Source organism: Rosa rugosa, chromosome 7, assembly GCF_958449725.1.
Source record: "Rosa rugosa chromosome 7, drRosRugo1.1, whole genome shotgun sequence".
In the NCBI taxonomy this organism is placed as follows: Eukaryota; Viridiplantae; Streptophyta; class Magnoliopsida; order Rosales; family Rosaceae; genus Rosa; species Rosa rugosa.
The window spans coordinates 32,823,780-32,895,868 of NC_084826.1; the positions used below are offsets into that span (position 1 = coordinate 32,823,780).

The window sequence follows — 72,089 nt, forward strand, 5'->3', positions numbered from 1 at the left end:
TCACGAGTTGAAGATTTCGACGTCCCTGATTCAATCTGGAATCTGATCAGACGCACGAGATTAATCCAACTTCAACGCTTGATTTAGGACGATCTAGGCCGAACCAGGCTTAGCTCCAGGTATGAAAGTCGACCACCCTTTCATTTTGAACCAGTTTGTAGTTGGTCACTTTGCCATCTGAGGTGGTTGACCGGCGTTGACCGCCGCGTTGACCGCCCACTGACCACCGCTTGTGGCGGCGCATCAGACCATATTTCGAGTTTTCATTATCTAGGTGATGATCTATGCATCCATACGAGCGTTTTGATATATAACATGGTCATGTTAGAAAAAGTTGATAAATAGTGGATTTTCGTTTTGACGTTACTATTTAACGTTTTTACGTTTATCTTCGGTTTACGATCTGTGAAGATCTGACCATCGGTTTTGCTTCAATTTTGGATATGTTGATCGTATGACTGTCCCGGTGACTTTGTGAGGTCACGGGCGAAGATCCGACCGTTGGATCTTCGTATAATTGAGAAATAGTGATTCGGAAGGCGATTCGTGAGAATCTGACCGTCGGATTTTCATATAATTTTATGGAGATGTTTGTTAGAGTGATTCAAGAAGATCGGAGTCTTCGTGATAATTTTGGAGGATGATCCTAAAGGCGATCCGTGAGGATCCGACCGTTGGATCATCATTAAATTCAGATCCGACCGTTGGATCATCGTATGATTTCGATCTGACCGTTGGATCATCATTAAAATTAGAATCCGACCGTGGGTTTCCGTATATGTGTGCTTTTGAGTTGTTGGCTAAGTTAAGATCATTATTGGATTAGGTGATCGATGGATTTATTTGGCGGACGATTCGTGAGATTGTTAATGGAGCTGTTAAGAAGACGCAGCTGGATTAGAGGTGAGTAAACCTCACGTGGTTCATATTACGAACCCAATATATTTAATTGCTTTATTTTGCAATCATATGAACTATTGTTGGTGTATTAGACATTCCTGTGTGAATGTCTGTATATATATTATTACGTGAAATAATATGTATTGTTGGAGTTGTGTTGAGTTTATTGTTGAGAAACAATATATTGTGAGAGGTATTGAGTTTATTGTTGAGAAACAATATATTGTGAGAGGTGTTGAGTTTTATTGTTGAGGAACAATAAATTGTTGTGATCTGTGGAGATCACTAGGTCACGAGGTGACCATGGCATCTATTAGTGAATCACGCTCTCGTACCGGGCTGGTGGTTATTAATAGTATTAAATCGTAATCACGTCTGTGGCCGGACGAGTGGTTACGTTCAGTTAGAGCTCTAGTCTGTCTGCCAAATGTGGAGTGACCTTATGAGTGAAATTGAGAGTAACTCATAAGTGTCAATATATATATGGTAACCTTATGAGGGAAATTGAGAGTAACTCATAAGGGTCTATATATATATATGAGTCTGTCTACCAAATGTTGGGAAATCTTATGAGCGAATTTGAGAGTAACTCATAAGTGTCTATATGTATATATGAGAGTGAGTGATCTTATGAGCTAAATTGAGAGTAACTCATAAGTGTCTACATATATATATGAGAGTGAGTGATCTTATGAGCTAAATTGAGAGTAACTCATAAGTGTCTATATATATATATGAGAGTGAGAAAGTAACGTGGGTTTGTGGTAGTCTTGAAATCTAATAAATCAACAGTTCTTTCTTGTTTACTCATACTGGCTGTAAAAAGCTTACCGGGTTTTGTGTTGTTGCAACTCCCGGTACACTATTCAAATTGTGTAGCGGGTAATCCTACAGGACAGGAGAACCAGGACGGTGATCGTGCGGTTAGAGCAATTGTTAGAGTTTTACAACAATTGTAAGTTGTGAGGTGTGTTATGCTCATTTGAGCTTTATAATATATTGTGAGAGTGAATTGTAATAATGAACTCGAAGTTTCGAGATTTGGTTTTTTTGTAATTGTAATTATTCAGGTTTCGGATTTGAATTTATCATTCAAAATCCGGGGCGTGACAGTTTAGATGGAAAAATGAGAGATCTGCTTGTTGAAAAAGGTCCTATTAGAGAAACCAATATTGTTTTTCCTAAGGATAATCTAAATAGGGTGTTCTCTTTGGATTATTTTTCTCAAAAGATGAGTAATGGTGAACTTTCCGATAGAAAATGGTTGGTTTACTCAAAAGATTTGGATAAAATATTTTGTTTTTGTTGTAAAGTTGTAAGAAAAGCTCATTCTAGGAGTCAATTAGCAAATGAAGGAATTAATGATTGGAAACATTTGGGGGATAAGCTTAAACAACATGAAAAGAGTCGTGAACACCTCTCTAACCTTAGAGCTTGGAATGAGCTACGAGTGAGATTGAGCACAAATCAAACAATTGATAAAGAATTACAAGAGCAAATCAAGAAAGATACAGAGCATTGGAAAGAAGTCATGGTTAGGGTAATTAGTGTTATTAAACGTCTTGCTATGAATAATATAGCCTTTCGTGGAACAAATGAAAAAATCTATGAGGATTCAAATGGAAATTTCTTAGGCTTTCTTGAATCAATAGGAGAGTTTGATCCAATAATGAAGCATCATTTTCGACTCATTCAAAATAAAAATATTCATTATCATTATCTTAGTCATAAAATACAAAATGAATTGATAGCTATGTTGGCATCAAGTGTCAAGAGTGCGATTATAAAGAAGATTAAAGAGGCTAAATATTTTTCTGTGATTCTTGATTGCACCCCTGATGCTAGTCACAAAGAGCAAATGACTTTGATAATAAGATGTGTAGATGTTGCAAGTTGCCCGATAAAAGTAGAAGAGTATTTTTTGGAGTTTTTAAATGTGGAAGATACATCGGGTTTCGGTCTTTTTAATGAACTACAAGCTGCTCTAAGCTCTCTTGATTTAGATATTGATGATGTGAGGGGACAAGGTTATGATAATGGTTCCAATATGAGAGGAAAACACCAAGGTGTTCAGAAAAGGTTACTTGACATAAATCCTAGAGCTTTTTATATGCCATGCGGTTGTCACTCTCTTAATTTAGTACTTTGTGATATGGCAAACTCTTGTCTGAAAGGAAAATCATTTTTTGGAGCATGTCAGGCCATTTACAATGTGTTTGCTAATTCAACAAAGCGATGGAACCTTTTACTTGAATATGTAGATGAATTAACTTTGAAATCTTTGTCGGCTACATGGTGGGAAAGTCGTATTGAAAGTGTGAAAGCAATAAAAAGTCAATTTCCCAAAATAAAAGAAGCATTAATCAAACTTGCTAAAGTTGGTGATGCATATGATAATCATTTGAGTTGGGAAGTTGGGAAATTATTAGATGGTGAATTTTCAAGTTTTGATTTCATTTTAAGTTTGGTTATATGGCGTGATATTTTGCACAAAATAAACATGGTAAGCAAAAATTTGCAGGCTGGAGATATGATTCTTGATGTTGCTATTAAAAGTTTAAAAGGGTTGATTTCATTTTTTGAAAAATATAGAGAAGATGGATTTAATTCTGCTATAATTGATGCTAAAGAAATTGCAAATGAAATGGGAATTGAGTCTGTATTTCCTGTGAAGCGTAGGGTTATAAGAAAGAGACATTTGGATGAGATTCCTGATACAGATAGAGAACAACAATCAGCTCAAGAAGATTTTAGAACTGATTACTTTCTTGTCTTAGTTGATATAGCTCTTTCTCAATTGAAGAGTAGATTTGAACAAATGGAAAGTTTTGAATATGTATTTGGCTTCTTATTTGATGCATCACGGTTGGTTTCATTAGATGATGAAGAACTGAAAAATTGTTGTTTGAAACTTGAACTTGCTTTGAAACATGGTGAGGTGTCTGATATTGATGCAAAATATTTGCTTTCTGAGTTACAAATATTGCAGGAAATGCTACCAAATGAAGCATATGAAACAGGAAAACCATGGAATTCCATTAAAATTATGGAGTTTGCAAAAAAAAATGGATATGTTTCCAAATATTTTGGTTGCTTATAGGATTTTATTGACTGTACCTGTTACAGTAGCATCTGCGGAAAGAAGTTTTTCAAAATTAAAGTTATTAAAATCTTATTTGCGGACAACGATGACTCAAGATAGGTGGAATGGTTTAGCAATCTTGAGTATTGAAAAGAATATGTTGAAAAATGTTGAGGTTGAGCACATAATTGATGACTTTGCATCTAAAAATGCAAGAAGAAGTCATTTTAGATGAGATTTGATTGATATAAAGTGATGTAATCTTTATTTTTCGGGGTATTGGTCTTACGCCCCCCCCCCCCCCCCCCCCCCGGTTGTATCATATTATATAAAGGGCCCAATTTTATTCTTCGCCCCGAGCCTTGAATTTCCCAGGGCCAGGCCTGTCTGTAAGTCTTCTCTGTTCTAATCGTTTCGTAATTCTTAGAGTTTGGGATTCAATAGTCGAGAAAATCAGTTCGATTTGTAATCCAGTCGTTGTTCGCTTTGTGCATTTCTTGATCGATTATTATTATTTTCCTCGAAAATTTGCTTAGGTTCCTGTAATTTTGCATATAATGTAATGTAATTGAATTCTCCTTCTTGTTGATCGCACTTCGCACAATTGCTTGATTGATTAGCTAGCTCTGATTTGTAGATTATGGTGAGAGTCTAATTGCTTGATTGTTTAGCTTTGATTTGTAGATTATGGTGAGAGTCTAATGTTAGTGTGAAATCGCTACTGTTCTTGCTCGCTGGATCAATTTGATTTCAAAATTACTGCATCAATCATTGGTACTGTTCATTAGTTCTATGACTATTGATAATCAATTTATTTTTGTCTTACTAAGATCAACTAGAAATTTGGTAAATGCATAAAGCTGCAAACTTGGAAATTTGTGCATTTTCTTTTTTGTTGTTGGCTTGTTGCTATAATGTTATCTGTAGATGCACGGTGATAGTGTCTTTGAGCTATTGTTGGTTCTCTTTGAACGGAAACTCTTAGTTATGTTGAATATTGTAGTGCTACAAGAGAAGAATTGAACACATTTTGAATTGAATACCAGAGTATGAGTAACTATTACAAGAGTATTAGATGAAAACAGTTGTTGTAGCTAGTCAATGATCATTTGGATTTGTCAGATTCCTTTTTATGTAATCCCTAGTTCTCTACGGGCCAAGACCATTACACTTGTTAATTTAGCCATACACATGTGATTTGATCCAATATCTTATCACTCTCTCATTTTTGGAGTTTTGCTCTCTAAACCAATAAATGTTTTTAATACATATGTTACTGTTTGTAGCTACTTTTGAAGTCAATTATCTTAGATTCACCATGCATCTATTTTCAATTGTCATGATGTTCTTTTATAAATTACTCACCAATTCAATTTGAGTTTCTTGCAACTGATCTATGATTGTAATGAATCTGCAGCAAATCATCTAGAACCCATTCTGTCGATTTCTGACTGGATTTTTGTGTGATTAGATTGTTCATAAGGAGCATAGGGTTTTGAAGGGCAAGCAAAAGCATATCACTCTTTGAATTCGATTGAGAATTCAGCTGAACAAGGCAAGTTTTTCCCATTTAAAAAATGATGTCCTTTATCATTCATTCAACTATTGCTATTAGTTTTATGAGTTTGAGTGACGATTGAATGAAAAATGAAATGAAGTTTTAAGGAAAAAAATTATCAAGGGTGATTGCATCTCCTTTGGACGCATGTACATCAAGCTATTGATATGAGATTAATTAGGACTGCAACCATTTAGTTTAGAGTTTCATGTCTGCAACTTTCCAACTTTTATCTACTTTAATTAACATGCGTTTGAGCAAAATGTCCACATATCCATCCGTCAACCAACCTATTATATGCAGATTAGGCATAAATTTTCTATACAACATCTTATCCTCCACCACTTTCCCCTTCTTCCTTTTGCCTTATCTTGAGTACCCTGATACCACGTTTAAAATGCCTTATCTTGATTCATATGAGGAATGAAGATTCATATATGTCTGAGCTTAGTTGATAATTGCCTGAATGCTCACTTTAGGTGGATTTGAATCAAGCATTAGATTCTAGTAGCTAGCTAGGGGCTATATTTATTTTCATGTTATATGTTTTAAATGTCAAGTCATGATGCATCAGATGAACCTCAACCTGAGATGTCAGATACTAATTTGCAAGGCATAGTTTGGAAACCGAAAGTGACATCAATCAGTTATAGTATGATGGTATTATATATGATAATTTATCTCCAAAAGACCTTATAGGAGTGAAATTTGTAACTGTTGAGGCAGCAGAGACTTTTTACTATGCTTATGCAAAAGCAGTGGGTTTTGATGTTAGAAAAGATGACAAGAGAACAAGTACAAGGACTAAGAGAGTCACTATCCGCAAAGGAGTTTGTTTTGCAGAGGGGGAAAGACGAGAGAAATATATGGACAACAATAACAAGGTCCGTATGCCAAAGAAATTGACAAGGTGTCACTGCCCATGTTTTTTCAAGGTAAAGTACTTTAAGGAGAAGAATTCATATGTCGTAGTTGATTTCAAAACATATCATTCACATGATCTTGCACAGCCACACAAGTCTCTTCTCAGGTCACATCAGTCTGTCCCAGATTCTCATTTAGTGTTAGCCACATCTATGCAGAAAGTATTCATTAAGACTTGTCATGCATATCAATACTTGGCTGACATATCTGGAGGGTTTGCGAATGTTGGGTTTACAGTTAAAGACTTGTACAATAAATTGGACTTGAGACAACGTGAAATTGTACTTGAAGGGGATGCAAAAGCCATACCTGCCTATCTCGAAGGAAAGTAGTTGAAGATAAGAAATTATTTTGCAAGTATAACACAGATGAGAATAACAGGTTGGCTAACTTATTTTGGAGAGACTCAACTTCATTGCTAGATTATTGTTGCTTTGGAGATGTTTTGGTATTTGATAGCACCTACAAGACTAATCACTATGGGAAGCCCTTGGTATTGTTTGTGGAATCAAACAACTATCTATTGACTACAATTTTTGGTTTTGCATTATTGGTGGACAAAACAGTTGAGACATACACATGAGTTTTGCAGATGTTCTTAGAGTCTATGGAGGGCAAAAAACCTCTTGCCATTTTGACTGATAGAGAAGAAGCAATGAGAAAAGCTATTGAACTAGTGGTTCCCGGTTGTCCACATTGTTTATGTACATGGTATATTTGTAAAAATGCTCAGAAAAACTTGCGCAACCCTGAAATAGTTGCAGAGTTCAGACGCTGCATGTTTGATGAAGCAACTCCTTCTGGTTTTGAGCAACGATGGAGAGCTATGGTGTATGGTCTTCATAATAGAAGTTGGGTGAAGATGATGTATGGTAAACGACAGAAATAGGCAGAAGCATTTGTGAGTGGACAGTTTTTTTTTTTGCTCGCATGCGTAGCACTCACCGATGTGAGGGCATGAACAGGTATGTGAATGATAGTCTCAGTAGTGGTGGAGTGAAATTGATTGAACTCATTCTGCAACTTGATAAATCATTGGAACGACTTAGAAATATAGTAGATGAAGAAGATTTTCGGTTGAATAACACCACTGATGTACTTTCTACTCAACTCTGACAGTTGGAGAAGAATGCCTCTACCATCTATATGGATAATGTGTTTCAACTAATATGTGTGGAGATATATCGGGTAGGAGGACTGATTAATTCAAGGATTATGCATCATAATTCATGTCGTGTGTACATTACGTCTAGTTATAACAATGATGAAGAGAAAGAGTGCACGATGATTTACTACCATCGGGAAAGTGATCCTCGAGTAGTATGCTCTTGTAAACTTTATGAATGTAAAGGCATCCCATGTTCTCATTTATTTAATAGGCCTGGAACTTAGAACCGTAAAACCTGAAAAACTGCACCGAAAAATCCAATTCAGTTCGGTTCTTCACAATGTTAACTTATGTATATCACGGTTTGGTTCTTGAAGTTTAGTTTGCGGTTCGGTTTCTGTGTGAGTTTTATTAAGCTTTGCAGAACCGAAGTACATGTGTCATTGTATAATTGGGTGTTTTTACGAGCTTATATGCCTAAAATAAACTAGTCTGCATGGGATCATGGACATTCTATAACCTAATCCAAAACAGAAATTTCCTCCATTTCGGCATTTCCCTTCGATGAAAACCCTAAATAATTCCTCTTTAAAAGACTGGAACGCATCTCTCAAACCCACGATACCCAATCACTCGATTCACTCCTAACCCTCTCTTATCTCCGTTTTGTTCTTTAATCGACACTCGTCGTCCATGTACTTTCTATTTTTGTTTTTAATTTCTGATTTTTCTCTCGGGGTTTAATTTCTGAGTTTCTGTCTTTAATTGGGGTTTAATTTTGATCAAGTTTTCTTACTTTTCATTTCAATTTTGTAGATAGGAGAAGTCGAGAAGAAGCTCCGGAGGTTGAAGTGTTGAACCTTGAATCCGTCGAATTTGTGGAACCCAGAATTGGTAAGAAACCGTATCTACGGGATTTTTGCTTTGAATTTTTGGATTCAATTGAGACTTTGAGGTGGGTGGATGATGTTTTCAATTTTTATTTTCAATTGTATCATTCTAACAATGTCCTTTGTCCTTCACTCATTTGTATGCAGGCCGACATGGATTCAACAATGGCTGTTGAAATTGTCCCTGTAAATGGTAGTGGAAGTGGAAGTGAAGAATCAGGCGAGTCTCCGAAGAATGCAAAGGAAGTGGCTGCTTCAAAATCGAAGAAGACAAAGTATGCTAAAATGAAGAGGAAGAGGAAAAGTAGAGCTGGTGTGACAAGAGAGAGGTCCCAGGTCCGGCATCATTTCACCAAGGAAGATCAACCCATCATCGAGACTATTGATGGAAAGGAAACTGTTGTTTTTTTTTTTTTTTTTTTTGAGAAGGAAAGGAAACTGTTGTTGGGAACACCAAGAGGGCACAGTGTAAGTATTGCCCTACTCATCTTGCTTGTCATTCTCCTAACAATGGCACTAGCAGTCTTAGAAAACACATTAAGCAAGTTTGCACTAGATACCCTGGGAGAACAGATTTAAGCAAGGGTCAGACTCATTTGAACTTTGATGGGTCTGATGAAGTTGTTTTAAAATGGAGTTAGGATAATTGTGTCATCACTGCGATTGAGATGATTGTAATTGATGAACTCCCATTTAGTGCCATTCAAAGACAGGGATTTAAAAGGTTTTGTAAGGTAGCAGTCCCTAACTTCACCATCCCCTGTAGGAAAGCCATAGTGAAAACCTTCTTAGGGATGTATGATGCAAAGAAGGCAGAGCTGAAGAAGGAGCTAAACTAGGTAAGATTCTTGAGTGTTCTTTGCTGTAGTGGGGAATCAAGAGGGTTTTAACCATTAGCGTAGATAATGCTTCAGCCAACAAGGTGGCGATTGATTACATTAGGAAAAATTGTCCAATCTTGATCAACAACAAGTATTTGGAGGGAGGTTTCTACATGTGAGGTGCTTGACTCACATTGTGAACTTGATCGTTAAGTCTGGTTTGCATATCTTGGACAAGTCTATTGCTAGCATTAGAAACGTAGTTAGGTATGTTAGAAGCTCACCATCTAGGCTTGATGCTTTTAAGCTGTGTCGAGAATGAAAATTTGGATAGCAATAAGGTTTGTGTTTTAGATGTTCCAACAAGGTGGAATTCCACCTATATCATGTTGGATACTACACTGCAGCTTAAAAGTTTGATAGGATGCCTGAGGAGGAGGATTTGAAGTGGATGAGTTACTTCGATGAGAATGAGGAAGAAGATGAGGAAGAGGAAGAGAATTTTGTTGAAGCACGGCAGCGAAACTCAATGAAAATGATAGGACTGCCTAATGAAGCATATTAGGACGAGGCCGGTGTTTTTGTGAAGTTTTTGAAGATTTTCTTCGATGTAACGGTGAGGATGAGTGCAACAAACCACCTTACTTCACCCAAAGCCTTCCATCACATGGTCACAATTGAATCAGAAATTGAGGACTTGTTTATGCAGCCCTATTCATCAGATGGAAGTGAGGCTGAAAAATTGTTGCTTCACATGGCTGTAAAAATGAGGAGCAAGTACAAGAAGTATTTTAGATCCATAGATGACTGCAACCAGTTGCTGTTGGTTGCTCTAGTCTTGGATCCAAGGTATAAGTTGTTAAACTTCCAAAGAATATGCCAAAAAATGCTGAATTTCGATGATGAAACGGTGAGGGAAAAAGTTGGAGAAGTGAAGGACTTGTTAACCAGTCTAACAGATATGTATGCTTCTACATTTAGTACTCAAAGTAGCCAAAAAGGCAGCAAAGTGTTGGAACAAGCTGCTGGCAGTAGCACCAGCAGCTGTCGTTCGACTAGTATGAGTGGCAAGATGGTTGAACTTCTTGAGGATTGGGATAAGGAGTTAGAAGAGGGTGATACAATTGTTGTAGGTCATGAAGTAGATAGATATCTACTTGACCCCATTGAAAAGCCTCTTAAAAAGACTGATTTTGAGATATTGACTTGGTGGAAGCTTAATGGAAGCAAGTATCCCAATTTGGAATTAGTAGCTAAGGATGTGTTAGCAATTCAAGTCTCCACACACTACAAAAAAGAATTCATTTAGCTTCACCAGTTAGCGTCGGCGTGAGAATGCCGTCGCCATTGATCTAAAATTCGCTACGGCAAATGTGGCGTCGCAAAGAAAAAAATTATTTGCCACGGCATGGCGTCGCCGTCGCATAAATATACCCACAATGGCTACGGCATATTCTTTCCGTCGCCAAATTTCTTTAATTTTAACTACAGTAATACATGCCGTCGTGTATTTTCATTTTATACATTTTCTTTCATGTTTGCAAGTTTTTAGGTTTTTGGGTTCAGAAACTTTGTTCTTGTTCCTGATCCCTCCATCTGCTATTTCCTGCTCACTCCATCCGGTCCCGAGTCCCGACAACGAAGTCAACCATAGCAATCTCTCAAACTCTCAGAATCTCATCCCTCTCTCTCCGACTCTCAGGCTCACTCTCCCCCAATCTCCTCCGCGGATGATGGTCAACGGCATGGGCACAGTGGGCCGACGACACATCAATCTTCTCTCAATCTATCCTTAATCTGATTCCGGTCCGACCCTCTCCTCGAACCCAATCTGGCCGGTAGTGACTTGTCCTCTCTCTCTCTCTAAAATCTCAGATCTGTTTGAAGATCTGAAATCTGAAACCCAGTTCTTGGTTTCTCAATTTCCCCTGTTATGTGTTTATTTCACTTTAATCAAAATTGAAATAGTGTAGGCTGTGTTCTATACTTCTCAGGTCTGATTTCTGCGAAATTGGGAGTTTCGAATTTCCGGAATATTGTCTTGATTCCATTCTTCTGGGCTTGGTTATTGTGGTGTTTGGATGGAAATTGGGGGTTTTGGATTTCTGGGTTTTTGGTGAAATTGGGTTTTGGGTTTGGTTTGTTTGATTTTCGATTGTGGAATTTGAGAATAAGGGTTTGGTTTTTGCTTCATTGTTTATGGCTTGGGTGAGAACGGTGTTTGTTTGTTTGTTATTGTTTGTTTGTTTGATATGTGAACTGCTGATGTCAAATTTTTAAGGCATCTAACTATAGACTTCTTCATTTGAGTTGTTAGTTCGACATACATATGAAATCCACCAGTTTAATCATTACATATGAAATATACTTTTAGTGATCCACTCACCAAATCATTGCAAATGCATCTGCAATGAAGAACATCTATTGTTTCCTTCAATTATTAAGATAATATCATAACATGAGTAGCTGAGAGGTTGAAATAATTCCCCTTGATGTGGTAGGTATCAAAGAATAAAAACAAAAGTAGTTTAAAACGAAACCTAAATTCATAGAGTTGTGATACGCTCAAAGCAAGCATATAATTTAACCCTAGAAATATCATTAGTAGTATAAGCAAGTAGGGATCGTTCTATTCCGGGGATTGAGGGTACACCTGTCAATGTGAAACAATTTAAACAATTAAAATAAAACAAAGTATAATATTTACACATATAAACACTATTCACGAATTTAGGGGGGTTTTTAGGTTTTTGGTTTGTTTTTCGAAAATTAAAAATAAGAATTAAAACTAAGTATAAACAAAAACAAAAATACAAGAATGCAATGTAAGAAACAAAGATTAAAACCAAGTTCATGATTAAATTCGAATTAACCCTACATTGTTCTTCCAAGTCATGTGAAAGGAGTTGATCATGTGAAACATTTAAAAGTAAACGATTTCCCATATTTTACTTTTCGTTGCTAATTAATCTAAGTGAAAGCACCAAGACTAATCCTATCAAACATGTAATCAAACCCTAGAAAGCTACTCAATCATACATGTTCAACGCAAGAAGTTCAAAGAAAGGCTATCAACTCAAGTGTACAACTTAGTATGAATAAGTTCATCTAATTGCAATCCTTTTTCAATTGAATTCGATTTTTGTTCAAAACCTTTACTACTTTTGATTTAAGTTCATAACACAAAAAGTTGAATCATGTTCTTAAATCTAGCACCACTCATACATAAACCCTAAAAGTTTCGAACCAATTAAGATTAACATACACGAGATATCTATAAAGCAAATTCAATCGAACAATCACACATAAGCAACTTTGGAATCACAACATAGAATTCGAAATCCTTTATTCAATCATAAAATTTCAGATTATAAACCTTGTTCAAACATCAATGTTAACTAGAACAACATCCAACGAAATCAAACAAGGAGAATCAAAAGTGATTACAAGAAAGAAGGTTGAATTACACCGTGAATGGAGAGATGGATGAATGACTTGAATGATGAACGAATGAAACTTGAAAGCAAGCTTCAAAGTGCACGGCTTCGAGGTGGAATGGATGATGATGCTCACGGCCTAGTCTTGCTTCTTCCTTCCTTGCTTGAAAACGCCAAAAGTTGAACTAGAGAATGGAGAGAGCTTCCGCGCGTAGAGAGAATTTTCTGAATTGTGTAGTAGTCCTTGAGACGTCTAAGGTAGAGAGTATATATAGGGAACGGCCAAACTTGGTCTCCAAACCGTGAATTTCTGATTTATTTTCCAAGGAATTAAATTAATAATTCCACATAGCTTCCACCAATGAGAAATTGCCAAGTAAGCCCTAGTGTGTCATTCAACCAATCATAAAACTCCAAGAAGATACCCTAATATATTCTTGCCGAAATTCCTTGAATATTTTCTGATTTTCTTCTTGATATTTCGGCCAAAACATGCTTAGGGTTTCTAGGAATGATTTCTTTCCATAAACTTCACCCTAGAAAATCTCTTGTGTAATCTTTTATTCTTCTTTTGATTTTCACGCCACCTTCTCTCTCTCCTCTTTGATTTTCACGGCAAATCATCCCTAGGGTTAGGGTTTTGCGTCGCAAACCCTAATGTCATGGGCTTTGATGGGCCTTGATCCATTTTGTCGAAAATCCATAGAGTTCTTGGGCCTCGTTGCTTCATCTTCAAGCCTTCTCATTTTCCAACGCAAAACACATTATTTTTCCATTTCTTTTTCATAGTTGCGTTGGAAACTTGCTAGGGAAGCCTTCCTCCATTTCGTAGGATTTCCTGGTTGGACTAGGAAAGCTTATTTCTTCATTTCTGCTCAAATGTGTGGGCCGTTTTCTCTCATATTCGTTCGTCTTGATGTTCGCAGGCTCCTCTTTCCATTCGTGCGTTCATTTCCACTTTTTAGCTCGGAGGTCCTGAAAATAGAAACTAGTATGAAAAATAGAAACTTACCTAATTTGAAAAATAGAAACTTACTAAAAATGAAAAATAGAAAGTTACTAAAAATGAAAATTAGAAACTTTCCTAAACTGAAAATGGAAACTTGCCAGAAATGAGAAATGAAAACTACAAAAATGGAAACTTTCTACAATAAAGAACTTTCCCAATTAAAGAATGGAAACTTTCCAAAACAAGGATTTTTCAAGGAAATGGCGCAGAAAAATGTAGGGAAATGCAGTTAAAATGTCGCATTAAAATGCTCCTATCAAGTTGTTTTACTTTGATATAATTGCAATATGACATAAAGCAGAGCAGAGTTAGGAGTGTAGTTTGATGCAGACTAGATTGTTCAATATACAAGAGTTGTCTGATTCGAAATTTAAAAACCCAATCAAAAATTCAATTGGTGGGTATTTGAAATTTGGATTGCGAATGCTCTATTTTTTTTTGTTCAGATTCATGGCTGCTAATTATTAGCTTTTAGAGATGAATTTTAGCCCTGGATAAAGGCTTGATAGAGGTTGGCTTTATGTTTGATGAGAGCTCATAAAACCTTTTTTCTTTTGGGATTTTGTTGAAACAGAAGAAGAAAAAAAAAAAGACCAAGAAGAGGAATAAGAAAAGGAAGAAGAAAAGGGAAATCGAGTAAATTGATCATCCCAGGTACTTTTTCTGTGAATTGCTGCCCAGTATTTGTCACTTAAAACAAGTTGCCAGCTTTTGCTTATTTGAAATACTATTTACCATATCTGATTACTCATGTTTATTTACGGGTGTGTATTGGGTTGCTGAATTTGGAGTTTGATGTGATTCAGTTTATAAGGGATGTAAGATAAAAGCGAAGATATTCTTATCAGCTATTGGAATTATTGGGTTTTGATATGGGGAGGAAGGGGGTGAATTTGGGTGGTAGGTAAGAATGATTTTCTGGGTTTTAGCTATTTATGATCTTTTGAAAACTGGAGTTATGATTTTCTGGGTTCCTTTCTTTCTTTCTGCTGGGTTTTGGATCTTGGCTATTTGGCTATATATGTAATAGAGCTTGGTAGCTGAAAATATGTGCAGCTACTATTAGAAATTATTCTATAAATAAAGGGTGAGTTTACTGTTACACTGTTCATAAGAGTTGGAAAAGGCGTGTTTGTCCTCACTGTTCGAGGAGAATATCAAGCTGGTGGAAAAGTCGATTTCGTCCTTACTTTTGTTAGTGTTGGATAGGTATCACGATCGGGATTTGAGTGGTTTACATCAACATCAGAAAGAGCGAAAGAAGAGAGAGGAAAGAATAGAGGAAAGGAGAAGATCTCGGTGACAATAGACCGGTTGCAAGGTATTGGATTTGTGGCTTGAATAGTTCTTTGTTTTTTGTTATTTTGAAATAGATCTCATGTTAGAAGCTTTTGATTGTGAATTGATCTGTTTTTTTATTTTTATCATCTGTTGAATATTTGGGCTTTCTATTCTGATGTTTTTTTTTTTTTTTACTTTTGAACAGCTGTGAAACTCGGATTGTATTGCTAATCTCAGAATACATAGTTGTACTGAAAACAAATAGAACAAGTTTGATTTCTAAAGAAAACCTGTTTTTACTATTGTACTCCCAATTTTTATGTGCTGCAATTTTTATTGAATTATTTGTTGTTCTTAGTTTTCAACTAATATCAATTTTTATCTTCTGCAGATTCTGTGGGTTCTACAGTTTTAGATCCGGGTAACTCACTGCAAGAACTTCAAGGTATGGTTTTTATCTTTCATAATTTGAAATCATTCATTAATTTGTATATGAATCCAATTGTGAATGATACGAATACAAATTTGATTTATTTCTTATACTGTTGACATTGTTAATTTAAAGAATTTGTCATATACAATGTTAATACAAACAATCTTAATTGACAAGAATTTGTCTTTCAGAATTTGTCAGATATTCTGAATCCCTTTTCTTAAAGAATAGTCAAACTAAACACATCGATCAATTGAGTAATGAAAGAAATCTTGGAACCAAACCAATGGAAGACGACGGATACCTTTCTGTGACTGAGAATCGAAGTCCCACATTTTAAAGGGATGGTGTCGTATATACTATGGGGCTGTAAGGCTTCTTTAATCTTTTATACCTCAGAAGACAAGAAATATAATTTGATGATATGACAATTTAATAATTTTGTTGCTCGATTCTGACGGCTGATTGTACTTGCATCTGAATATTGTGTTATTTTGGGTTTTCTTCGGTTTGATTTGTTGTTTGGTTGTCTTCCGATTGAGTATGAATTTTGTTATGTGGGTTTTTTCTTTTCTCGCATTTGACAAAGAAAAAAGTAATTGCAAAAGGTGGAAGATTTCATTTGTGACAGTGTGATAGATGTATCAATTTATGAAGGACTGAATATGGTTTAAAGGGTGTTTGTGACAAAGCTGATCTAATGCAATTTTGGATGTTAGTATTGAATTTCTTAATAAATTTGGTTAACTACTACCAATATGCTAAATTGGTAATGCCTAACCTTCTTGGTAATTTCCTTTTTTTTAAAAAAAAAAATATTTTTATTATTATTTTTTTTTATATATATCCTCTGCTTTTTTTTTTTTGACCAACTGCTTCTGTGCAGGTTTAAAACAGAATAGCAACTAAAGTGTCAAAGCTGCAGAGTTTCAAATAAAAGGTGGGCTATACAAGCTTTAACTATATGATTATGATTATTTGGTTTTTACTTCTGGAGGAAGATGGAGGAAGATCATTGCAAAGCTTTTCTTGAAGTAGAGGAAGAAAAGTACCTTATATTATCTTGTAAACTCTTGTATAAGAGCTTCATTGCTTTTGTAACATTCATGAGAAAAATCAAATTTAACATTCCCTTTTCAATATGTTTAATTCTTTTTTGTACAACCTGCTTTTATCCAACAAAAAAAAAAAAAAAAAATCTGGCAATGCATATTTGCATGCCAGATTTTTTTTTAATTCATAAATAAAATTTTGCGACGGCAATTTTACCGTCGCAAAGTTTTGGTAGCGGTCGGTGGCGTCGCCATAGATATTTGCAACGGCATTTTGCAGTAGCAAAATTCTTGCGACGGCAAGGGGTTGCCGTTGCTAATAAGCTTGCGACGGTGCATTTGCCGTCACAAATACCAATGGCGACGCCCTCAACGACATCGGCGCAATTGCCGTCGCTTAGCCGTCGCCATTGGTCTTTCACGACGGCAATTTCACTTTCCGCGACGGCACATAGCCGTGGCAATTTGAATTTTTTTTTGTAGTGACAGTGGCCTCCAAATCATGCTTCAGCACTGGCAAGAGAGTGATTGATCCACATCAGAGTTCATTAACTCCTAGATCTGTGGAGGCCTTAATTTGCCTCCAAAATTGGCTAAAGTCTGATAGTATTCAAGGCCTAGAATACACTCCTACACCTGAGGAAATGGTGTGGCTTGAAGCTGTTGAGAAAGGTAAAACTATGATGTTTAAGCTGTTACGTGTTCATTTTTTTACAACCGTTGTGCTTACTGCTTTTCATGTTAAACTGTTATGTTTAAGCAATTATTGCCTTTCATTTTTTACGAGCATTTCATTTTGGTAAATGCAGAACAAGAGAAAGAAGAAAAAGAAAAAAGAGAGAAGCGTGATGCAGAGAAGGCAGCAAAGGCCCCAAAAACTGCACAAGAAGTCTGATGCAGCAAAAGTAGCCAAAAAATGATCAAACTGTAAGTATAAAGTGTATATTCATGTTGTTAATGTCATTAATTAATAACTATGAATGCAGTGAAATGTATGTGTGTATGAATGAAGTTGCAAGCTTGAATTTGTGAGATGAATATTGAATGCAGGTTTCTCAAAATATGTTTTTTTGTAAGTGAGGTTTTGCACAGATAATATCCTAGCCAAATCCAAATGCATCTTCTTTCTTTTTCATATGGTTATATTGTGCTTGCTGATGATATTGCTTCTGTTCAAATTCAAATGCATCTTCTTTCTTTTTCATATGGTTATATTGTACTTGCTGATGATATTGCTTCTGTTCAAATCCAAATGCATCTTCTTGGAAGGTCATATTGTGTCAAGGTTGTTTTAAATATGTTGAAGAAGCTAAGGTTGCTGATGATATTGCTTTTGTTCAAACTATAGTTGCTGTTGATGTTAATTTCTGTTCAAACTATAGTTATTCATAATGATATTGCTTGTCTTCTTGATTTCACACCAGGAAATATTGAAGTTGGACATATGCTTGTTGTCTTGGAGATTTGCTTGTTTCCTTGCTGCCCAGCTGCATTCCTACTTCAGGATTCAAATCATGAATTGAACTTAATGTCTTTTCTGTGTTATTTATTAAGTTTTCAATTTGTTGAGCTTGAACTTTGATGTTTAAAATGGCTGTAACTTTGAACAAATTTGTATTTCTGATATGACTTTGAACTCTGAAAGTTTTTATGCAGCCAGTATTTATGTTATTTTGAAACGGTTCTTGGCAGTTAGAATAGGTTCTTAAGGAACCGAAAAAAGGTAGGAACCGAACCGTTTAGAGTCGGTTCGGTTCCAAAATGGTTTCAAAAATTTGTTATCATAACCGAACCGATTATAAGAGTTAATTTTTTTTTTTTGGTTCCACCACTTTTTAACCGGAACCAACCCGATCCCAGGTCTATTATTTAATGTAATGAAGCACGAGCGCATGAGGGATATACCTTTGTCCTTAGTATAGAAGTGGTGGACAAAGCAAGCAAAATCTAAAGTTCACTCCACAGTTCCCCAGGAAAATATGCCTAGTGAAGCTGTACGATTGGCCAGGTACATAAATATCCTTGTTAATATCGATGGTAATTTTTTTATATTTCATATAATAGGTTAATGTAATGAAAGCAGCTCTTTTATAAATGTAACTATAATAATAATTATTATTATTATTTTTTTTTTGCACCTCTTTTAACTTGTTGAAATAGTCTTTTTTTTTTTTTTGTTAATTCTTGTGTTAATGCATTATAGGCATGGAGATTTAAGTTATCTAAGTAGCAGGGTATCATATCTTGCATCACAGACAAAGTAGGGTACCGACATTTTGAAGAAAGAACTCAGCAGATTGGAGCCGATACTTGGAGATGTTTTGAAGCAACAAAAAGATGTAGGTGATAGTCTAGACCCATGTAATAACATTGTAAGAGATCCTATTAGGGTAAGGAGCAAGGGCATGCAAGGAAGCAAAGAACCAGAAACAAAGCCAAAATGCAGCTTATGCAGAAGTTATGGACACAATAAAACTAGATGCCCACAGAAGAATATGGTGCGTGGCAGGGTTAGAGTTGTGGCCCGTGATTATACTCAAAATTCAAGTAAGGTGCAAGAACTTCCTGCCGAAAAGAAACCCAAACTTCGACGGCTCAGTGATATTGAAGATTGAGACATGCTCTAAATTCTATAACAGGAGCAATTGTCATTGTTGTTATTCTCCCCCCCCCCCCCCCCCCCCCCACTTGACCTATACATTGTTGGTTTGAATGATGATGAACCTATTTCTGGTTGTCTATATATATGTTATGACCAAATTTAATGGCAACTTCAATAAATTTACAGGAATATGAAGACAAAAATGCAGGAATCTATTGACAAGTTTAATGTTAAGAGCCAAATTTGACCATGAATCGTAATATAAAAGATATGAAGACAAAAATGAACAAAAAGCATTGGTGTTGCTATAGCTCAAACCTCAGACCCATAAAGTGAAAACTAGGCATCCAAACCAATTGTGCGAGAATACATTTGGGTGTTAATAAGGTGTTATTTCTATATATGGGGGCGGATCCGTGGCATCACAAATTATAGTTAAAATTATACTTTAAATCCTATCCATTAAACTTAATAACAATTAACGGTTGAGATCAATCGTAAGAAAAAATCATTATCTATTATTTTTCTTTTCTTTTCTTTTCTTTTTAACTAATTAATCAAATCTATTTATTATGACATAATAAAAATCAATAATTGTTATTCTGATTTGGAATACAATTAAGGAATCAAATCTTTCAATTGTTTTCCTATTGAAAGATTTGATTCCTTAATTGTTACATGCTTTAAACTGAAAAAGGACAAAAAAAAAAAACTATCCATGAATTAATAGATTCATGTGAATGTTATGTTAGCAAAACAATTAAGTATACTTTATAGACTTGAATTGTGTTAGAGACAACATGGTATACTTTGTTGAGGACAAACACGGTTTAATGTTCTTGTAGGGATGGTTAAGATCTTTGGAAGTGACCAAAGTTGCTTGGAGAGTCTAGTGATTGATTTTGGAGCTGCATCACTATTTAACTTTTGATGTTGAAGATCAAGTGGTTTTGAAATTGTTAGCTTGAACTAGGTTTTTTTTTTCCCCTCTCTATCTCTCTCTCTATGACTTTGTATGACTTGATGAGCAATTTCAATTGATTTTGACTTGCATGACCTGAGTATGATGATACGACCAATATGTGCACATAATACTTTCTTTATGGGTTTACAAAGGAAACAGGGTGAAAAAGTTGGTAATTGAAGTATAATTGGTGTATTTTGTTCAATTGGATTATACCATGGAGAGAGACAATGTTGAAGAAGAGGAAAGAATTCCTCTGAAGATTGTCTTTCCTTATTTTTCTTTAATTAATGAGTTTTAGTTAGGATTAAATTAATTCAATGAGAGAGAAAAAAAAATGAAAAATGAAAAATTCAAATTTAATATCATCCATTGATAGTCTTTTAATCTAATAGTTGATAATTGAAGTATAATTTTGATTATAATTTGTGATGTCACGGATCCGACCCCTCTATATATATATATCATCTCTAAATTAATTACATTACTGGAGGCGGCCCTGATTATTAGTTAACTATGAAGTCATACAATATGCATGATTATTAGTTGTTGGTTATCAATAATATAGAATAGGTCTATGAAATCATTACCGAGAATAAGCCAAGAAACCTGCAAGATATTGATCCTTTCATAGGTTGTTGTGATCTCTATGATGACGACTTATAATGATTTGCATTTGTATTTTTGGAATCGAAAGATCTAGAGTAAGTCGGTTTCATTTCAACAGATGTGTGATGCCCCGGAAATTCGTATTTATTTTTCGAGGATTTTCCGGAATTTAAATTGTGGTTATTGGACGGTTTCGTGGCTCGTGGATGGAGCGGAAGTGTTTCGGGAGAATAATTATTTGAAGAATATGGTTTTAGGGGGGTTGCAAAGGTTGACTTTTTATTCGTTGAGATTCTCCTAAAACTTCCTTCACGAAAGTTGTAGAGCACGTCGATACGAGTTCGTGGATATGCGGTGCGTGTCAATCGGAATTCGTATGAGGAAGTTATGGCCATGGGAAGAAGTTTCCATTTTAGTATAAATAGGGAATTTCCGGAAAATCTTTCATAATTCCATTTTCCTTTTTTGGAAACTCTCATTCCTCTCTCTTCTCTCTCGGTCGGCACCTTCATAATCGAAATTTTCCGCTTGACCTGACCTGGATTTTCCGGCGAACTCCGGCGATCTCTGACGGTCAAACTTTCCAGATCGGTTTGTCGTTGTCGTCCGCTCCTCCCCCTGGTGTCCTCTAGCAGCGATTCTCCTCCACGGCAGCGCTGCAAGACGGCAAAGATTGAGGTTTTCGGACCCGACCGGAAATCGTAGCTCCGACGACGGCACGGCTTCAAGTTTCCTTCTTTGGCTTCGTGGGAGCCTTCTGGATCGATCTATGGTGTTTGTTTGGATCGATTTACGTGGAAATCGGTTCAACTCGGATTGAGCAGAAATTCAAAGCTTGTGAGGTAGTTTTCGACCCTTTATGCTTGTTTTCTGACTTCGAGCTAGTTATGAAAATTCACAAGCATGCTTAGATGAACATTTTTGATGTTGGGAGTTTTGGAAAATAATGAGTTTTGGCCAGCGGAGGTGCGCCACCGCCTGTGACTGCGTTCTGGTGGCGTTCCGGCCATGTAAGGACTGTTTCTGGTATTATATATCTTCTACTCGTCGATACGAGCGTTTCGATATATAATACGCAGTTTTTGGAGTTCGTATGAATTTGTTATGATTTTTACGGTTTCATACCGGTTGATTTATTTGATCAGTGAGGATCCAAGTGTTCGATCGATTTGTGGTTTTGTCATATCGATGGTCGAAGTGTTCCAGAGACTTTGGGAGGTCTTGGATGTGGTTTCACCTCTTTTGGCGTCACTTTGGGAAATTTGGTTCTATTTAGGGTTTCAGACGTTATTCATTGTGTTTCATTGACTGAATCAAGGCTGTACTTTCCTTAGGTACTTGATGAAGTATTATTGGACGGTTAGTTGGTGGTTAGGCTGTTTTGTTCTATATTGAAGACGCAGCGGGAGTTTCGAGGTGAGTAATCTCACAAGGTTCATTAATGAACGGAATTACCTTTATCGTTTTGGTAGTTATTGATTTAACTGCAAACTATAGTTGGCCGGTATTAGTAGACATTCCTGAGCGGATGACTACGTATATATATATTTACTTGAAATATATATGTATTTGTGGGTTTTGTGGGTTGACAAAAACAATATGCATGAAATGATGCTTTTTATTGTTTTGGGTGGTGGCTTTTTGGAAAACAAATGATTGTGGAATTGTTGATTCGATTTGTTTTGAAAGGCGTTGAGATTTGGGTATGAAAACAATATGCATGAATTGATGCTCTTTGTTGTTTTGTGTTATGGCTTTTCGGAAAACAATGATTATGGAAATGTTGATTTCGATTGTTTTGAAAAGAGTTGCGATTTATGTAATGAATCGTTGAAATTTGTGTGATGAATCTTTGTAATGATTGCTATCTATGTGATGACCCACGGAATCTGTGTGATGACCAGCTGGATAATTGCTATCTATGTGATGACCCGCGGAATCTGTGTGATGATCTGTAGGATACTTGCTATCTGTGTGATGACCCACGGAAATCTGTGTGATGATCAGTAGGTAATCACGTCTTTAGCCGGATGAGTGGTTACGTTTCAGATAGAGCTCTAGTCTGTCTGACATATAGGTAATTCATGGGGTAACGGGAATTGGTTATTGATAACTCATGACATTACGTGTTTTTAGGGAGCAAGGTGTGAGTTGCTTCCTTATTAACGGTTTTTATGGGGACAAGGTGCAAGTTGTTTTCCTTTTAACGATTGATAGAAATCAAGGTATGAGTTGCTTTCTATGGTACGATTGATAGAATTCAAGGTGTGAGTTGTTTTCTATGTTATATTTGATAGAAATCAAGGTGTGAGTTGCTTTCTATGGTACGATTGATAGAATTCAAGGTGTGAGTTGTTTTCTATGTTATATTTGATAGAAACCAAGGAGTGTGTTGCTTTCTATGTTTCGTTTTAAAAGAAACTAAGGTGTAAGTTGCTTTCTTTTATTTCGATTTGAAAGGAAATTAAGGGTGGGTTGTTCTCCTTTATTTCGTGTTTTTAAGGATCAAAGCGTGATTTGGCTTCTTGATTGAAACGTGCGGGTTTTATCCCGTGATTTTGTGTGAGTTGTTTTGAGTTACTCATACGGGCTTGCAAAAGCTTACCAAGTTTGTTGTGTGACAACCCGGTGCACTATTCAAACGGTGTAAGGGTTAATCCTGCAGGTCAGGGTAATCGTGGCTGGAGCTGAGGTAGCTTGTTGGCAGCAAAACAGGTAGGAAGCAATTTTGGTTGGCTTTGCCATTGTTATGACTTCCGCTATGTAGTAAACTCTGAGGAGCATTTACGTTTTATTTTGTTGTTGACAATTTAATTCGTAAACTTATGTAATATATGACTCTGTGGGCGGGTCAATATTGACATAGTGGGTTCAAGGCATCAATACGTATGTAGTTTAAAAGGGAAAAAGTTTCCAGTTGCTTGGTATTGATGGTTGAACGATCACGCATATGTAATTATGGGATTATATATCGATTTTTATTTGTGTTAAAAATCAGGGGCGTGACAAGATGCATGATGATAATCCAGCACTATTTATATCAATTTATCCAAGTAATCTAAAATTGTTCTTTTATGCTGTTTTCCTTTTTGCAGTTTTAGAATTTTCCAAACTGATTATGAACATCTTGACCGTTTGGCAATGAAATGCCTAGAGCTGGGGGAACTTGTTACTTCTGAGGTATGACCTTACTTTAGACCTCAACACTATAGATATATAATTTGTTAACTCTCATTGTTGTTTCATAAACAGATTATACTTAGGGATCTAGAGTCATCTACTTGGCATAACAGTACATACTTTTCGGTATGAATCTATGTTTTGTGATTTCACTTTAGTGTATATGGAAAATTATAAATGGAATATATTGAGTTTGGTAAGTTAAAACAGGACAGAGCAATTAAGGCTACCAAGAAAAGAGGTGATGATTTGTTAGACTTTGCTGCCACGGCACCAAAGAGGTTTGTCTCTATATTACAATATAGAAAAGGCATTATTAATGGAGAAAAGGTATTATACAATGAATACTTGTACAGAGCATTCTTAAAATAATTGCTCAATATATTAGCACTTCATTATTTGTAGATATTCATCTCCATCCTAGATCCAGATACTACCCTAAAAAACTGGTTCTTCATTGCGATTAAAATAGCGAGAACGGATGTAGAGATATGGGACACTTGCCCGAGCCCTACACGCACTATGGCTCAAAATGATCTTGTCTATTATGTGGTAATAAATTTTAAAGAGTGAAATCATTCTCTTGATTATATTTAACTATATTGCACATCACACTTATCTTCTTATAGTTTGAAATACAGTTTTTGGCATTGGACACAATAAAGGATGGTCATTTTGTTCATTCATAGTTTTCAATGTAGATGACATTCACATTCAACAAAATGACTTTGATTGTGGCATTTTCATGCTTAAATATATAATAAACTATGATAATCTGTTGAAAGATGAGGTAGGGTATTCAATTTTAATTGCAACATATAATGTTTTTTTTTTTGCTATTGTATAACTTTGTTGTTTAATTAATTGCTGAATGCAGTTAGATTCTGTAAATCGTCGCATGCAACTTGCCCTTTGTACCAAAGAACCAAGCATGGGTGAAAATTAATGAGGCGTTAGATGGTGAAAACAAAAATGATGGTGCCAAGAAAAAGACCAAGACAGCAGAAGACATTGATGAAGCTGTTGAAAATAGTGTTGATCAAAATCATTGTAAGAGCTGTTCAAAAGTCATATAGAAAAAAACACTACTACAAGCAAGGGGTCGTGGTCGTCCTTGTGGTGCAAAGAATATAAATGCTCAAAAATAAATCTAAACGTGAACAATTTGTTTTGGATACATACTCTGTGAACAATTTGTTTTTGGATAAATCTAGTCTTTGACATACATACTCTGTGCCAATACTTAATTCTGTTGCAATATAAATACTCTGTACCAAACTATATTTAAATGAAAAGCAGGGACTGACAAATGTACTTAGGGAATGCAAATAACACCCATTTATTAATAAAAACCAATATGAAAACATACATAATATTTATGTTCCAAATTACAAAGATTACACATCAAAAGAAAAAGATTACAATTATGTACCAAAGGCTTCCACAGCATGGAGCCGTTCTTCATGCACTTTGTTTAGAGTCTTGCAAATCATCTAGAATTGCAGGGCTGCAGCATGAGCAAAGAAAAGTGCATAACTAAGATGCAAACTGATCTCTCTTTGTAATGAGAATGGAGGCAGTTCCTGAGCATTTCTTCCACACCACAATTTGAACTTAAAATGTTGTAATAGACTACTTTAATAGAAAGAAAAACAAACGGTATCTACAGTGCATAAGCTAGTTCATCACAGAAGATACAGTTGATTACCTTAAGATATCCACATTCATCAGTCTTCAACTCGGCATAAGACTTGCATTTCTATAGGCCCATTTTGTGCCTAAAGAAACAATACTTCTCCACTACGATTAGATTGCCTCTGCTTTCATTTGTCCATGCCTCTTCAGTATCATTAAGAATCAAAACATTAGAAACATTGCAGCCAACTATAGCATCTAGACTCTTATATCTCCCCAAGATTCCGTGATCCTCGCACGATATCACTCAGGAACTAGAAATGAAATACTCCTTCCTAGGATCAAGCAGGGCAGCAGGGGCGGAACTAAACTAAGCCCCCCCCCCCCCCCCAAAACATGTATCCATTTCTTCACTAGTTCAACTATTTTTCATAGAACTGTATAACATTTGACCTTAATTCAATCACTTGGACCCCCCCCCCCCCCCCAACCAATGGCAGCAACACAACTAATGAAAAACTGAACAAAATAATTTAGAATTAATAGTACTTAATGTCTTAATGTATACTAATTACCCAATTTATAATAAGTAATATTAAAATGTTGCTTAGATTTAGAATATTTTGTCATTAATTATCATTGATGTCTAGCTTGTTCAATTGTTTTATTATTAGCAAACTTAATAAGGTGCATCCGAGTTGTTAAATTTAATATTATTATTCTCTATACTCATGTTTTATACCTCGGCCCCCCTAAGTTTCAAATCCTGGTTCCGCCCTTGCAGGGCAGCCATTAGACCTGCATAGTACCCGTTACCCTTTGTGTATATGTATAGCTCAAACATGTTGCTAGATTCATTCAAGAATCTCTTGACAAAGGGCCTGAGCTTTAGACAGTTTAGAACTGAGTCAAGAGTTATAAGACCACCTTCAGGTTAATTCCTATTGTAAATAAGTTTCTCTAAGTTCACTCTATACTGTATATCTCTTTAAGATCGAATAGGATCGAATCCAAGTTCATCTTGCATAAAAATTGATAGGAGCATTGTAATGCGACGTTTTAACTGCTATTTCCCTACATTTCCTGCGTTATTTCCTTGAAAAATCTCTATTTAGGAAAGTTTCCATTCTTCGATTGGGAAAGTTCCTATTTGTAGAAAGTTTCCATTTTGTAGTTTCTATTTTTCATTTTTAGAAAGTTTCCCATTTCAGTTTAGGAAAGTTACCATTTTCATTTTAGGAAAGTTTCTATTTTTCATTAACAGTTTCTATTTTCAGGACCTCAGAGCTAAAAAGTGGAAATGAACTCACGAAAGGAAAGAGGAGCTTGCAAATGTTAAGGGGAGCAAAAATGAGACACAAAGGGTCACATAATTGAGCAGAAATGAAGAAATAAGCTTTCCTGTTCCAACCAGGAAACCCTGCGAAAAGGAGGAGAGCTTACCAAGCAAGTTTCCAACGCAACCATGAAAAGGAAATGGAAAAATGAAGTGTCATGACGTTGGAAGGTGACAAGGCTTGAAGTTGAAGCAACAAGGCCCAAGAACTCTATGAATTGACTTAAATTTTCGGCAAAATGGATCAAGGCCCATAAAAGCCCATGGAATTAGGGTTTGTGACGCAAGGAGTAAACCCTAGAGAGAGTTTGCGGTGAATTATCAAGAGAGAAACAAGGAGCAACGTGAAAATCAAGCAAAGTGACGCCAAAGAGATTTTCTTGGGAGACTTTTAAGGGAAGAAGAAGTGTGGACAACAAGAAAAGATAAAAAGGTGTCTAGATTCATCCCTAGAATTCCTAAAGGAAGTTTGGCCGAAATAAAAGAGAAAAATCAGAATATTTGCAAGGGAATTTCGGCAAGATTATTTAGGGAATTAACATTGGAATTTTGTGATTGGTTGGACCATCTCATAAGGCTTATTTGGCAAGCTATCATTGGAGGAAACTATGTGGAATTTTCAGATTAATTCCATAGAAAATAAAGAAGAAATACACGGCTTGGAGACCAAGTTTGCTGTTCCCTATATAATCCTCTCATTCTAGACGTCTAGGGTTCCTCTCCATACACTACACACTTTAGAAAAATTCAGAAAACCATCTTGTTGCCGTGAGCATCTCATCTCCTCTCTCCATCCTCTAGAGCAAGCCACGAAATTCAAGCAAGGCCAAGGAAGAGAAGAAGGAGCCGTGACCAATTCCTCCACCATCCACCTTTGAAGCTTGCTTTCGAGATTCAAGGATTCCATCGTTATTCATCCATCATCATTCTCCATCCACAGTGTAATTCGACCTCTACCTTGTAACCTTTGCTTTGATTTTCGTTGGTCTTGATTTAGTTGACAATTATGTTTGAACAAGGATTTTGATTCTGAAATTTATTTAATTGAATGAGAATTTCGACTCTTATATTGTAATTCTTGGTTGCTTTTGTGAGAATCGTTTGATTAAATTTGCTTAATAGATATCTTTCGTATTTTAATCTTGTGTGGTTCGAAACACTTAGGTTTTTTATATGAATGGTGCTAGAATTTAAGAACATGAATCAACTTTTTGGTTTTGTGTAAACTTGAATCGAAAGGTAGTAAAGGTTTTGTGCAAAAACCGAATTTAATTAAAGAGGATTGCAATTAGGTGGACTTTTTCATACTAAGTTGCACACTTGAGTTGATAGCCTTTCTATGTGTTTCATGCGTTAAACATGTTATGATTGTCTAGCTTTCTAGAGCTTGAATGCATGTTTGATAGGATTAATCTTTGTGCTTTCACTTAGGTTAATTAGCGTTGAAAAGTAAAATATGGGAAATTGTTTGCTTTCTAATGTTTCACATGATCAACTCCTTTCCCATGACTTAGATGAACATTATTAGGGTTGAATCGAATTTGATTGTAATTTCGGTTTTGATCTTTGTTTCTCTCATTCCATTCGTGTTTTTATGTTTTTATGTCTTTATGTTTTTACTTAGTTTATTTTCGAAACCTAAATCCCAAAACCCCCCTAATTTCGTAAATAATGTTTATACTTGTGAATATCTTTGTGAATATTATACTTTGTTTTAATTTTAATTGTTTAATTGTTTGACAATGACAGGTGTACCCTCAATCCCCGGAATAGAACGATCCCTATTTACTTATACTACTAATGATATTTCCAGGGTTAAATTATGCGCTTGCTTTGAGCGTATCAAAAATTTAAAATAACACCAAGAATGATACAGATGCATACACATTCACTACACAAAGACATTTGACTAAATTGAACTCACCTCTTTGCAATAAAACACAGGAATACAGAATACCACAAACTTGTTTTCACAAAGATTATAATTAAAATTTAGTTTCTTTTCACAACAAAAGTAAGATCTAGTTTTCTTTTGAATAAAACTCCATAATGGCAAACATATTCGAGACAAAAAGCAAATTTACCTACCATGGGACAAGATTTACAAGTTCTACATACTTCCCGCCTCTTAATGCTACAAGATCAACACTACTAGGACTGTAGTCCACCCTAACGAGAATAGGCCATATATCGAACTTCGGAAGAGGGAAATAAGCAAATCAGAACTGTAAAACCTAAAACCTACATCAAAACTCTAACTCTAAATCAAAATCAAACCATTATGAATCATTGAGATGAGCCTATGTCACAAAAATGGTTCTTACGAAAAACCCAGATGGAAACTGATACGAACTTGAAACCCCAAACTATGAAACCCAGAAAAATGCAACCCAGAAACCCAAATTTCAATCAGATATTGAACTAGGCCTAAGTTTCAAAACCTTACCCAATCTTTGGTGAAGCGATCGAGAGAGTGCATGGATGAGACTATGAGAGAAGCGGGGAGACTCTTGAGAGAGTGAGAGAAAATGACAAAAAAAATGTTTTAAAAAATGTCCTCTTTGTGGTAATTACAAGGTCTAGGGGCACATTTACGGGTTAATGAACAATTTTACGAAAGTGAAGATGAATGTGTTGTCCGGGTGGTAAATCTTCACATTTTAGACCAAATAGAGCATGTGTCCTCATTCACGTAATAGAGTTCTCGACTGTGTAATTGGGTGGTACCTTGTGTAATGTTCTTCATTGAGAAAATAATTACATCTCTGACAATGCTTATTACGATATACAAGGACAAATGATGAAAAATGTTGTAGAAAATGTCCTCTTTGTGGTAATTACTAGGTCTAGGACCACATTTACGGGTTAATGAACAATTTTACAAAATTGAAGAGGAATGTGTTGTCCGGGTGGTAAATCTTCATATTTTAGACCAAATAGAGCATGTGTTCTCATTCACGTAATAGAGTTCTCGATTGTGTAATCGGGTGGTACCTTGTATAATGTTCTTCATTGAGAAAATAATTACATTTCTGACAACGCTTATTACGATATACAAGGACAAATGATGAAAAAATGTTGTAAAAAATGTCTTCTTTGTGGTAATTACAAGGTCTAGGACCACATTTATGGTTTCTGAACCATTTTACAAAATTGAAGACATATGTGTTGTCCGGGTGGTAAATTATCATTTTTTTAGACCAAATAGAGCATGTCCTCATTCACGTAATAGAGTTCTCGATTGTAGTGGGTGATACTTGTGTAATGTTCCTCATTGAGAAAATAATTACATCTCTAACAACGCTTATTACGAATATAAGAATAAATGATTAAAAATATTGTAATAAATGTCCTGTTTGTGGTAATTACAAGGTCTAAGATAACATCTATCAGTTCATGAACCATTTTACAAAATTGACGACAACTGTGTTGTACAAGTCATAAATCTTCATGTTTCATACCAAATAGAGCATGTGTCCTCATTCACGTAATATAATTCTCGATTATGTAACTGGGGTCAACCTTTTGGTAATTACTCCATCTAGGACAATATTTACATGTATGTAGAGAATATTACAAATTGACGACAAATGTGTGCTTAAAAAGGTAAACCCTCATAATAGACTAAAATAGGCTCAAGTCTGCAATGTTGTAATGTGGTTCTTTATTTGATAAACAATGTTATTCAATCAATAAAAAAGCTCCAACTATAATATTTAAATGTTTGACCACTGAATTACCATAACTACTACAATTGTGATCATAAATGGTAATTTTGGTTCCATTCGGTGCAATTAATATATTCCTGACCTCCGTGCAATTAATAAATTGTTCATTTTTATTTTTAAAAATTGCCATGTGTCAAATTTGAATGGGTAACTTGTTGACCAATTCATCAGGTTATCATATTAACTTATTATATTTTAAAAACAATAATAATAATAATAATAATAATAATAATAATAATAATAATAATAATAATAATAATAATAATAATAATAATAATAATAATAATAATAAAGGTATGGGATACCCGTGGGGGGGTACTATAGCTTGTCTTTTACTTTTAAATATAAAATAATAAATATACTGTTTTAGGAAATCAGAAATTGGGGGAGAATGAGTTGTATTTTCATTGATAATAAGGGCCTCTTTATATAGAGGATTACAAGCAAAGAATCTGCATCTTACAAAGTAACTGAATCATACAATGATTAAAATATATCTGTAGATATCGGTCAAGGGGAAAATTCTACAAAATGTTAACGTATGACATGCATACAATTGCCTTAAAAGTGGTAATTTGAGTCCTCAAAATAGTAATATTAGTCCTCAAAGTGGTAACATGAGTCCTTAAAGTGGTAAATTTTCTTAGTTACCACATGAGTCCTCAAAATAGTAATATTAGTCCTCAAAGTGGTAACATGAGTCCTTAAAGTGGTAAATTTTCTTAGTTTACCATATGAGTCCTCAAAATAGTAATATTAGTCCTCAAAGTGGTAACATGAGTCCTTAAAGTGGTAAAAATAGTTGATGTATGAGAAATGTTAACATACCATAGCTTTACCCCGGTCAAGGTTTCAAATTTCTCTGAAACTACCGAAATTTCCATTGAAATTTCCATAATTTTGAAGTACCGAAACGAAATTTATATGCTATATCATTTCCGTCAGGAGTTTGCCGAAATTTTCTGAAATTTTCTGTACATTTCCACGAAATTCTTAATTTCTGAAATATCTACACACACAATATATATTTAAAAATTCACACCAAAATTTAATCTGAAATTTCTCTAAAATTTCTGTGAAATTTTTATGTCACCTACAATGATTTTTGTACTTCATATTTTTATAGAGAAAATATGAAATTTTGATTTTTTTTTTTTTTTTTTGCAATCAAGTTGAATACAACAAAAAACTTTTTTGCTTTTATCTGCTACAAAGTTGAATGCTCCAACCACAACATGATTCCCTTTTTGCTTCGTCTCAAATATTGTATGCTTCATTCACTGAAACATCATATTAGGTAATTCCACAATATCCGATATATGAATTGCATGTGGAAAGGGAACAACACGTACACATGCATACAATAACCATGTGATGAAGTACGAAAATCATTTCCAAAATTCATGTACTTGGGAGCAGTATTGTATGATACTATGAATGCAGTTCAACCAGCTAGATCGAACCACATCGTAGTAGCTTTTATATTCCTTTTGTTGTACTTATTCATTTTCATTCACGGAGTTTTGGTTTTATGTGCCCCGCCTGCCCCGTTGTAATTTTCTAAATTATTTAAAAAAGTAAATCATATTTACATTATCAATATACAACACATTATCAATACATATAGATAAAAACACTAGTTTAGCAACTTACTACAGTACTAGTTAATTACTCGTCCATATAAAATATCATAATTCCATTATAAATATATAATTTTAGAGAAGTTACATTGTAAATAGGTTTATTATAGGTTAGTTTAGTCTATGTAAAAGTTTCATTCAAAAATATTAATTTATAAATGCAATTAATTTGATTTCTTTATTTTTAACCGAAATTTCCACCGAAATCGAAACTTTCTCCGAAATTTACTTAAATTTGAAGTACTGAAATCGAAACTGAAACCGAAACCAAAATTTGAAATCTTGATATCGGTAAGACTGAGGGCCAGACACACAAATAGGTGTCCTCAAACACTCCCCATTGTGTTTCCCAAACGTGGTGCTCCTCTCGTTGCCTAGTCAAAAACCTTGCCAAATAACAAAAATCCAGTGGGACAAAATAATCTTGGTCGAAGGAGAAGAAGTGTACAACACATCTTTCACATTTCTAGACCGTACATGAAGACATCTCTCTCTAGTGTCTATGTTTCAAATTAAGGTTATCGTTGGGGGACGCCTCAGCGTTAGAACCTACTCTTGAGAATTTAGAGCTTTCTAAAAATTACACTTGTTACGTCCCATAGCTCAATTTACCCTTTTACCAATCATTCGGATGGTAAATGAAAATTTACTTTCATTTTAATTTTGTTTCGGTACTTTTAGGGGCATAAAAAGTTGACTCTTTATTTCGTTTGTTATTTGAGAAAATTTTCTTCACGGAAGTTGTAGAGGACGTCAAACCAAGTTCATGGACACGCAACACGCTATAATTGGAGTTTGTATGAGTAAGATACGGTATGTAGCACTTGAAGAATTTCGTCAGAGTTTCAGGGGTAAAATAGACATTTTCCAGCCATCCTATATATATATTTGGGTGCCCTAATTGTAGGGGGGAGTAACCCTTCTTTTTCTCAGGCCGTATGCTCTGAGAAAGAGATAAACCAGTTTTCCGGGTCGGCCCGACCCGAATCCAAAACCTGTCGTGTTCTGTCGCCGTCCGGTCGTTCTAGGCCGCCGCACTGGCGCCATCTGGGGTGCCTCCTTCTCCTCTTTCACTTTCCAGTTGTGGTTTACTTCATATCGAGCTTGTTTCGTTGAATCGAAGCTTGGAAAATTCAAGGCCAACCCGTTTTCCTTCTCTGTAGGTTCTCCGCCGTCCGGCCACCTCCGGACTCGCTACCGGTCGAAAAATGACTGTCTACTCCTCCTCTTTGGTTTCTCGGTGGTGGTTTGGACCATGAGGCACGGAGGAGGGGGAATCGAAGAGTTTTAGCCGGCGATGTCGATCGTGGTGGCCTGAATCGATCTCTGGACTTCGGCCACTTTTGGGCCACGCCACCACTTGGGCCTCAAAGCCCTTTGCCTTGCAAACCCAGCACCACCGGTCTCGCCTCCTAGCTTGACTACAAGCCGCCGGAATCGAGCTAAAATGGTTCGGTTCCTTTTTGGTAAAATTCGATCCCCTCGCTTGAAATTGATCTTAGGTGTAGTTGAATAAGTTGTTGTGCATGTTGTAGTGAACGTTTGGACACAAGCCTTGCAGCCAAATTTGGCGGTAGAAATGGCGGCGCGTGGGTCCCACGCGTCTCTGCTGGTGGTTTAGGGTAGTCGTAGAGATTAGTTGATGAATTGTGTGTGTTTTGTTACTTCATCGTAGCCTTTATATATAGGCTACCTAGGCCATAGTGGTTGGCCTTAAACAAATCATGATGGGTTTTCCATTTAAGCACTAATGGAATCATGATAGGTTTTCTAATTAAGCACTAATGGAATCATGACAGGTTTTCCAATTAAGCACTTAATGGAATCATGATAGGTTTTCCAATTAAGCACTTATGGAATCACGATAGGTTTTCCAATTGGCCACCATGAAATGTAGTTGAATGCTTCCCCACGTGCATGCCATATTCCTTAATTGAATGGGTATGAATATTCGCATGGACGTGCCTTTTCTTGCAGTTTGCATAATCTTCCATAATTCTGCAGGTAGGCTTTATTTAGCCTCTAAATAATATATTTCGAACTTGTCGACAATATATAGCTTGAGCCACTGACATTGGCTCAATTTCTCCAAGACACGCCTTGTCAGGTCAAAATGCTCATTTTGGGTTCAAACATTGCCCCCCAGACCTCGAAGTCAAAGGTCTTCGTCTTGACTGAAGAGGTCTTGAATCAGCACTGCTCTTATTCCTGAGTGTGTTTTGCAGCGAATTAGCCGGAGCAGGATAGCCTCTGTTCAGGTCGGGAAAGAAAAGGCAATAGCAGAGGAGACTCCTGAGGGTGAGTCTTCTCATGATGAAGATCCCGCTGAGGTAATTTGGTTAAGAACGACGATCCCAAACTTGTATATTTGGTGCTTCCCCGCTTTTTGAGTTGTGATTCTTTTCTGGTACAGGCCACTGCTGTCTTAGCTCGCAAACGCGATCGAGTTCAATTTGTCGAAGAGAGTTTTCAAGATGACAAACCTCTGGGAATGTGATTGGTAAACTCCGGCCCCGTCTTATCCTATTTAAATTTTAGAATCTAGGTAGGATCTTCACTATGTATCTTTTGACAGGTCCGTCAGAGGACCACTGATCCCTCTCGCCTAAGCGAGGCTGGTCCTTAGCCGCTGCAGAAGAGCCAACTCTCTCGTTAGTTAAAGCATCAACTAGCCCCGTGGCGCCTCTTCACTCTCCCATATCTACAGAGCATCCGCAAGGTCCTATCAATCTAATAACGATCTCCGATGATGACTCCTCGGAGCATGAAAGCTTGGAAAGCCACTCTGAGGCTTCTGCCGCTTATGAGGAACTAATGATGACAGAGATTCCTGCGACACTAGAGGTTCAAGAGGTGAATGAAGCGGGGCCTCTTCCTCTTGGTGACCATGTACCAGATATCGACCCGACAGCTCGAGAGGTAAGCCACTGTTGGCCAATGCTTTACATTTCCCTTTAGATCCAAACCCACTCTCTGACATTTTTGAACCTGACCAGGATTCTGTTTGTACCGAGGAGGTGGTCCTTGACACCGAAGCTCTGGCCAGAGGGACGTACATCCCAGGTTTGGGGGATGAGGCGAGCAGTGGTGGTCTCTTGATTTCGGAAATAGACAAGGCGAGCGTTGAGGCCGAAGGTTCTGCTCTCGGAGCTGCTTGTTTCCAACACTCTACTGATGAACCTCGCATTGAATTTCCAGAGTCTCCCGCAGCTGAGATATCGGACTAAGCTCAGGGGGTCGTTGAGGGAAATTATGCTGAAGATGAAAGAATTGAGGAACCAATCGACCTTCTAGCATTGGTGACTTATGATCGTGCTGTGAATCCTTCGCCTCCTCCTCCCACTAGGCTGGAAAAGCTAGCTCGAATCCTTGATGAAACTCCTCCTACCGCTGTTGAACTAGCGAGGGCAGAGCTTCGAAACCTTTTGGGACAGCGGCGGCTGGGGCCTGAAGGGCCTGAAGGAACTCCCCAGGATCTGGGAAGCCACTGTGTTCCTTCGTCGACAGCATGCGGTCAATCCAACTCAGCTCGACACTATAGAGAAGCTGTTGAAAGACCTTGACGTGGCCCGCGCTCGCCAATCTGCCGTGGAGGTTCGAGTTCGTGCGGCCCGCGTGGTACGGAATAACCTCGCTAGTCAGATGGAGACTCTTCGCGGCACCTTGAATGATCGGGCCACTCGTATGGGGGAGATAAGGCTCCAGAAGTTAGACTTAGAAGCCCAGATCCGACATCTCCAAGCTCGTTTGGCCCATGTGAACAACGAGCTCAGTGCGGAGGAAGCCCAATTGGACGCTCCCTTGGCCGCCTCCGAAGAATTGACTCGCCGCTTGGCCCAAGCTTAAGAACGAGCCTTGTTGATTGAAAACGGGGCCCTTGCTGCAGGTCTCCAGGTTGAGGTGCTTTGTGTGAAGCTTGATTTTGCGGGCCGACCACTTTAGTCCTCTTATGACTTATAGTAGTGATTTCCTTAGGCCCACTTGTAGTACAATATATATATATATATATATATATATATATATATATATATATATATATATATTCTTCTTGTAGTACCGACGGCGTCTTTATTTCTTAACTAATATTTATTGGATCCACTTGCAGGTCCCAACTCAAAACTCTTGGTTTTATCTTCTTAATGAGTCTTTAACTTTGCATTAACTAACTGTTGAAAACTCCACCGTGAGAAGATAATATTGAAAATGGAACAGTTACCTCCTCGAAAACCGTTCGGTTCCCCCACGCGCCAATAATCCCTTCTTTTCCGAGATTTAGGGCAATTTAATCAAGATTTACTGACACTTAGTTTGACTCTTCGACTGTCCATCCAAGGGTGGAGATTTGCATGCCCTGTTCCTATAAATAGGTGTATTCAGGGGATGGGAACGTTCACGCCAAAAACCTTCCTCTGAGTTTCAGATCCTCAACAATGGCCTTTCAATCTTTGCTTCTATTTCTCCTTCTTCACAAATCTTCCCCTCAAGAAATGGCCCTTAGCCTCTAAATTTTAGGCTTTATGGCGTAATCTCAAGCCTGGGTTAGGCCTTATGGCATAATCTCAGGCAACCCTTGTTTCGGCCTTCTGGAAGTCTGGATGGAAAATGCCAGGCTTCAAATTGGTTTAGAAACGCGAGGGGGCTCCAAGTGTGAGATCTACGATCATGTGAGATCATTTTTGTTAGAATCCCACATGCGGAGCGAAACGGGGAAAGGGAGGAAGGCCATTTTGTGGTTCGTCTTTCCTCCTCTGTTTCCTTCCTTCTGGACCTGCCCGTGTTGTGCCCTCCAGATGGAAGGGGCTTTGGTTTTCACCTCCTTCTCCCCCTCTCTCTTCTTGACAGAATCTTGGAGGGATGAGAAGGGATGGACTCTTTGAAGGAATGGATTCAAGCTACAGAATGGCTGTTCCCATACTTCACATCCAACTAATGGTGGTTACCAAGGCTAAAGGGGGTGTACAGACTCAAGCCGATATTCGGTTTGTTCACTCTCTGCCCCTCCCGGAGATAATGGCGCGGCTCAACCCGATGTTAGATTCCATAGCTGCTTCCAATTGAGGGGGCTTGGAGGCTCCATTTTCTTTCACTAGAGTCTCCCCTTCTCGTGGATAATGGCGTTGGCCAAGCCTATGTTGGATTCCTCTGCCGCTTCCATTTGAAGGGGGCGTGGGGGCTCCGTTCCTCTTCTTTTTCCTTCCCTGAAGTCTGCCCCTCCTTGGGATAATGGTGTGGCTCAAACCGATGTTTGGTTCCTCAATTGCTTCTATTTGAAGAAAGATTCAGAAGATATCCGAAGATTCCTATGTTTCTGGTGGCTTTCTCCGGGTACCTCACACAGAATGCTATACCGTCTGGGGTACCGATCCAACTCCTAAATCCTGTATCAATAACACACGTTTAGAGGGATAAACCGTACCGGACGGTTTATACCTCTCCGATGCCTGAGTGAGAAGCTAATATAGATGTATAGTAAGTAAATAGTGGATAAAGGAGTTATTACCCGTAAAAGGTAGTTGTGCTAATGCCTTTATACTCGAGCATGTGAAGGAAGTCTCCCCCATCCTCAATGTGGGACACTAGTTGTTCTTCTGATGCCATCAGTCCTCCTGTTGTGTAAATAGTTGGGCTGTGCTGGCCTTGCCCAGGGCCCTGGGTGCCCGGGGTGGCATCCCAGATGAGCCCCGCCATGGTGGGTCGTAAACCCGGCCCATGGCATAGTACATGGGAGTACCGATGGGGCCCAGCCGACAGTGCCAAACTTAGTAGAGACTTCCCTAGTGTGTACAAGTCCCCCAAGTTCCCGTTCAAGATGTTTCTTGGGTGGGGACTTATTATTGTCTCGGAAGTTTGGCACTAGTGTGCCTATAGGGAGTCCCCCAAGTTCCCGTTCAAGGGATATCTTGAGCGGGTTACGCTGTAGGTAGCTAATCTACACGCTACGATAGGGTGAGGGTTGAGCCTCCGGTACCCGATAGGGTAGAGGGGACTCGACTCTGATACCCGATGGGGTAGAGGATGTGAGCCTCCGGTACCCAATGGGGTAGAGAGGACTTGACTCTGATACCCGATGGGGTAGAGAGAGGATTTGGCTCTGATACCCGGTGGGGTAGAGGATGTGAGCCTCCGGTACCCAATGGGGTAGAGAGGACTTGACTCTGATACCCGATGGGGTAGAGGATGTGAGCCTCCGGTACCCAATGGGGTAGAGAGGACTTGACTCTGATACCCGATGGGGTAGAGAGAGGATTTGGCTCTGATACCCGGTGGGTAGAGGATGTGAGCCTCCGGTACCCAATGGGGTAGAGAGGACTTGACTCTGATACCCGATGGGGTAGAGAGAGGATTTGGCTCTGATACCCGGTGGGGTAGAGGATGTGAGCCTCCGGTACCCAATGGGGTAGAGAGGACTTGACTCTGATACCCGATGGGGTAGAGGATGTGAGCCTCCGGTACCCAATGGGGTAGAGAGGACTTGACTCTGATACCCGATGGGGTAGAGGATGTGAGCCTCCGGTACCCAATGGGGTAGAGAGGACTTGACTCTGATACCCGATGGGGTAGAGAGAGGATTTGGCTCTGATACCCGGTGGGGTAGAGGATGTGAGCCTCCGGTACCCAATGGGGTAGAGAGGACTTGACTCTGATACCCGATGGGGTAGAGAGAGGATTTGGCTCTGATACCCGGTGGGGTAGAGGATGTGAGCCTCCGGTACCCAATGGGGTAGAGAGGACTTGACTCTGATACCCGATGGGGTAGAGGATGTGAGCCTCCGGTACCCAATGGGGTAGAGAGGACTTGACTCTGATACCCGATGGGGTAGAGGATGTGAGCCTCCGGTACCCAATGAGGTAGAGAGGACTTGACTCTGATACCCGATGGGGTAGAGAGAGGATTTGGCTCTGATACCCGGTGGGGTAGAGGATGTGAGCCTCCGGTACCCAATGGGGTAAGCGGTGCATGTCAGCCACGTGGGGCAGACTGAGTGCAATAAATGCCTGTCCCCTCCACTGACGGTTTTCAAGACGTGGGACACGTGTAGCGATCTTGCGGTTGAGGGCTTTTCGTCTTCAACGGCCCTGATGCCTTGGAGATTGAATTTAAGAGGGAAACAGACTGTTTCCCTTCTCACTTTTTCCAAAGTTCTGAGAATTTGCGAGTTTTGCTTTTGACTTTCTCACTGTGTGCCTCTGTTGCTGTGAGGAGTGGAGACGAAAGCCTTGAGGTGCGATCACAGAGAAGGCCTTGGCCGGATTTAGCGACTGCAGGAAAAGAGGTAAGGAAATGTGGTTTGGTTTTTGGTTTTTCTTGTGTGTTTCGTGGGTGTTTTGTTTGCGTTTCTGGGAATTTCTGGGTTTTTCTGTTTGTTTGCGTAAAGAAAGAACACGAATAATACTAGTGTCGGTTTTGTTTCTTGCTTTAGATTTGTGGGTTTGTTTTGAATTTCTGGGAATTCTGGGTTTTTCTGTTTGAATTTCTGGGTTTTTCTTGAAGTGGGGAGTGATCCGCGCTTCAACATGGTCTTAGATCTGGCTAGGCTAACCCTTGTGCTTCTGATTCCAGATATATCGAGTTTTGAGGTCCCCGGTATCGTAGTTAGGATGGAATCAGAAACCAAGGGTGGGGATGCGGGATCGTCGTACCAGTCTTCTGCCAGGCAAGCTGAAGTGGACATCGATCGGTACTTAGCGCAAGTAAGTCAATTAGCAGAGAATACCGGATCCTCGACTGGGGTGTTCTCGGAGAGCAGTGAGGAGTCCGACGAGGGTGAGAGCGAGGGAGGGTCGGCGGAGGCCCCGGTAGTCACGGTGGCAATTCCCGAGGGCATACCGATGCCTAGGTATACACTGGCGGACGGGACCGTATGCGACGAACCCGGGAGAAGTATGACGATGAAGGAGATCATCGGCATGCGACTGAAGTGGGGAATACCGGATTCAGTAGAGCTTAGGCCTCTCAAGGATGGAGAGATGGCCGCAAATCCTGCTCCGGGGTGGGTGGCGCTGCACGAGAACCAGTTCCACCAAGGGTTATCGCTACCCCTGCCCCGGTGCCTACAGTATCTATTGCGGATGCTGAACCTGTCACCGGGGCAGTTGACCCCGAATGCCATTCGCCAAATATATAGTATGTTGGCCATGTGGGACTTGTGCCAACAAGGGTGGCCTTCCGTAAATGAATTCCGCGCGGTGCACAGGGTCCTGTACTCGAGGAAGCTGTCCTGTGCGGGTACGGTGACATTTGCTGCTAGGGACTACGAACCACTAGTTACCGATATGCCTTCCTCGATGAGCAAAAGGTGGAGGAATAAAGTGTTTCTAGCTGGGGGCCGGTGGCAAATCAAAAATAAGAAGTGGCAGCTGACCGGTACCTTCCAAGCCATCGGGGACCAGGCCTACAGTTTGTCTGAGGTAGAAAGGAAGAGGATAGCCCGGGTATATGCCGTTTGGAGTGAAAAGGAGAGGAGCTCTTATAGATTCATCCGGCACTCTATACTTTTTAGGCTAGGACTAGGGTGGCTTCCCGGTGAGGCTGAAAGGTTTTATTTGTTTTTTTTTTTTTGCATGTCACCCTGTCCTCTTTCCTTGACTAAACTTCGAACTTACCGCAGTGAAAGCACCGAAGAGGAAACCCCGGAGAGGCAAAGAGGAGGACAAAATGGATGATAACCAGCTGATGGATATGCTGATGGGGCAGGGAGAAGACGCCCTTCACATTGAAGTCGACCTAGGGTCGAAAACTACGGGTCGGTCCGTTGAAGAGACCCTACTGGAGCTCACTGATGCGGCGTATGGGGCACCTGATCCTGAAGCTCCCGTGACCCAAGTCGTGCAGCCGTCGGTTGCTGACGTCATTACCATTGCTGATACCGGGAAGGAAAAAGCACCGGCCTCCGTATCTATTTCTTCCCGCTCCACTGGGAGTGATGAGGCCTTGCTTCCAGGTGAGAAGAGGAGATCTCACAAGCATCGGCACCGAAGCGAGAAGCATGAGGTGACGTATACCGGCCGGGACGTTAAGGGGTCCGGTGCTAAGAGACAGAAGAAGGATCACCCGGTACCCGAGTCGTCGCTTTCGCTTGGCATGTTGTCTCCTGCCCTTCCGGTAATCCCCAAGAAGCCCATCAAGCAGCTGCTGAGCGAGTACGGGGTTGCTGACGAGAAGTTCGTGCGGGCCATGCTTAGTGACCTGAAGGACATTGATCTCGACCGGGTGCGGGCCAAAGACAATACTCCCAAAGAGAATCGCCGTCTTGCCCGGGAATCCATGATGCGGGTACGGGTTTGCTTTACCCAAGTAGCCCTTTATTACTACATATATATTTTAATCGGTGCGCTTGCAGGCACTCTTCAATGTGTACGCGGTGGATGCCAGCGAGGAAGATACTCAACTGAAGGAGGAGGTTAGCAATCTCTCCGGGCAGGTGAAGTATCTTCATGGCGAGAAGGTCAAGCTGGAGAAGGAGCGAGACTCCTTGAGGAAGAAGGTTGAGTCTTTGACTCCCCTGGTTGCCGAGATGGACGCGGCCAAGCAGCGAATCGCGGAGCTTGAATCTGAAATCGCTGAGGCCCGGGAAGAGATGAAAAGTGCCCGGGACTCCGAAAAAAAGGCTGCGGAGTCTGCCACATCCTGGAAGGAGAAAGCAGACTACCTGGAGGAGCGTCTTCCCGCGGAGAAGCACGAGGCCGTAGAGGAGTACAAGGCCTCCGAAGAGCTCATTGCCATGCTGGCTGCTGCCCAAGACAAAGCTGTTATCATGAAATTCAAGGAATGGGTGGCGGCTGGGTACTTGGACGAGGCCAAATTCAGGCGGGGCCTTCTTGAGAAGAAGAAGAAAGACATGGAGGCGGCAGCCAAGTCTGGTGCCGGTGGATCCCAGAGTACCGGTGGGGAGCAGTAGTACTTGGATTCCCCTTTTTTTGTATATGTTATATTATTATTATTATTTTTTTTTTTTAGTAAAAGTTATCCTTGCCTTGAACAATGGCGTAATTCCTGTGCTTGGTAGTCCAGGCTTTTGTGGATTAAAATTTTTGAATTTGAATGGGAATTGGAAAGGAATTAAAATTTCTAGGATTTTGTACCTTAAGCATTTACTTGCATCACTTATTACCGGAATAGAGTAACTGACAATAGCTATGTCCGGGAATGTCCGGGGTACGTAAAAAAAATGCTAGAAATGGTCTGAATAATTCATTTTTCCATTCAAATACCACATGGTGGTTAGATACAGAATGAGTACCCGATGGGTAGCTTGCCATAGCTGTATGGTCAAAAAGCAAAAGCTAGGACAAGATGCTCCCGGAGCTACTTGTAATAGTACCGCAGGCGCTGGGTATTCCAGGGATGCCGGGAAACGACTCCGTCCATGTCCCGGATGAAAAAGGTTGCGGGGCCTACCTCTTCAACGATCTCGTAAGGGCCTGTCCAGGATGGATCCAGTCCCCGGGGCTCTGGGTAGACCTGCTTCATGACCCAGTCCCCCAACTTCAGTGTGCGGGATTGTACCTTGGCATCGTAGTAGCGAGCTATCCTCCGCTTGTTAGCCAAGTTATGCATGTGTGCCACATCCCTTCGTTCCTCTAGTAAATCGGCATCGAGTTGTAGGCCTTCCGAGTTGGTACCCGCATCGAAGTATTCGATCCGGGGACTCTGGACTTGTGTTTCAATAGGGAGTACCGCTTCTGTCCCGAAAGCCATGCAGAACGGGGTCTCTCCGGTGGCCTCTGTTGCCGTGGTCCTGATAGCCCACAACACCTCCGGGAGTTTAGCAGCCCAAAGACCCTTGGCATCATCGAGCTTCTTTTTCAGTATCTTCTTGATGATCTTGTTGACAGCCTCGACCTGACCGTTGGTCTGGGGGTGAGCCGGAGATGCATATAGGATCCTGGTGCCCAGGTTCTCTGTGTAAGCCCTCAACTCATCGTTGTCAAACTGGGCACCATTGTCCGTGACTATGGTGTCCGGGACTCCAAACCTGCAGTAGATGTTCTTCCACAGGAAATTTTTTACCTTTTCCGTGGTGATGGCGACAAGAGGTTCTGCTTCAACCCACTTTGTTTGATAGTCCACAGCGACGATGGCGTATTTGAATTGCCCCACAGCTGTGGGAAGTTTACCAATCAAGTCCAAACCCCACTGACAGAACGGCCATGGTGCAAGGAGGATGGAGAGGGCAATGGGTGGTGCCCTTGGGATATTTGCATACATTTGGCACTTGTGGCAAGAACTGGATATTGTTTGGGCTAGGGCCGACATGGTTGGCCAGAAATATCCTGCCCTTAGGGTCTTGTGTGCAAGAGATCGTGCTCCGGCATGGTTACCGCATACACCAGCATGTATGTCCTTCATTATTTTGTGACCTTCCTCCGGGGTTACACACTTCAGATTCGGGAAGCAGTGGCCTCTCCGGTATAATTTGCCATTCATGATCGTGTATCGAGCTGACCTTAACTGTAGTCTTCTGGCCTCGATCTTATCGTCCGGTGCTACGCCGTCGACCATGTATTTCAAAATTGGGTCCATCCACGAAACTGTGTGATCCACAGCGAATATTTCTGACACAGTTTTAGAAGTGCTAGGTCTCTCGAGTATTTCGACTTTAGTGGCCCCATAGGTAGGACTTGGAGAAGTTGATGCAAGCTTAGCAAGGGCGTCTGCCTTGTCGTTTTCTGCCCTCGGTATCTGGGTAAAAATGTAGGAGGTAAATCTCTGAACTAATGCCCGAGCCAGAGCCTGGTAAGAGGACATGTGGGGTTCCTTTGCCTCGAAGTTGCCGCTGACCTGGTTTACGACCAACTGGGAATCACTGAAAATACTAAGGTGCTGCACCCCTAGTTCCCGGGCGATCTGCAGACCTGCTATGAGTGCCTCGTATTCTGCGGTGTTGTTGGATGCCTTGAAGGCAAATTTGAGGGCGTACTCGTAGACTTGATCGTCCGGGCTAATTAGCAGGATACCGGCTCCACTGGTTTTCTTGTTGGATGCGCCATCAACATATAATCGCCAAGTGCTTGGTGGAGGCGGATCCGGGGCTAGTGGTTCAGGTGATTCCAGGGACGGGTTATGGGAGGGAATCGCCTCAGAAATAAAATCTGCCGCTGCCTGGCCCTTAATAGCTGTCCGGGGTTGGTACTTGATATCGAACTCTCCCAGCTCGATGGCCCATTTAATTAACCTGCCCGATGTCTCTGGTTTCTGCAAAACCTGCCTCAGCGGGTGATTAGTGAAAACGGTGATTGAATGTGCTTGGAAGTAATGCCTAAGCTTCCGGGCCGATACCAGGAGGGCCAGTGCTATTTTTTCAATGTCCGGGTACCTGGATTCTGCACCAGTGTACCCCTTTCCAGCATAGTACACCGGGTACTCGCAATCGGAGTCCTTCCTAATCAGAGCTGAGCTTACAGCTGTTGAAGATGCCGCCAGATATATGTAGAGCATTTCTCCTGGAACGGGTTTGTAAAGTAGAGGTACCGCTGATAAGTACGCCTTCAAGCCAATAAAAGCAGTCTCGTGCTCAGCTGTCCAGGCTATTACCTCGACGTGCTGGGTTTTTAGCAGTTTGAAGAAAGGAGTACACTTGTCCGTCAGCCTGGAGATGAACCTTGACAGGGCGGCCACCTTGCCTGTAAGAGATTGGACCTCGTTCCGGTAGGTTGGGGATACCATGTCTAATATAGCCTGCACCTTCTCCGGGTTGGCTTCGTTCCCCCTGTGGCTAATGATGTACCCGAGAAACTTTCCTACCTCGACCCCGAAGATGCACTTCTGCGGGTTAAGCCGCATACCATTGCGTAATATGATGGTGAAGACGATTGACAAGTTGGTTACGTGGTCCTCCGGAGTTAAACTTTTTACCAACATATCGTCCACGTAAACTTCCATGATAGTACCGATAACATCCTCGAACATAGAGTTGACAAGTCGCTGATAAGTGGCACCTGCGTTTTTTAATCCGAAAGGCATGACATGGTAACAATAGAGACCCTTGTCTGTGGTGAAGGCAGTGTGCTCCTCGTCTGCCGGGTTCATTCGAATTTGGTTGTACCCACTGAACGCATCCATGAAACTGAGTAACCGGTACCCAGCAGTGGAGTCGATTAGTTGGTCAATTCGCGGGAGCGGGAAGCTATCCTTGGGGCATGCTCGGTTGAGGTTTGTGTAGTCCACACACATGCGCCATGATCCCTGAGATTTCTTTGGCACCATGACCACGTTGGCTAACCACCGGGGATACGTGACTTCCCTGACAAAGTTGATGGCCATCAACTTCTTTACTTCAGCCTGGATAGCCCGGTACTTATCGTGTGTGAAGGCCCTCCTCTTTTGTCTTACCGGTGCTGAATAAGGGACAATACTAAGATTGTGCGTGGCTATCTCCATTGGTATACCGGGCATGTCCTCATATGACCAGGCGAATGCAGATGAGTTTGAGCGGAGGAACGAGATCAACGCTTCCCTGATAACCGGGGACAGCTTAGTACCTATCTTAACAGTCCTGTCCGGGAACTGCTCTGATAGCACCACCTCCTCAATGTCCTCTACGGCACCGGGCCGTTCTTCGTCTGAATCGGTATCATCTCTGGGATCCTCGTACCTGTCCGTCAGAGGGTTAGTAGCCACGGGCAACATCTCAAACTTTCCCCTACCGCGAGATACGGTCAAAGAATAGCATTTCCTTGCTGCGACCTGGTCACCCCGGATCGTAGCAATGCCGACCGGGGTTGGCACTTTCATCATCAGCATGTGACCTGCAATGAAGGTTTTCAGACGCCAAAGTGCCGGTCGGCCCAGGATAGCATTATAGGATGAGACGCAGTCCACCACGATGAACTCTGTTTTGATGGTTGAACAATTTGGACTTTCGCCTACCGTGATCGATAGGTAATCTGATCCGAGTGGTTGGACGATATCCCCTGAAAAGCTAATGAGGGGCTCATTATCCTGCGACAGCTTGGCTCTCCCTCTGTTCAGAGCTTTGTACGCATCGCGAAATAATACGCTAACCGAGGCCCCGGTGTCCACGAGCACCCGGGACATTATGTAATGGTCCATTTGGAGCGTGATTAAGAAAGGATCATCATGGGGCATTTTCAGATCGGCTTCCTCTTCCTGCAGGAATGTCACCGATGTCCATCCGGTACCCCCGTCTTGCCGCGGGGCCTTGTGGAAGTTGAAAACTTCCGGATGACTGAAACTAGAATTTCGCCTCTTCCTCTGGGGATGTAATTCCTTCGGGCCCCCACCGTGGATCGTGAAGATTTGGCCGTACACGTCCACCGCTCCTACCTCCTTAGCAGGCAGGTACCGTTGAAGCTTGCCCCTCTGGATAAGGGACTCGATAGTATTTTTTAAAGCAACACAGAGATTAGTATTGTGTCCGGCATCCTCATGATAAGTGCAGAACTTTCCGGTATCTTGCTGGGTAAGTTTACTCTTCGGGAACTTCCTTGGGGGTGGGCCCGGTATCTCATCCTTACTTTCGTTCCAAATAGTCTCGTATGAAGCGTTGAGGATTGTGAACACCTCATACCGGGGGGGTGGTGGTGTTCGCGGGGCCTGTTGTACCCCTGGCTCCCGCTGACGGTGAGTGGTCCCATAACTGTTAGTCCTGGACGAGGACTCTTTGTTTCTTTTGCTCGAGGTATGGGGTGACCTGTCATGACTATGGGCCCACTCCCTCTTTCGTGGCTCATCCCTGACAGTTGAGGCCGGGGTTGGCACCCTTAGCTCTGGTCTGGGGGTGTCCCCGTAGGTTTCGAATTCGGCCTGGGCGTGTCTGATGGCAGTGGCCATCAGCTCGTCGTAGTTGGCTGGAGGATTATGGTTAATCCCGTAGAGAAATTCTCCGCGCCTTAAGCCTCTCCTGAAAGCCAGCTCGGCCAGTTCCTTATTAAGGTCCCGGCACTTGGCGGTAGCCGCCTGCCACCGATTTACAAAAGACTTCAAAGTTTCATTCTCTCCCTGCTGGACCTTTAACAGGCCCTTTGGTGTGTGCATCCCATCGGTGCGTAAGATGAATCGAGCTACAAACTTGTCAGCTAACTCCTTGAAATTCCCTACAGAACCGACCGGCAGTTCGTAGAACCAACTCAAAGCTTCCCCTGACAAGGTTTCCTGGAACATGTTACAACACACCTCATCCGTATATCCCTTGGCGTTTGTTTGCGAGCGGAAGGCCTGTAGATGCTGGTAGGGGTCTCCAACCCCCGTGTAGTCAATCTTCAGTGGCTTCGACATATCCGCTCGAATGGCTCCTCTGACCTGTTGGGTGAAAGGACCCGGGCAGTCCTCGTAGGTGGTCATGGCCCTCCAGGTGTCCCTGTTTTCCGTGGCCTGCACCCTTGCCTGCAGAGCATGCAAAGAGTTGCTCATTTGTACAAGTAATGCCGTGTTTGCGTCGGTTACCGGGGGGATATTCGATACTGGCTGTGGTAACGGTGGTGGTGGTAGATGTCTCAAGCTTTCCGGGAACAATTCTACCGGTACTTGGATTATCCGCTGGGCGGCGTTCGCGCCTGTTGCCGGTTGGGATGCTCTAGCCAGGGCCTGGGTGAGCGCCTCGTTGTGCTGGTGCCTCCGGTCCAGTGCTCGGGCCAGCGCTGTGTTTTCATCTTCCAGATCCTGGATCTTCTGTTGCGTAAGGCGGTTTGTTTCCCTATCGGTACTCTGTTGTTCCCGATCGATCCTGGATTGTTCCCTGAAGGCTGCTATCTCCGCCCGCATGGATTCCAATTCCGATACCGGAGACACTTGGTCCGGGACATGCGGGTCCAAGGATCCGAGACCATGAATTTCTTCAACACCTGGCGCTTCTGCTGATGAAGTACCCGGACAGAATATCAGTGCCCGGGCGACACTTCTACCCTCTCCTGCCGTTCCTTCCGGCTCAGTCATGATAGCGACCCCCTATCTGGCGCGCCAATGTTTCTAGTGGCTTTCTCCGGGTACCTCACACAGAATGCTATACCGTCTGGGGTACCGATCCAACTCCTAAATCCTGTATCAATAACACACGTTTAGAGGGATAAACCGTACCGGACGGTTTATACCTCTCCGATGCCTGAGTGAGAAGCTAATATAGATGTATAGTAAGTAAATAGTGGATAAAGGAGTTATTACCCGTAAAAGGTAGTTGTGCTAATGCCTTTATCCTCGAGCATGTGAAGGAAGTCTCCCCCATCCTCGATGTGGGACACTAGTTGTTCTTCTGATGCCATCAGTCCTCCTGTTGTGTAAATAGTTGGGCTGTGCTGGCCTTGCCCAGGGCCCTGGGTGCCCTGGGTGGCATCCCAGATGAGCCCCGCCATGGTGGGTCGTAAACCCGGCCCATGGCATAGTACATGGGAGTACCGATGGGGCCCAGCCGACAGTGCCAAACTTAGTTGAGACTTCCCTAGTGTGTACATCCTATTTTATATTTTAGCCACCTTTGGCTTTGTAATGAATGTACTGCTTTTGGCCGCAGAGCCATTTTATGAATACAATAATATTTTCTTATCCTGATATTCAAATATCCGTGAGGAGCCAATAATTGTGTCTCGCAAGGCCCCAAATATAGGCCCCCATAGTTGTATATTGAAAATAATATGAACTTTTAAAATATGCTCCGGGTTAAAAAGATCCTCGCGGCGAGGGTTTTGAGAAAATATTTATCTTTTGGATCCACTTGCTGGCCCCAACTCAAAACTCTTGGTTTTATCTTCTTAATGAGTCTTTAACTTCGCATTAACTAACTGTTGAAAACTCCACCGTGAGAAGATAATATTGAAAATGGAACAGTTACCTCCTCGAAAACTGTTCGGTTCCCCCACCCGCCAATAATCCCTTCTTTTCCGAGATTGAGGGCAATTTAATCAAGGTTTACTGACACTTAGTTTGACTCTTCGACTGTCCATCCAAGGGTGGAGATTTGCATGCCCTGTTCCTATAAATAGGTGCATTCTGGGGATGGGAACGTTCAGACAAAAAACCTTCCTCTGAGTTTCAGATCCTTCTCTCTCAGATATTTCTCTGATCTCGTTTCCTCTCTTCACTTCACAACTCTCACATGCCTATATCTCCCTCCACATTATAAACCCAAATCCCCAATCCCAAAACCATTTCATCAACTCCAATATTTCTAACAGCAATCTTTCTTAATTACTCATCCATCACCACTCTTCAATTCTCGCATTCTCTCAACCCATCACCAATGGAACCACAAACCCAACAACCAACCGAGGATGGAGGAAGCAACAAAGCAGCCGGGAGTAGTGCTAACAAGCTTTACAGGCGGAGCAGTACCAGGTGGACTCCCACTACAGATCAGATAAGAATCCTCAAGGAGCTTTACTACTACAAGGGAGTTAGGTCCCCAACTGCAGAGCAGATTCAGAGGATCTGTCAGCTGAAATGGTACGGAAAGATCGAGGGCAAGAACGTCTTTTATTGGTTCGGAAACCACAAGGTTCGGGAGAGGCAGAAGAAGAGGTTCACTTCGGATGTTCATGTGCCCATGCAAAGATCAGGGCTTGTTGGTAATGGTAATGGTACCAATTGGAAATCTGAGGATCAGTATATTAACATGAACAACAAGTACTCTAACATTTGTCAAAGGGTTTCTTCTGCAGTTGCTTCTGCTTCTTCAGCTGGTGTGATTGCTTTTAACGAGCAGATAGGGAGCTATGGTGGTTATGGATCTATGAACATGGAGAAGAGTTTTAGGGATTGTTCAATCTCAGCTGGAAGGGGAACTAGTTCTACTGGTGTTGGTGGATCCATTAGTCACAATTTTGGGTCATGGGTCGGCTGCAGTGTTGACCCATATTTCTCCTCATCCTACACTACTAGTACTAGTACTACTTTCTTTGAAATGAATGAAGAACAAACTTTTATGGAACAAAGAGGAGAAGATCACCAGGAGATTGAAACCCTTCCACTGTTCCCCATGCACGGTGAGGACATCTTTGGCAACATGAAGACTACTTCCGAGGGAGGTGGCGGCTAAGGCTACTACTCCGGTGGCTGGGGCGGCTACAACGGTGGCTCTCGCACTTCCCTTGAGCTCAGCCTCAACTCCTACGGCTCGACCCTATTTTCCCGCGAAGGTGTTTTCTCTGCGAGAGAAGAGACAAAGCTCAAAAAAATTTCCAGAGCCGCTGACTCGGCTTAGTATAGTGTAGTGTTGCCCCCTTAGTGTTGCTAGGCGTAACGAAGAAACGATTATGGACCTCAAAAACAGGCCTTCATGAATGGGCTTCGCGAGTGTAGGAACACTAGAATTTCCCCCCATGTCTTATGCAAAGAAACCATGTACGACTCCTCCGAGCCCCATGTCTTATGCGAAGAAACCGGCTAATAAATTAATCTCTAAAAATATCTCAGCCACAAATCAAGATATAGTAAGTTCTTGATACTTTTCGCGAGCTCATTTCGCTCGGAATTCACCTCTTGTCTGTACTCCATTTGCAGACTTCATGCAACTATTTTTTGTGGTGGATCTTTTGCGAAGCTTAGGAGGCGGATTTCGCTGTGCTTCAAAGTGCTTCGCTCAACTATTTCTGTGACGCCTGTGGGCCTTTGGGATGCTTCACAAACAAACAGGAGAGGCCTCCAAAATGATAGCTTCTCCAGAAATTCTTTGAGGAGAAATCTTCTCAAGGTAGATCCGAGTGAGGAGAAATCTTCTCAAGGTAGATCCGAGTGAGGAGAAATCTGTTTGAGCTTGGTGAAATTACTCCTCACGAAGACTTCGCTGGCTTTTTGGATCGACTTCGCCTCAGTGTTTCGACTCCTCAGTAATTTTTGGATCGCAATAATGGAATCATGGTGGGTTTAAATGATGAATTGAATAAGTAGCTGAATTCAATAAGACATTGTGAATCAAGGTTTAGACATGCGGCACAAGTATAGTCGCCTAGACACAAATTTTCTTTCAAATCCTTTGGGCAACCTTATTGAAATGGCCTGGTGGGGGAGGGCGAACAAGAGAGGCAGAATCCATTTTGGCATGAGCTACTCCCACATAGTGGTTTAGGTCCATTTGCACGGACTTCTGGATTCAAGAACCTGTCATGAACGTTGTCCCCTTTCTAGACACCATTTCACATAGGCTATACTTACTAAGATGAGAAAGGTCATAAGTGTGAAGACAGTTCAACAAGTGTTAATAAAAGCCGCCCTTAACCTTAAGGGACCTGAACTAGGCACCAATAAGGAGTTTAGGCCAATATTAACAAAAGAGACTTCACCTATTCCGTTATGATTCACAACCCCTTACCAACCTCAACTTCTTAATAGTGGTGTGATTTACATGGAGATTTTTCAATCCCCGACAACGGCGCCAGAAATAAATAAGTGTTTCCACCATTCGCCGCCTCAGGAAAGAAAAGAACAAGGAGAAACAAAAATTAAGTGATGGGATCGATATGGGTTGTTGCAAGTGGGTGACTGATATGTAAACTTTCCAAGGATACTAGACTAAACAATGGTGGAATGATGGTGGAGACAAAAATTAATGAAGAGAAATAGTGTGAGGGACAAGACTTGAAGAAAACTACAAACTGAAAAAGTGACAGAAAAGAAGCAAAGAAAGAGGCTAACAGTAGCATATTTGGCTAACCTCTACAAGATCACGGGGGAGGCCATCTATGCTTCACTCCAAGCTCTAATGTATCAAAATTTGTAGGGTAAAAATCCCTCCTGTGAGAGCTTGTAGGAAAAGAACAAAGATACTTCACGTTGAAGAATTTGGAGGAATTTGGCTCGTGAGAGGGGTAATCTTGCCCCCCAAGTATCCTTGTTGGTTGGCGAAGCATGATCTTCAATTGCAATTTTGGAGATGAAAATGAGTATAGATCGGCTTTGTTACCAACTACCATATCATAGAACATGGTGTCTTTAGAATAAACCACGAATTGGCTTTTGCATTTGACCACTTGTTGGTCTGAATTCTCCACATCAAGAGCTTCAAAGAACTTGAACTCCTTCATATGATTTTTTAAAACAATAATCAAATTATAATTATCATCATATTTATCATAGATTGGCTCCGCATCGAGATCAAATTTAGAATCACCAAAATTCGAAGAATCGATCTCTTCTTCGAAAATAGGCATATCAAATATTTGTTTGCCTCTATATTCTTTCCAGGCATCATATTGAGACGCCTCTATGGACTGTTTAGTATCATCGACAAATTTCTTTTGCAAGAAATTTGGAGCTGGATAATTGTAAAGGAAAATTTTAGAAACAGTACATGAAGTTAAGCCCACTATACATGTGTACACGAAGTTACAAATTATGAACTTTGGTACACCAAATATAAACCCCGACCCACTATATAGACACGACGTCATTGACGCCGTGAGAACCTCTGCCACCTGGCATAGTTTCAGGGGTAAATTGGTCTCTACACTATCTTACTCTAGCCACCCATCTCTCTATTTCTCTATTACTCTGGCCACCCATATCTCTCTCTCTCTCTTTCACCTGGTTGCACAATGGCTGGAGAGAAGTCCCAGCAGCGGGGCAAGGTCACCTGCAACCATGCATGGAGCTCTACAACAACCTCCTCTCCTACCACCACCACACCACCATTGTCATTCCCTCCACTCCATCCTCCGCCATCCCCTCCTTTTTTCCCTAAATCCACTTGCCCCACAGCGCCTCTTCCGGTCCTCCCTGACCCAAACCCGACTTGCTCCGCCACCAAGCCGTCCAAGAGCTCAACCGCCACCTCACCAACTGCCTAGCCACTGCTCCTCCGCCTCTCTGAACTGTAATCGACTTCAAGATCGTAATCCACCTCGCAGCTCATCATCCAAAATCCCAATTCCAATTCCAATTGAATCTTTCTTCTTCATCATCAAACCAGCCATTTACACACAGAAACCAGTCCAACCCAAGCACGATGGATTTCGAAGATGAACAATACCTGAAGCAAAGACTAGACGAATTGCAGAGAGACGTCTCCAAGAAGCAAAAGTTTGAGCCCGCCGTCGCCGCCATCATCTCTCTCCTCTGCGACTGCTACTCCTCTGCCTCCCCTCCTCTTGGTAAGTCCTGCTACACCCTCATCTGCCGCGTCACCACCGTCTTGAAGGCCCGCTACACCTCCCTCGGGTTCAGGGCCGCCGGGTTGGCCTTCTTCCGCCTCGCCTAACCCTAATTTTAGAGCTGCGAGAAAGAGAGAGTCACAGGGAGTTTTCTGGGTTTGGGTATGTGGAGAGAGAGAGAGAGAGAGAGAGAGAGAGAGAGAGAGAGGAGATACGTTTTTTTTTTTTTTTTGGTGTTAAAAATAAGAGTTAGAGTGAGAAAGTACTAAATTACCCTTTAACAAATGAATAATGACATAGGATTTAACAACGTCACTAACGTCGTGTCTATATAGTGGGTCGGGGTTTATATTTGATGTACCAAAGTTCATAATTTATAACTTCGTGTACACAAATGCATAGTGGGCTTAACTTCACGTATTGTTCCTAAAATTTTCCCTAATTGTAAACAAGAGTTAACTTGTATTGATGATACTCAAATTTACAGTCGCGAAGGACAACTTGGCCACTAGAATAATTGTTCTGGCCATTCATGCAACGTGGGTTGTAGACGTGCCCTCCACATATATCAAAGCCACCGCTTGGCCTTGAAGAATATATGAAGAACTTCAAGTTGAATTGATTAATAAAACCACAGATTGGCTTCTGTAGACCACAACTTAATTGATAATTAAGTTGACCATGGCTTAATTGATTAACTCCACCATGACGTCCAGCATGGCCAAGGCTAAATTGATGATAGTAAAGTGGGCCCTGCCCTTGACCCTTTGCATGATCATGATGACGTCCAGCCACCATATTCCATCTTGATTGATAATTGAGTAGGTCATGTTGACCATGCTCTTGACCCTTTGTATGGTCATGATGACGTCCAGTAGCAGAGTCACAATTGAATTGATCATGAACTTGCTTCTTTTGATCAAAGGGATGATCATGGGCCATATCTTGCCCCCCATGCATCTGACCAGTAGCCACGTATTTGGCTTGATCAATGGAGAAATCAGCTATTTGTTCAGAGACAATTTTCTTGTCAGAAGAACAATCTTGTTGATCCTCTTTTCCATATGCAGCCTCTGTGTAAGGCTGTGATTTACCAGTGGGCAAGCTGATTTCTTCTTCTGCAACAGACTGATCTAGACGAAGGTTTTCGCCTTTAGATTGATTGCCTCTTATAGGCAATTCAATCTCGGAAACAGCCTTTTTACACTTAAACCTGCTGAAGATCAAGAAACTCGCTGCGGTTATTTTGTGAACAGTGACCTATTTGTCCTCGCCAATGACGATCACAAAGAGTTGAACATATAGCCCCTTGCTCTGCTGAGCGTTCCATCGAATTTGGCGGTCAATACTTGCAAGCTCCCTTTTTATCTCTTTTCCATATCTTTCGCTATTGCCCCCCAGTATTATGACCTTTTCTTCGAAACTTGCATAATCTAGGATGGGAAGCGGAGTGAGCTTGTCAGCCTCAATGGTGCTATTGACCATCTTTTCACTTTAGGAATTTTCTTTGGTAAAGATTTTCCCCTGGCATCCCAATGATGGTGAACACAAAAAGACTCTGGTGTAGTCCCACTGGGCGTGCCAAAATGTTTGGCTCCAGTTTTTCTTGAGCTGGTCAACAGTCTCTTTTCTTGCGTGGGCGTACCAGCATCGTTCAGGTGCGGTCGTCGGGGGTGTCCCTTGACCTGACTTCTTTCGAGCAATTGTGGACGAGGAGAGCACCAAACTCGTTGCGGGATTCTTTGTGCCTCGTGGTGAGGATTTTGCTAAGCTTCTTCGGAATCGCACAATCGATACTCGACGTCGTAGATCGAGCAGAGAGAAGATCACTGGGAAGTGGGGAGAACTTGCTAAAGCGTGACTTTAGCTTTGCTGGTTTGCAAGGGCGTTACCCTTGCTTGGCTGGTTCCGTAACCGTTGTGGTCGCGGTACTACAGTCGGCTCCCAAGGAGACTAGGACCGAAGTACGTTGACAGAGGGTTTGGTGGCACTGACAGTCGGCTCTTGAGGATTCTGGGACAGGAGTGTGATCACCATTAAGAGAAAGAAAGGGGTTCTCCGGAGAGACTTGAGTAGTCGTAGAGATTAGTTGATGAATTGTGTGTGTTTTGTTACTTCATCGTAGCCTTTATATATAGGCTACCTAGGCTATAGTGGTTGGCCTTAAACAAATCATGATGGGTTTTCCATTTAAGCACTAATGGAATCATGATAGGTTTTCTAATTAAGCACTAATGGAATCATGATAGGTTTTCCAATTAAGCACTTAATGGAATCATGATAGGTTTTCCAATTAAGCACTTATGGAATCATGATAGGTTTTCCAATTGGCCACCATGAAATGTAGTTGAATGCTTCCCCACGTGCATGCCATATTCCTTAATTGAATGGAGTATGAATATTCGCATGGGCGTGCCTTTTCTTATAGTTTGCATAATCTTCCATAATTCTGCAGGTAGGCTTCTAAATAATATATTTCGAACTTGTCAACAATATATAGCTTGAGCCACTGACATTGGCTTAATTTCTCCAAGACAAGCCGGTCAAAATGCTCATTTTGGGTTCAAACAAACACCTCCAAACATAAAACCTATTGTCTAATAGGTTGTAATTACATTAGCTTTTGCATAAGCATAATTAGCTATAATGAGCCACGTTCACACTGCCAAGGGTGTTACCTACATAAGCACCGCCAGACGAGCTATCGCCTGAGCTCCGGTTCAGCCCAAGATTGCCTTGTTGAAGTATCAGAAGCTATGAACTGATGCACATCAGTCCCACATCGAAAGCAAGGAAGAGATCAGTCTCTCCCTCACCTATAAAAGGTTCACGTACTCCTCTCTCCTCTTTAACTACGCATTTATTACTTACCCAACGTCACTCTATCAACATAAATACATTGACTAACTCAGGCATCGGAGTAGAGAAGACCGCCAATCGCGGTCTCCCTCTGACACCCTTTGTATTTCACTTGACAGGTGATGCTAGCGCTGCAATCCTCTCCGTAGCGGTTCGAACCAGGACCAACATTAACAAGATTTGGCTACCGCTAAATCTTAGACATTAACATAGGTCTTCATTAGAAAGCGTAATAAGAAAAAGAGATGGTAGTCTCACCTTATGGCGCAAGGCTTCTCACAAAATGCCCTAGAATAGACTACAAGGAGACTTATTTTCCCGTAATTGATGTCATTGCACTCCACTACCATGTCAGTTTGGTAGTTTCCGAATAACTGAACTTGTAGCATACGAATGTGGTCACTACGTATCTCTAGAGGGATCTAGATATGGAATATACATGAAAAGTTCACGGTGAACTTCAGTTACCCAAGTCAAGTGGCTCTAGACCACGGGGCGCATTTGCAAAGAGGTTGAACCGCTCACTAAAGTGACTGCTTGATTGGGAAGGGATATGCCCGAGCTTTTCTATGACAAGTTTTAGATTCTATCGCGGTTCATGTTGGTGACATGATCTTCATTGGAAGCCCTTAAAAAGTTAAGGGAAACCGCTGAACACTTGAAATCCAAGTTTGAGATGAAGGATCTTGGTAGAACACGAATATGCATGTCTCGTTTGGAACTTGACCACCGTGTTGATGGATGCTTAGGCATTTTGACAAGGTCAAGCCTTCAAGCACGACTATGATCGTTCGTAGTCTTGATCCTAAAAATGATATTCTTCATCCGAAGGATGATGACGAAGATGTATGAGAGGCAAAGGTGCCCTACTTAAGTACAATAGGAGCATTATTGTACTTAGCTCAATGCACAAGACCAGACATCTCATTTGCAGTAAACTTGTTAGGTAGACATAGCTCTGCGCCAAAGCGATGCCACTAGATTGGTGTAAAAGATATCTTTCGATGCTAAAGATGTACGATTGATATGGGCATGCTCTATCCCTATAGAGAGATAATGGATTCAGACCCATCATACACCAGGAACGCCGCCAACACTGGCATGTGTCCTCTATCCCCATCCCAAAACGACATTAACGTTTTTGAAGGTTTTGCTGATTCTGGGCACCTCTTTGACCCACACAATGGTGGTTCCCAAATTGGTTAAGTGTTCACCATGGGTAAGACCGCGATATCTTGAAGGTCTACAGAACAAACCTAGGTCGCTATATCTTCTAACCATGCACACGTTATTGCTCTTCACGAAGTGGTTCGTGAATGTATATGAATTGGATCCATAATTACTTATGTTAGAAGCAATTGTGGTTTGAAGTCTACCACAGATGAACCTACGAGTATTTATGAGGATAATGCTGATTGCTTTGAACAAATGAAGCAATGCTACATCAAAGGCGATAACACCAAGCATAATTAGCAACAACAGAGTCTCCTCAAGATCAAAGTGAACTAGGTTCGATTTGAGGACAATGTGGCAGACTTGCTCACTAAGTCATTGCCTAAATTCTACTTTCGAGAAACATGTTGGTAGCATCATTTGAAGAAGTTATCCGAACTCCCATGATTGTAGTCATCAGGGGGAGATGCATACATCAAAGTGAGATGTCTACATGTATGGTCTCGAAACATGAAAGGTGTGTTGTACTCTTTTTTTTCCTTTGACCGAGGTTATTTTCGTCCCACTAGGTTTTTGTTTCTCGATAAGGTTTTTGACGAGCTAACGAGAGGAGCATTGCGTTTGGGCGACACAAGGGGGAGTGTTTAAGGACATCTGATTTATGTGTCTTGCCCAAACTCTAGTGACTTGTCCAAGTTGTAATAGGGTTAGTCTTACAGATATCATCGGAGATATCCTATTCATTGTATGATTCAGTTTTCTTGTAAGTCTTATATTCTCTGCTTATAATCCTATATATAAAGATGACCCTATTATCAATGAAAGCACAACTCAACTCTCTCCCAATTTCAATTTTTCTAAACCAAATCTATAGTTTTTTTTTTTTTTGGGTAGAACTAAATCTATAGTTTACTCTATGAGATTCCTCAACAATTTAGCTCATTATAGAGCTAAAGTCATTTTACCACCCTTAACTTTAAACCTAAAATCATTTGTGCCCCTAAACTTCTAATATGAACGCTTGTGCCCTTGTACTCTCCAATGTGATTGATTATAGCCAATCCTTAACTAATCGATCAATTTCTTTGTCACGCCCCAAATTTTAAATAAAGAAAATTCAAATCCGAAACGCGAGAACAAACACAAGAAAACACACAGAAAATTTTTCATTTAAACTAAGCAACAAACAAACTGAGCTCACAATGTTAATACCGACTCGTTCTTTAGAGTCACATATTACATTACAGATAGTGTACAAATCAAACTGGATGACAATTCAATAAGTAAACACACCCACCACAACTCACTACCCAGCGGAAGACTTAAAACTAAGAGCACCCTTCCACGTCCACACCATCGAACGTACACCTCAGCTTTGATAATGATCACTCGATATTCAAACCTGCACAATAAACCCTACACCATAGAATAGTGCACCGGGATTGAACAAAACAAACCCGGTAAGCCTTTCAGCCCGTATGAGTAAACTCAATTAAAGTGACTCACGTCACGCATGCTTATAATTTCTCAATTCGTGAGATGAATTAAAGCAACAATATTTAATTCCACAAAACACAACCAAACATCACGTTCATATCATATCATATCATGCTCACGTAAGTTAACTCATATCAAAATCAACATGCTCTAACTCTCGACTCATTTTATCTTATTTCCCACAATCTCCAATTATAGAAATAACTCCCAATATTTTTAAACATTTTACGTCCCCACGATCTATCAGATCACCATTCCTTTGCCTCAACGGCACAACCAGGGAATCATACTCATTTCCCTCAACATAACGCGGTTGCCAAAATCATGTCATCCCAATTCATTTTCCAATCACTACAGATCACAACCCACAACTGTACCCACAATAAGAATTAACCAAAATCAGTAATCCCTGCATAGAAACTTAGTTCAGGAGATCACATGAAAACAAACAAAAGAATTCATAGTAATCCCTGCATATAAATTTAGTTCAGGGAATTACATTAAAACAACCAATAAAATCATAGTAATCCCTGCATAAAATTTAGTTTACGGAATTACATTAAAACAATCAATTCAGAAACAGTAATCCCTGCATAGAATTTAGTTCAGGAGATTACCAAGAAAACAAACAATACAATAATAGAAATAAATAGAAACACTTACTAAAAACATCAATTAATAACGCCAACCACCACACAGCTCATCACACAAATCACCGCACAGGTCAACAACTCACACTACAGTCGATGATCACCCATCAACACCAAAGTGACAAAATCACATTATTTTCAACTCCTCATTTTAATATGAAATTCACGTCCCTCCTTGGACAATTAAAAGAAGAATACACCCAAAATTCTCTTTTAAAAACACGTACTCATGAGTTGCAAGTAACTTGCTTGTTACCCATCATGACATACAATGGTGGACAGACTAGAGCTCTAACTGAGTCGTAACCATACCCCGGCCAAGGGCATGATTCCGATAACCACCCTCGGTCACTACTGTCACCCTCGATCCGTAGACCAAAACATTTAAAAAGTCACACAAGACTCAAAATGTTACACCACCTCAACACTTACCACAACAATATAATTGTTTCCATTCAAAAAGAACCAAAACTCATTCATTTCCTTAGAAAATTAAATCACAACAATAGCCACATTGAATTCATAAAACATGTTAATTCCACCTCATTACACAACTGCACCAATATATATATATATTCCACGTCAATATATATATATACGTAGTCACCCGCTCAGGAATGCTACTAATACCAACTATAGTTCACAAATACAAAACCCATGAAAAATCATTTTTATAATAAAACTTCATTTTACTTACCTATGAACCGTTGACGATCAAGTTCATATAATTTTAAAACAAATATTTATTTCCGAAAACGATTTCACAATTAATGATTAAACCGAATAATAATGTAACTCGGTTCGTAAATGAACCACGTGAGATTTACTCACCTCCATATCCTGCTGCGTCTTCACACAAAACCAAGATAAGCACCAAATCGTCCAAACTCCACTCACACAATTTCGTCAATCACCTAATCACATCAAGGTCACACTCAATACAACACAAAGCACACAATTCACAAAACACAATTATATGACGATCCAACAGTCGGATCCTCATCCGAGACCATCCAACGTCTTCGAAACACTTCTACGATCACTATATCAAAACTACAAGTCGATCGGACAGCCGAATCCTCACGGATAGAAAACCGATCGAACCGAAAACCCTAAAACTTGGAAAATTCATAACGTGCTCATATGATTTCCAAAAATTACAAAATATATATCAAAATGCTCGTATCGACGAGTAGATCGCACTGAGGAGCAGAAACTGCCCCAGATGTGGCCGGAAGCCGCCGGAAACCACCACCACAGTGGCGGTACCGCCACCAAACCAAAGTCAAAATTTGAAAAAACTTCCAACATCAAAGTTCTTCATCTCAACTCCAATTGAAACTTTCATAACTACACCATAATCAGATTATGAGCCAAAAAGTAGAATTTTACCTTGCAAGCCGAAGGATTCGAAAAACCCTAGTTTCAAAAACTCCAAAATTCGATCACCACAGATCAAATCGCTGCAAGCCTTCTTGGGTGTAGCTTCTACTTCCTATGGGCTAGAAAAGCCCTCAAAGAACTTGAGCTATAGTGGCCGGAGCTGGGAGAACCAAGGCCGGCGATTTGAGGCGATTTGCAGCTCCACCGTGCAACTTCTCGGCCTTGTAGCATCGTCTACGGTGCTTCCCACGACGAATCACCACCACAGACGTGTAGAGGGGACTGAGGAGAGCAAGATTCCCTTTGGAATCGAAGCAAAAGGTGGCCGGAGGAGGAAGAAATCGGTCGGCGAAGGTGAGGGGGCGAACCAAGGTCGGGACTGAAGAGAGAGAAAAAGTTTCCCATTTCGGAAACTTCTGTTTTTTCTGATTTTTTTTCCCATTTAACCAAAATGAAAACTTTTTCCGAATGCGATAACTTCTTCTTACGAATTCCGATTTCCGCGTTCCGCATGTCCACGAACTCGTATCGACGCGCTCTACGATTTCGGTGAAGGAAGATTTCGGAGAATCCCAACGTATAAAAAAACTTCGTAACCCCCTAAAACGTGCACTTCGAATAATTATTCGTCCGAAAATAATTCCACTCCACCCTCGAACCACGAAATCGTACAAATGAATACCTTATTAATCCCAGGAAACATTTAGGAATTAATAACAAATTTCCGAGGTCTTACATTCTTCATATAGTGTTGCCCGCTCAAACTAGATTTTGGCCTTCAATCATGCAAGAAACACACCATTTACATGTCCAAAGCTAAAAACTGACCCTAAGTGGACTCTAATCATCATCAATTTATAAAGAAATTGATGAATTAGTTTACTAATGGCTTTGGTTGATCATATTGGAGAGTATAAGGGCATATGTGATCAAATTAGAAGTTTGAGGACACAAATGATTTTAGGTGTAAAGTTCAGGGTGGTAAAATGATTTTAGCTCATTATAATATTACTCATTTGAGTTACTATACTTCCATATAAAAAGTAGTTAGGCTAAAAAAATTTAGGTTAACAATCCCTCCGTAACAAAATCTCAGAAAACGATCTTTTCAAAAACAAAAAAAAAAATCTTAGAAAACAATTGGAATAAAAATAAATAGTGCACTAAAAAAATATGAGATTGTGTGCAAAGCGAAAAAGGGTGAAGAAAAAGCAGGCACAAAACCAACGGGTGCTGGGATATGCTTCACCACCCCCCATTTAGAAAAATATATATCTTATCCATATATAATTCTACAGAAGCAACTAAATGCACATAATTATACAAAGACGGAATCAGGATTAGAAAAAAACGAAAGAAGCAAACATATGAGTAAACGTATAAGGTGTGTCTCTCTAATTGTCATAATGTATATTTTAAAAGACTCTAATCCAATTACACGCAAAATCAAAAGAAGCTAATCCCCAGCTGCTAACGAATCCAAGTGAAATTTCCGCCAGTTTTGATGCTGCCGGACATCAACACCATGGGTATGGTGTAGATGTAGAAGACGAAGGAATTGTTCTGTGATAAGAAGCTTGCGTCAAACACTCGATGTCAGTAAATTCATACGGAGTCGTTGAAATCAAAGTCGGGGACATATAAAGCTTATTTCAACTTAGCAAAACTTGACAATATAAGGTAAAATTAGCCCCCCTCAACTTATATTTCTGGTTCTGTCCCTGTGAAAAAAACATGTATATCATAATCTGCATCCAACAAGTCTATGGATTTAGACGCACTACCATAACAAAACATTCCTTCAGTTTGGAAACCATGCATATATAATTGATTCAATTGATGAGTAATCATTGGTTCGGTTGGTACATAGTAATCTATAACTTTTTGTTTCTAAATAAAAAATAGACTCTCAGCAAGAATAAATCAATTAATTCAACTGGGGATTTTGCAAGTTTGTTCCAAGCACCATGTGATAGTATGTTTTTAACTATTATGTTGGTGGAGTAGTTCTAACATCTAACTTCTAAGTGGATAAAATGGAAAGGAAATTTCTACTAGTTAACTGTATTCAAGTTTAACCTGGAAAAGTCATGATGCGATCATTAATGGGCGTTCGTTATACTAGTAGAGAGCTGGTAGAGAGTTATATATACGTCATACTGCGGGTCATCACAATTGGAAGCAGTCATTGAAAATTAGATAGTGCTGCATGTTAAGAGCTAGCTGTTCTGAACTTCTGATTTAACTAGTGGGATTGATTGAGTCAGACTTGAGAAAATCATAAACGAAACACATTGAATGTGGATCATTAAAAATATAATGCAGCATCAGGGGTCACAGTAAAGTTGGTGATCGGCATAGTAATAGTACAGGCTCGTCAGATTGATGATTGATAGCGATCATTACTCATTCAAGCTATTAAATAAATTACGAGTATCCTAAATTATTACAACTCATGATATCTGAACTTCAATGACAAAAAAAAAATTGGGACACGAACGTATAAAACTCCGATTTATTTTTGGTTTACAACTAATTATGTTGCAGGTACAGTAAAAACAAATCATGACATTAGAAGAAAAACTTGCGAGTGCTGCGACCTATCCTTCCTCAACACACTACTTCATCTTCCCTTCAATTTCGGATTTACTCAGAGTAAAAATAGAAATTTGTCTTTTAGACCTGCCGTTCCTCAATGCACTTCCTCATTCTTTTTTTCTTCCGTCTACTCCTCTTCCAGTTAGAGTTTTTTGAGAGAGTCGCTCAAAGTTTATTGTGGCTATGTAATTGAGAATTTTGCTAGAAGAAAAAAAATGGTTATACACGCTAAGAGATAAGCAGGTTATCACAATTGAATATTCTAGACCATTAAATATATTTCACATTTTAATTATTATATCCGACGGTCTAAAATATTGAAAAAATTAAAGTACACACACACATATATGATATATGTCATATGTTAACATATACTAGAATTTTTCACTGTGGTAGCTATGTATCACTGTGGTACCACCACAACTTTTTTATTGTGTTTAGAAGACAGCGAAAATGTATCTAATGACCATTCTAGTTTGTGATGAATGAAAAATCATTATGATTTGATTAAAAAAAAAAAAAACACAAGAATTTCCCCACTCTTCATTTCAACTTCCAATACCTGACTACCTGCTGCATTGTATGCATGTTGGTTGTTTCTATTAAGTATAACTTGGAAGCATATGAAAAATTAATGTGACAATTAAGTAGGATTAAAAAAAAGGTGTTACAGATGTGTGTAGTAAGTAGGAACACGTACATTGCTGCAGTCCACACTCCTAGCCAGAATTATTATGCTTTGAAAAATAAATATTCATCACGTTTGTGATCAATTAATTTCTTGCATATATGCGCAGGAAAATAGTTTGACTTTAGAACCAGAGAGCTATCAGGTTATTGTAGAATATACGAGTGAAGCTTTAAAATTATGTAGAAATGGTTAGACTGGTAGCTCATTCACTGTTACAATCAGTCTTTTGAATTAGCTAGCTAGTAGTTATTTGGCGCCCCCTGTGTGGATACGAGATAAGCACGTCGCTGGTTTCAGAAGCTTTTGATCCATGTGTCCATACTTCATAACCTACCCTGACCTTTAACACACACACACACACACACACGAGGTTATATATACATATATACATGAAGTAGCTAGCTAGCTTATATAAACGGCACAACAGAGAAAAGCTGCATATATAGTTAGCTAAGTGACTCCATAATCATAATAATGGATCGGGCTTGTAACAACAACTTGGGTGTGAGAAAAGGTGCTTGGACTAGAGAGGAAGATGATCTTCTCAGGCATTGCATGAAGACTCATGGAGAAGAAAAGTGGCACCAGGTTCCTTCCAAAGCAGGTACATACCAACTATATAAAATGCATGCATGTAAATATTTGTAGATATATGACTACATTATTGATAAAGCTAGAGCTTCAATCATAATAGTACTGATTTAGAGATGAGTTAATGTATCTTATGCATGTATGCTGCAGGTTTGAACAGATGCAGGAAGAGCTGCAGACTAAGGTGGCTCAACTATCTGAAGCCAAACATCAAAAGAGGTGGCTTTACGGAGGATGAAACTGATCTAATATTTAGGCTTCACAAGCTTTTGGGAAACAGGTAGGAAAGCTATATATTATAGACTTATTGCTCTTTAATTTCCGTTCAATATATCACACTCTTTACCAGTACTGCTGGTTTGAATAAAATCTTAACCGTACCTGCACAAACAACAAAGGCAAAATATATAATTAAGACATTTCAATTATGTACAACGAAAGAACAAGTCTAGTACTTGGTCTATTTCTCATAACTTTGGATGAGGGAAAAAGTTCAAAACTCTCTTTCCCGAAGATCTGAGAGAGGAATACAGTACAGAAGCACTTGGAAGGCCAATGATTTTTTATTCAAGTCCCTTTCATGGTTTTCTAATGGGAGACCGTAACATCAACATCTGCTTGGCAACATTTATAGCACATGCATTCCAATGCGTTGCTCTATTTGTTTGAAGTATAAAATCTAGTCCTTATTTGAGGACTCTAAGTCCTTTCCTTGGGGTTAATTAGATCGAGAGTCGATCATCAGAGTTAATCTGGTATTTAGGCTATGAATTTTGATACCGTATATACCAGAGTCTCTAAGATGGTGCTTTTCTTGCGAAGCTTGATTGTCTGGAAAATGTGAGTTTACTTGGGAACATCTCTCTTTGGTGCGCCCTAAGGGAGGGTTTCAATTCATTGCGTTTATTTGGTTATGTATATGAATTTATCGCCTCTTGTCTACTCGGTCCATTAAAATGTATTCATTTTACCTCGTTTTGTTTATTAATAATAAAATAATGTACTTGTTTTTCTCCTATTTAATAATAATAAAATAATGTACTTGTTTTTGCAGTGTACCCTTGCAAACTCCGGTTAAATTTAAATACATGTGAGGTTGTAATAATCTCATAAGTACATTCTTATTATTTATGTTGCATGTTTGCTAGGTGGTCATTAATTGCTGGAAGACTTCCCGGACGAACTGGAAACGATGTGAAAAATTACTGGAACTCCCGACTACGGCTAGATTCTCGAATTAAAAATCATAAATCTCCAGAATCTATAAAGACCACAATAATAAGGCCTCGACCACGAACCTTCTCCAAAAGTTTGTATCCTTTGAACAAGAGAGCTACAATTTTAAAACCTTTTCAATTTGAAGAGAATTTTGGCCGCTCAACACAAGCATCACCAACTTCAGAGAATGAAATTGACTCACCGAAAATCATTTTAGATGACATGGATAGTAGTACTGTTGAAAGAAGCACAAGTGATTCTTGTCGTCTGGGGTTCGAGGAAGACCTCTTCACAAATTTTTGGGTTGAAGATATGGCAGAATCATCAAGAACATGTTTCTCACTTACTGAAGGAGAAGTAAGTAACGTAGACTTCTGTTTCAATATGGAACTCTGGAATCATCCAAAAGAAGAAGAGAAAACATGAACAATAAGACGTAAGTTGCACCTTTCTCAAATTATTACTTGTTAGCTGGTGAGCTATGACCTGTTGGTAAGTTAAAATTCCAATATTGTAAAGGTCATGAGTTCTTCTCGCTGACATATGTAAGGGAGGGTTGAGCTAAGAGGGTTTATTTTATTTTATTTAATAATAATAATAATAATAATAATAAAATAAAAAAACTTCTTAGCTGCTTCTTTCTACTCTTTAATCAGGATGTACACCTAATGGCTAGGAATGCATGTGTTTATTTTTTTTATTTGCATCTCATGTTTGGGTTTCATGTTGGTTTTAATTGTAATGTAATTTATCTCATATACATTGTGAATTACTTAGTGAATTGCAAGTTCTCTAAAAAAAATATATAAATTAAAAAAGAAAAAAGAAGAAGTGATCATTCCAAAATTGTTGGTCATTAATGAAATCACTTGTCCCAGATTCATGTGTCCCAATTATGTCCCCTCAATATGATTGGTCCACAGAGATTAAAAAATAAAACAAAAGATTAAGAAAATATTTTTTTAATCTCTGTGGACCAACCATGTTAAGGGAACAGAATAGAGATAGAATAATAGAGACAGGGGCAGCAAATCCTCTGTCCTAAATTATCTGTCTCCTTCCCTGTCTCCTAATAGATTGTTGACACCTGTCCAATCTGTTTAAATCAATGAAACACCGTTTGCTCCCAGTTACAAAAAAAGAGAGAGAAAAAAAAACTTAATTTCTTTATAGATTTTATTTATTAAAAAAATAACTTTTTTTTTTTTTTTGACAGAGGAATAGAGATTTCATTTAATCCCAAAGCCATAACGGCACATACAAATAAACCCTATATGCTTGTACCCTAACTCAGTGGTCAAGCAGATAAGGGAATACGGGTACCATCCACCAGTACAATGATGCTCATTTGAATTTTCTGAGCCTACACAACTACAAATCTCAGCGTACACAAAGAAAACTATCTTGAATCTCCCATCGTCAATACACTCAATTGTGGTACTCCAGGAGATTCATTAACTTGGCGTAAAAAGAAACCATATGTAACGCCCCAAGCTGCACCTCACCAGCTTAAGCACGTCACAGTGCCGCGAGCCTCTAAAACATAAACCGAACGCTCGATTTACATTCTAGAGAACCGCTAAGCATTTTGTTTGAAAACTTTTCGTATAAACACAGCGGAAGCTACAAATATTTTTGAGGTGAAAATCCTTGAGTTGCTAAAATTTATTTCATTCGTCTAGAACTTGAAATGAATTCTCACACACGAGGTACGAACTTCAAGGAAATGAGAACTCAACCAAAATTGACACAAGGCTAACTATCAATAAGTCTCGGAATACGAAGTTCGAGAAATAGAATTTAGAACAATGTCTAAAAGACAGAATTTACCGAACTTGTTCCGCACACCCAGCTCCGTCCGCTATTGTCCCGTCACCAGTGCACAGTACCTGCATCCACACTGTTGTAGGGGTGAGCTTTCGTCCTCGCTGCTCTTACAGGAACTCTACCACGACTAGGTTTGAAACCACTAAATATATATTTGGGATCCCAGTATGAAAACATGCTTAAACCAAATATTTTAAAGGAACGACAAACTTTAATGTTTTTCAACTTGAAAACTGATGCATGATGCTTAAATAAATACGGCACCAAATCCAAATATTACCTGATGGCCGGTCCCATAGACCCACTACACGACCTTACCTCAAATTAATTTATCACCAGGTAAGCGTAGCGAGAGCGTCCGCTACCTAGCTACACACACGGATCGGGTCGTCATTGCGATCGCTCACCGTCCGACCGGTGTAACTAACCCTCCGAAGGTTTTGGGGATCGAACCCAAGGAAGTCAGAGCTACCCTTCGCTCTCAAGCCATCACATTTGTCACATGGTTTGGTTAGTATGCATTGCATTTGAACATAACCAAACCATACCAACTAACATGCATCATTTAATAACAACATAAGAAAATCACTAACCGAGGAGAGTCCTGAATTCCTACCTGGATTTCGATGCTTTCTCTCACGTATTCCGAGAGTCACAAACCTTCCGTTCCTCGGGTAATTGGAGTCCTAAATTCTGACATTTCGATAGTTAATATCTTTTGAACAATTATACAAAATCTCGACGATTAATAAATCGTCCAAACCAACTTTTCCTGGTTTGACCAAGATTGACCATTTGACTCTTAGTTTGACCAATATTGACCACGTTTGACCAATCGCAACAAGTTCGATAATTAACCCAAGTTATCGAACATTCACTTGCAGTTTACGATATCGACCCAATATATATTAAGTGCACCCGATTTACTAAAGCCACCCAATATATTATAATTCCTTTTCTTTACTTATTACCACTCAACTTTATTTCGAACTCAAATTTCATCGGATAGCAATTCCGATAGAATTACTATGGACACCCATAATCTCAAATTTTCATACACGGTGTACTCAAAATTACTAAGGACAAACTTGACCATTTTTCGATTATTCCACAACCAATTCATAATTTCTTATCACAACAGCCACAATTCAAACATACAACACAATACCCATCCAACAATGCAACCACTTTCTCAATCCATAACTCAAGCGATTCTCCAGCCAAACAAACAGAAACATTTCCAACCAAAACCTCGATAGTACCTCCACTACTAAAATCTGCAGAGAAATCCTACTACACAACTCGATCAAACTATGCAAAAACCATGGTTCAACCAAATCCCCAAAACAGAAATTACTTCAGTCCACAGTTTCGATTCCACCCCAAGAGCAACCTTTTAATTTAAAGTTTAGAGTTATACCTTCGGTAATCGACTGCAACGGGGCCAAACTCACTGCCGGAACTCGACTAGTGAGGAGCAGATGGTTTCGATGCAATCATCCCAACAATTCGTGATCGGTTTTCTTCTACAGATGCAATGAAGCCTAGACGAAGCCCAGAAGAGCTGAAAACGTGGCCGGTAATGAAGAATACGGCAGAGCCGTGGCTACCCAAAACTCAAATCAGTCAAAACTTAATCAAATTCTGAAACTCAACACACCGGCATGTAGACCAGCACGGGAAGATGAAGTTTCATACCAGACGCAGCTTAATCGGTCCCCGGAAGTTGCAGAGGTGGCCGGAGAAAGCTCGAGGCTTCCCGTCGTTGCTGCTCCGTTCACCGTCAGTGCATGGACGATCTGAGGACGTAGGGAGGTAGGCAACGACGAGACAAAGCTGTTGGTGGCCGCGCGCCGTCGTGGGGTGGCCGGACAGCGTCCCTCTGGTCGGGTTCCTTCTCGGGTCGCTGTGGCGTCCGGGTCAGAGCTCCCAGCTCTCTCTCTCTCTCTCGTGTTTTCTGGAACTGATCCCCATCCTTGATCTGATCAAGGAATATAAATACCCAATTTAAATTGTAATCAAGGGCTAGGATGAAGCGGTGGATAGATCAACGGCTAGGATTGCACCGCAACAGTTTCTTTTTTATTTAAATGAATTTCCATAATCTCCAAACTTTGGAAATTCATTATAAATACTTCGGGTGTCCGAAAAATTCCCCGAAAATTCCCACGAACTCGTCATTACGTATACTTTATTATCCAACTCCTAAATCGAGGATTTCACCTTATGAAAATTTTTGAAAATATTCTCGAGCACTTGGATGATTATTGAGATCGTTAAATAATTTATCCCACGATCTTCGCTAAGCTCGACACATTTTTCTGGGGCTCACACCATAGCTATGTAGACTAATGCTCACTAAAAAATAGCAAGCCCCTAGGTGCACAAAAAGTGCCTAACTGTCCTTAGAAAAAAGGAATTATTGAAAATAATACTAAGTAAATTTGAGCTAGGCCCACGAAGTGAACCCAACCCCCATCTCTAGCCCAGAACGGGCCCATTAGAAGCCTCCAAGCCCAAAAGGCCACATCAACAACGTATCCAGCCTTCCCAGCCCAAAGCAACAGCTGGTTGCCCCGCCACCAAAACAGCCATCCCACCACTGGCGTTGGGCCACCCTCACGCCTTCGTCGCCGTCCAACCAACGCCGGACAACTCCAAGCATCGCAGACCACCCAGCACCAGCCGGCATCTGGACCCCCTGCAATTGAATCAGGATCGATCGCCTGATCACGCCATCGATCTCAGCCAACCTTCGATCAGCACCAACCGGCCGGCGGACCGTCGAGCGCCAACAGACGCCCCTCCGATCCAGCGAAAGCCATTTCCAATCCCAGCCCGCTTCCCCGACGCAGCCATTTCTTTCGACCCAGAAAGTACCAGAATACAGACCGATCCAAACCCTCGAGCTTTGGAGACATACCTGAAACAAAGCACCCGTCCGGCCTCACCCTACATGCGCCGGCTAGGCCAAAGGCCATCACTGATGCCAAGGCGAAGCCGGACAGGTTGTAGCACAGACCACGGCGTCCTCTAGGGTTTAAGTCAGAGTTTCTCCACAAAATATGTTCTAAACTCGTTCTTTTTAAAAAAATAACTTGTTTCTAATTATCCCCATTAAACTTCAACGTTCCACAGATCGAAGAGATGAGATGCAGAATCAATAGTCCTCATCTGCAACGGCCATGGTGGCCTTGTTCAAAGTCGTCCCTCGATCTCTTAAAAGACCAAGTTTTTTTTTTTTTTTAAAGGACTAAGATCTGACGACTGATCCATGATTCTGAAACCAACACTGAGCTTTGTGAGAGGTGTTTCAAGATGTTGGTTTGTTATATTAGATTGACATCAGATCTGTGGCGACCCGGAGACAGGATTACCACAGCGCCGCCTCCCCAAGGAACCCTACACCCGCAACACTTGGAGTAAGTGTTTTGGGCCTAGAATTCCTCAAAGAGACAAGGCCTTTAGGTTGGAAAACAAGAAATCTATAAGCCCGAAATTTTTTGGGCTTGTATAGTGGGCTTGGCTCGTAATCACAAGATTACGAACTAGGCGAGGAAGAGGAGAGGAAGGTGGTGTTGTGTTGAGTTTAGAACCTACGTCATTTTTTTTGTTCTTAGCCCAAGTTGACATTAGGTTCATTGAATGGTAATTTATGTGAGTCTTCTAGGTCTAGCCCACTAGGACCTAAACTCAAATGGAGGTTCTAACCCTAGGATTCCACTTTGGTGGTAAGCAATCACACACATCATCAACCATACATAACGTTACAAAAATTTAACGAAATCAAACAAGCCAAATAAAATAAACTTTAAACAAAACAAATTTTGGCCTCCAAGGATTATCCTCCGTACCCAAGCTTCGACAACAACAGCCTGCAAAACAAACTAAAGTAGGGGTTAGGCTCCTACATCCAGTCATTGCCCATGCCCGCCCCCATATCTAAGTTTTAAAATATGAGTTATCGTTTTGAGAAAAAGTAATAGATAAAAACCGGTTTGCGATTCCACGTGATCGTCACCACGTAACTACAATCCCACGGCAATTGATCTTCCACAACTTTCATCACAACCGTCCATCTAGCCAATCACTTTCCGGAATTCAATAATCACAAGGCTAGAGACAAAGGGGGTAATTCAATAACAAGGGCATGGTGCACACTGCCCACCACCGGTGGCTCAAGGAGGAACTGACCTCTCCTTACATCCCCATCAATTGCCAACACATCAATCCAATCCACGCAAACCATTTCAATTGTAAAACAGATAATTTCCAAAAATCATGCAAGAGGCCTCATATAAAACATAGTATATGCAAGAAAAGCAGAGATAGAGTTAAAGGCATCCCCTACCTGGAACTCGAGCTTTCTCTTGCAGC

At 40.2% G+C, this 72,089-nt stretch overlaps 3 protein-coding genes and 2 long non-coding RNA genes across 7 annotated transcripts; 4 read left to right on the plus strand and 1 right to left on the minus strand.

Moving 5' to 3' along the window:
* The first annotated feature begins 2,026 nt into the window (after positions 1 to 2,026).
* On the plus strand, positions 2,027 to 4,000 carry LOC133723193 (uncharacterized). Its single transcript, XM_062150012.1, has one exon. It carries the CDS (start codon positions 2,027 to 2,029, stop codon positions 3,998 to 4,000), a length of 1,974 nt encoding a protein of 657 aa, XP_062005996.1.
* Positions 4,001 to 14,797: 10,797 nt separating this feature from the next.
* On the plus strand, positions 14,798 to 18,084 carry LOC133719992 (uncharacterized). Of its 2 annotated transcripts, XR_009851616.1 has the most exons (7): positions 14,798 to 15,050; positions 15,216 to 15,280; positions 15,402 to 15,455; positions 16,330 to 16,383; positions 16,979 to 17,167; positions 17,305 to 17,422; positions 17,920 to 18,084. It is a non-coding gene; the product is annotated as an uncharacterized LOC133719992 (long non-coding RNA). The 2 variants fall into 2 exon arrangements; XR_009851615.1 differs by lacking the exon at positions 15,216 to 15,280.
* Positions 18,085 to 49,381: 31,297 nt separating this feature from the next.
* Positions 49,382 to 50,176, plus strand: LOC133720394 (protein WUSCHEL-like). Its single transcript, XM_062146648.1, has one exon. The coding sequence runs from the start codon at positions 49,382 to 49,384 to the stop codon at positions 50,174 to 50,176; it is 795 nt and encodes a 264-aa protein (XP_062002632.1).
* Positions 50,177 to 64,475: 14,299 nt separating this feature from the next.
* LOC133722055 (transcription factor MYB1-like) lies at positions 64,476 to 66,435 on the plus strand. The gene is made up of 3 exons (XM_062148863.1): positions 64,476 to 64,680; positions 64,818 to 64,947; positions 65,816 to 66,435. Exons 1-3 carry the CDS (start codon positions 64,551 to 64,553, stop codon positions 66,309 to 66,311), a joined length of 756 nt encoding a protein of 251 aa, XP_062004847.1. The 5' UTR covers positions 64,476 to 64,550; the 3' UTR covers positions 66,312 to 66,435.
* A 788-nt stretch (positions 66,436 to 67,223) lies between these two features.
* On the minus strand, positions 67,224 to 69,664 carry LOC133722454 (uncharacterized). 2 transcript variants are annotated; one of them, XR_009852747.1, is made up of 3 exons: positions 69,411 to 69,664; positions 69,133 to 69,318; positions 67,224 to 68,398 (listed from the first exon to the last, which is right to left on the minus strand). It is a non-coding gene; the product is annotated as an uncharacterized LOC133722454 (long non-coding RNA). The 2 variants fall into 2 exon arrangements; XR_009852748.1 differs by having other exon boundaries at positions 67,224 to 68,405.
* Positions 69,665 to 72,089: the final 2,425 nt, after the last annotated feature.

Coding starts and splice junctions, on each gene's coding strand:
- LOC133723193 (XM_062150012.1), top strand. CDS start 2,027: ATGAGAGATCTGCTTGTTGAAAAAGGTCCTATTAGAGAAACCAATATT.
- LOC133720394 (XM_062146648.1), top strand. CDS start 49,382: ATGGAACCACAAACCCAACAACCAACCGAGGATGGAGGAAGCAACAAA.
- LOC133722055 (XM_062148863.1), top strand. CDS start 64,551: ATGGATCGGGCTTGTAACAACAACTTGGGTGTGAGAAAAGGTGCTTGG. Junction 64,681..64,817: donor CCAGGTTCCTTCCAAAGCAG/GTACATACCAAC, acceptor TGTATGCTGCAG/GTTTGAACAGATGCAGGAAG. Junction 64,948..65,815: donor CACAAGCTTTTGGGAAACAG/GTAGGAAAGCTA, acceptor CATGTTTGCTAG/GTGGTCATTAATTGCTGGAA.